The sequence below is a fragment of the Cornus florida genome, unplaced genomic scaffold, assembly GCF_030987335.1.
Source record: "Cornus florida cultivar Cherokee Brave unplaced genomic scaffold, ASM3098733v1 CherokeeBrave_3.0.0_Hap2_Chr01, whole genome shotgun sequence".
Classification (NCBI taxonomy): domain Eukaryota; kingdom Viridiplantae; phylum Streptophyta; class Magnoliopsida; order Cornales; family Cornaceae; genus Cornus; species Cornus florida.
The window spans coordinates 115,084,094-115,156,182 of NW_026775571.1; the positions used below are offsets into that span (position 1 = coordinate 115,084,094).

A 72,089-nucleotide genomic window follows, 5' to 3' on the forward strand; every position below is an offset into this window, starting at 1 on the left:
ACCCATAGTCCGAATGGGTGCAACCATTGTTGACCAATCAAAATTAAAAATCTGTTTGTGGTTTTTTAATTTGTAAAGGGTGCAACCCTTGGTTCAAAAATAAAACTGATTTATGGTTTAAATAAACCCAAACCATTTTAATTCTGATCCAGCCCAGCCCTTTAATTTCGTCCAATCCAGCAAGCAAACAATCCAACTCGGCGGCCATTAATTCAGCCTAGTAAACGGGCCCATTTTGATAAGTCCTGCAACAAAATAAAATTCAACCACACAGGCCCATCCCAACTTTGTGTAAAAAGTTAAACCCATTTCACAATCAAGCCCCGCCCCGCCCTAGCCCTGGCCGGGTCGGGTCGGGCGGGCGACGCGCACGTGTGTGGTAGTTGGTTCGGATCCAGGCTAGCCTAGGTCCTCCCCCTCTTAAAAACTTGGGTGCCCTTGGGCCCAAACCCAAATCCCATACTAGACATATATATACTCAAGGTTGCTTTGCTACTTTATTGATGTGGGACAAGCATTTCCCACTTTATTCACACCCATTTAGGCTTTATAAATCACTTACTTTGGAGCCAATTTCTCATTCATCTGGAAACGGATTTGAGAAAAATAAATATACCACGTTCATCTCCTCGCAGAGAGGAACGCGCTCGTCAATAGATTCGCAAAAAATTCTTAGCGGAATCTTTTAAAAATCCTTCCAAAGTTTACGTTCTCTAATGCCGTTTCCAACAATCCCCCACATGAATGAAAGTTTGCGCAGATTACAAAAGGAGAAGATACAAACACTATAAAGAGTACTATTGGAAAGTTACTGCATCGGGATAGGTAGCTTTTGGCCTTGAACCTTCCCTAGTGTATTACTATCAGATTTACTGGCTAACCAGTGAACATGATGTCTTGAACTGTTCAGCCGTTTATGTAAACCAAGACAATAGTAAACACACAGTTCCTTCCCGCACAGAGTCGGTTCTCATGGTTGTGTTCATATGGCCCTGAACAACGCCTGGTATTTCATGAAAGCTTTAGAAAACTTAGCCTTAGAAGTTTTCATAGAAGCGGCCCCACTTCAAACTCATATAGGTGACTTCTTATTAAGAGTATCCTACCATACCCCACTTGAATTTTCAAGGTATAAGAGTCATTAAAAGCATAGCATATCCTACTCATCGCTGTAGGTAACACTGTCTCATCATAGAAATGGGTAGAAGATTAAATCTTCCCAGTGCTTCTGGTGAGCCATTCAGAATTTCTGTTGTCCCTTTGAACCTAGATTTTGGGATCTCCAGTCAACTAGGTTAGGTTTCCATTAAGATGACTCGTTAGCTTTCGGCTTTAATCCCATTCCCCTCGATGAACTATACACTTGCTCTCTTGTCGAACCTTTTGTAAATGGATCCGCTAAATTATCTTTTGACCTGATATAATCTATTGAGATTATCCCACTTGAGAGCAATTGTCTAACGGTATTATGTCGTCGACGTATATGTCGAGACTTACCGTTGTACATATTACTTTGTGCCCTTCCAATTGCTGATTGACTATCACAATGTATACATATAGCGGGCACCGATTTAGGCCAATTTGGAATATCTTCTAAGAAATTACGAAGCCACTCAGCTTCTTCACCAGCTTTATCCAAAGCAATAAATTCAGATTCCATAGTGAATCTGGCAATACAAGTTTGTTTTGAAGATTTCCAAGATATGGCACCTCCTCCAATAGTAAAGACATAGCCACTTGTGGATTTAGAATCCCTTGTATCTGATATCCAATTAGCATCACTGTATCCTTCAAGTACTGCTGGATATCTAGAATAATGTAATCCATAACTTATAGTATATTTTAAATACCTTAGAACCCTGATTATTGCAGTCCAATGGTTCTTTCCTGGATTACTAGTATATCTACTCAATTTATTAACTGAGTATGCTATGTCTGGTCGTGTGCAATTCGTCAAATACATTAAGCTTCCTATAATGCGAGAGTACTCAAGTTGTGATATACTAGGACCAGTATTTTTCGATAAATGAAGATTTACATCAACAGGAGTCTTTACAAGACTACTATCCTCTTTATTAAACTTTTCTAATATTTTCTCAATATAGTGAGATTGAGATAATACTAGACCATCTGATGTTCTAAAAATCTTAATTCCTAGTATGACATCAGCTATGCCTAAATCTTTCATATCAAAATTTTTGGTCAACATCTTTTTAGTAGTTTTGATTATAACATCATTACTACCCATTATTAGCATATCATCCACATATAGGCACACAATGACATATCCATTTTGAGTGTTTTTCACATACACACATTTATCACACTCATTAATTTTAAAACCATTTGACAACATCACTTTGTCAAATTTTTCATGCCATTGTTTAGGTGCTTGTTTTAATCCATATAAGGATTTTACAAGTTTGCACACCTTCTTTTCTTTTCCTGGAACTATAAACCCTTCAGTTGTTCCATATAGATTTCCTCCTCTAATTCACCATTTAAGAAGGCAGTCTTAACATCCATTTGATGTATTTCTAAGTTTTGCAGTGCTGCAATAGCTAGTAACAATCTAATGGATGTTATTCTTGTGACTGGTGAATATGTATCAAAATAATCCAAGCCTTCTTTTTGCCTGTATCCCTTAGCAACAAGTCGGGCTTTATATTTTTTAATTGAACCATCAGGCTTTATCTTCCTCTTGAAAATCCACTTATACCCTAAAGGTTTATTACCAGGAGGAAGATCCACCAGCTCCCAAGTATGATTTTGCATGATGGATTCAATTTCACTATTTATGGCTTCTTTCCATAAATTAGCTTCAGGAGAAGACATAGCTTCCTTGTAGCTTTGTGGCTCATTCTCCAATATATATGTCAGAAAGTCAGGACCAAATAACTTAGACGTTCTAGCTCTTTTGCTACGTCTAGGTTCTTCCTCATTTTCATCATCTATAAACTCTTGGTCTATATTCTCTTGTATATTGCTATTAGCAGTATCATAATTTCTTTTAAGAGGATTTTTGCATGGAAATATATCCTCAAAGAAATAAGCATTCCTTGACTCAATAATTGTATTGACATGGATATCAGGAATGTCTGATTTATGCACAATAAAACGATATGCACTACTATTCTGTGCATAGCCTATGAAAATACCATCAAAGATTTTTGGTCCTATCTTAACTTTCTTAGGAGTAGGAACCGCAACCTTAGCTAAACACCCCCACACTTTTAAGAATTTATAGGAAGGTTTTTGACCTTTCCATAATTCATAAGGTGTCACATTTGATTTCTTTTGAGGTACCTTGTTGAGAACATAATTAGCAGAGAGCAATGCTTCCCCCCACAAATTCTGGGTTAAACCAGAACTTATCAACATAGCATTCATCATTTCTTTTAAGGTACGGTTTTTGCGTTCAGCAACACCGTTCTGTTGAGGTGAATAAGGAGCGGTAGTTTGGTGAATAATACCATGTTCTGAGCAAATGTCAGTGAATGGTACTTCGTATTCACCACCTCTATCACTTCTAAACATCTTTATCTTTTTTCCAAGTTGATTCTCAACCTCATTTTTGTAATGCTTAAACATTTCCAAGGTTTCATCTTTACTTCTTAACAAGTATACATAACAATATCTTGTGCAGTCATCAATAAAAGTAACGAAATACATTTTCCCACCTCTAGTTGGCACAGATTTAAAGTCACAGATATCACTGTGAATTAATGCTAGAGGTTCAGTACTTCGCTCTATGGAGTGAAATGAGGTTCTAGTCAATTTTGCTTCTACACATGTTTGGCATTTTTTATTTAAATCAATATTAAATTTAGGTATAGATTCCATGTTAATTAATCTACGAATAGTATCATAATTAACATGTCCTAACCTACCATGCCATACATCAGATGAGTCAATAATATAAGCAGAAGAAGCACTAGCTTTATTATTATCATTAATAGCTTTGGGTACAACAGTCATTATATTGAACTTAAATAGTCCATTACTTAGATACCCTTTGCCCACATACACCCCATTCTTAGTCAGCACAAACTTATCAGATACAAAGACCAGCTTGAACCCATTCTTACTTAGTAGTGACCCAAAGACCAAGTTCTTCCTGATGTCTGGTACATGCAGCACATTATTAAGAGTGAGCTCTTTCCCTGAGGTCATTAGTAGCTTGATCTTTCCTTGTCCTTCAACCTTTGCAGTAGAAGAATTTCCCATGTAGAGTTGTTCTTCATTATTTATAGTTTCATAGGTAGTGAACATCCTCTTTTCAGAGCAAACATGACGAGTAGCTCCTGTGTCCACCCACCATTCTCTGTTGTTGCTTACCAGGTTGATTTCAGAAACCACAGCTGAAAGATTTAACTCTGATACATCAGCTGTCAACTTATCTTCTTCAGCTATGTGCACCTCAGTGGTCTTCTTCTTGGGGTTATGATGTGTTTTTTGGCTACGACAATCTTTAGCTCGGTGTCCTAGCTTGCCGCATATGAAACACTTCCCAGTGAACTTCTTGTAGTTTCCTTGGCTAGGACCTTCTCCAGAGTGCTTCCTCTTCTAATTTTTCTGTCCAGCTTCCACTACATTTGCCTTTGACACCATTGAAGAAATTTCGGCTCTCTTTTCAGATGTACGGTTATCTTCTTTAATTCTCAGCCTGACAATTAAGTCTTCGAGCCCCATTTCCTTGCGCTTATGCTTCAAGTAATTTTTGAAATCTTTCCAAGTAGGTGGCAGCTTTTCAATGATTGAAGCTACTTGAAAGGATTCACTCAATGTCATCTTTTCAGCATGTATCTCATGTAGGATCAATTGGAGCTCCTGCACTTGGCTCACGACTGTCTTGGAGTCTATTATTTTGAAGTCCAGAAATCGTCCAACCACGAATTTCTTCAAGCCAGCATCCTCTATTTTATACTTTTTGTCTAACGACTCCCAAAGCTCTTTAGCGGTATTTATTGGACTGTACACATTATATAAGGTGTTGTCCAATCCATTGAGGATGTAGTTCTTGCATAGGAAGTCTCCATGCTTCCATGTATCAACAGCTCCAAGCTTGGTAATGTCTGTATCACCCTCATCTAACACTGGAGCAGTCTCAGTCAGATACTTGCTTAGATTCAGAGTTGTAAGGTAGAACATCATTTTCTGTTGCCACCTTTTAAACTCCGTCCCGTTGAATTTTTCGGGCTTCTCCCTATGACTGACGGGAACATTAGGCACGGTAATACTCGTACTTGCCATTTGTCTGTTATATATTGATATACAGACCACGACTCAAATTATAATAATTATAACAACAATAATAATTAAATAATTATTACTATAGTATAAAGTCTATCTTATCTGTCTTAAGATTGTGGATCTAAAGTGTATCATATACTATAGTATAATTTATTTAAATATTATTTGTAAATATAATATTTATTATAATAATCTATATATATTTATATAGTTTAATATCAAGAAAATAAAACTATAAAATAAAAGAACCTGTTAAAGTCGAGACTAGAATTTAATTCTATAGCCTTAAGACAGATACACCCCGCTACGGTGCTAACGGACTCTTCGGCGTCTATCTCCCAGGATACAACGACTTTTCTTCCTTTAATAGTAGCACTTCAAACCAATGGAATAGGCGAACCGGTTCGGTGTAGTACTCTCAGTTGAACTCAGACTCGGAGACCAGGATTGAACCCTAACTCGAAGACCAAGATTGAACCCAAACTTGGAAACCAAGGTTCGAACCCAATCCAAACCAGTTTAGGTTAAACCCAAACCAGTGGCTGAACCGAACAAAGATGAATCAGAAGAAGAGAAGAAGATTTCTGAATTGGTGTTGTTGAAATGAACCCAATGATGGGTATTTATAGGCTTGTTGGTGCCTATTCTGAATGGGTGCACCCATAGTCCGAATGGGTGCAACCATTGTTGACCAATCAAAATTAAAAATCTGTTGGTGGTTTTTTAATTTGTAAAGGGTGCAACCCTTGGTTCAAAAATAAAACTAATTTATGTCCAGCCCAGCCCTTTAATTTCGTCCAATCCAGCAAGCAAACAATCCAACTCGGCGACCATTAATTCAGCCCAACAGGCCCATTTTGATAAGTCCAGCAACAAAATAAAATTCAACCACACAGGCCCATCCTAACTTTGTGTAAAAAGTTAAACCCATTTCACAATCAAGCCCCGCCCCGCCCCGCCCTAGCCCGAACCGGGCGGGCGGCGCGCGCGTGTGGTAGTTGGTTCGGATCCAGGCTAGCCTAGGTCCTCCCCCTCTTAAAAACTTGGGTGCCCTTGACCGCAAACCCAAATCCCATACTAGACATATATATACTCAAGGTTGCTTTGTTACTTTTTCGATGTGGGACAAGCATTTCCCACTTTATTCACACCCATTTAGGCTTTATAAATCACTTACTTTGGAGCCAATTTCTCATTCACCCGGAAACGGATTTGAGAAAAATAAATATACCACGTTCATCTCCTCGCAGAGAGGAACGCGCTCGTCAATAGATTCGCAAAAAATTCTTAGCGGAATCTTTTAAAAATCCTTCCAAAGTTTGCGTTTTCTAATGCCGTTTCCAACAACAAATTCTGTTGGTTCATTGACTGATCCGTCAAGGAAGCCAACTAGATCTTCACCTTCAATTAAAGACCAAATCTGTGTCTTCCATAAAAGATAGTTTGTCATGGTTAACTTGATTGAAACATAGTTACCAATAGACAAACTTGAAATGGTTTGAGCCATTTTAACGGAGCTACTGATGGAAGGTAGAAGGAGCTACTGATAAGAGGTAACTAGAAAGTAGAAAGAGCTACTGATAAAGAATTGTGGAAGAAGAAAAATTGCAAGATCTGCTCTGATACCATATAGAAATTGATAAAATGTTAAAGCTCCTTTTCCACCATATAATATTACAAGACTTGTTCCAGATTTATACTTGGGTTTTACAACAAACAATATCTGAAGAATTTCTTCAGTTACAATATTTAAAATTCAAAAGCTAGCTGATATCTACATGGCTTGTATATATCTTCAGTTATCCACCCTTACCATCTTCAGAATCATTATCTCCTTTTGAGTCTTTATCTTCCAACAATATTCTGTTATTACTCCTATGGGAGCTAAATTAAGAAGGTCCTTTAGACCAAGCCATCTTTTGATTTAGCAACAATTTCACAATATATATATTTTCATTTGAGGCCCTATGGCTTGTGCATTTTTGCGACTTACGATATTGAAAATACTGGGATATTTGGCCAAGTCGGGGTTTGACTTTTTTTGCTTGGCGTGTATTGAAAATTCTCCTATATATCTTCTGACCCTTTTTTTTTTTTTTTTTCTCATATATATCTTCTGACTTTTAATTCACACGTACCGGTATATATACACGTCTATTCGAACTATTCATTTTCCATATCTGACTTTCTTTTCTTTCTTTCTTTTTTATTTTTTTTATTTCTTATAGGTAGATGAAGCCTTTCGATGCCAGGAAAATAGATAACCAAAAAAAGTTGTTGTATGGAAAGAAGGAGAAAACTTACATTTAAACTAATGTGATAACAGAATACTGTGCTAGCCGTTGCAATGGCTACTTGAACCTCTTCTAGGTTATTGGGCCCATGGAGTTGGGTCAAGATTAGTCACTTGCATCCCAACTTATTGGGTTTGAGGCTTTTGCTCATTTGAGCCTTGTTAACCCATTTTTTTTTTTTTTTTTTTTTTTTATATATATAGACCCTCTGGAATTATTACTTTATTTATACTCGTATTTGTTTAAATATCTGAAAAAAAAAAAAAAAAAAAAAAAAAAAAAAAAAAAAAAACCTTGGACATTTCCTTAGGAGCCACAAAATTTAAGAAAACATTTACAGCACCAAAGGTTGTATAGCTTAGTGGTATCTAAATAGAAAAAATTAGGATAAACAATTTAAGAAAACATTTACAGCACTAAGGGTTGTATAGCTTAGTGGTATCTTACCACTTTTCAAAACAGAAAGTGAAGGGTTCAAATACCCACAAGAGCAAAAGTAGGAATGAGTGTGTTTCTTGGCTTAAACCATAAAAAATAAAAATAAAAGGAACAGGAAAATAAAACATTTACAGCAGCAAGCAAGCAAGGATGAAGACAAAAAGCTAAAAAGGCTGGAGAAAGAATAATGAACACCTCACACTACTTGATGATCTCATAAGCTGACTGGACTTTTAATAAATAGATTTACATTATATATCTCCAATGGGCATATAGAAAATAAAATTCAATATTTTTCTGCTCTAATACTTTTTATTTCTGCTAGTACTTTTTATAAACTATTTCCAATATTTATTATTACTAGGAAAAGACACGTGCGTTACACATGATGAATATTTTGTAATTTATTAAATTTTTATATATATATATATATATATATATATTTTTTATTTATAATTTTCGTTGTATGATATTGTCAGATATTAAATGAATTCATATCAATAATGTTTAGAGAGTAATAATGGTCACCTCAAAAGAAACAAAATAAGGTTTTCCAATGATAGATGAATCATCCTAAGTATGATATATTAGAAAATCCGAAAGAGTACCAACAATGTTTAGATTGTGATAATTGTCTCCTCAAAAGAAAGTAAAATATATTTAAAAAATTCGAAAGGTACTTAAAAGGTACCATAAACTATTCGAAATTATAATTTTATGAATTCTTAAACTATAACTCTTTGAAAAAAAAAAAAAAGTATTCATAAATTATTTATTTACCAATCTTTATCTATTTTGTATATCTCATTTCTTGGTGAAATGAATCATTATCAAGTGTTAATTCTTTCATGCTACGTTTGGTGTGCAGGAATGGAATGGAATGCTCATTCCAACCATTCAGTTGTTTGGTGTGCAGGAATGGAATAGAACGACCATTCCAATGGAATGAAAATCTATTCCAGGGAATGAAAATCCATTCCATTAGTAAACCTATGGAATAGAAGTAAGATAAAATATTTTTGTAATATTCCTAATAAGCCCTTAATCACATTCCAATAAGGCAAAAATATTTCGCATTCACCAAAATCTTTCACATTCCATTTTTCATGTTTATCGGCTTCTTTATTAGACGTGGTAAAGGTCTTTCATCTTCCTTCTCTTCTGAATATATCTAGAGCTGCCATTGACAAAAAAGTTGCAGGACTTTCAACCAAATTACAAGTATTAATTTCTTTGTTTATTTATTTTTGATAAGTATGTATTAAATCTCTTTTGGTCCCTTAGTCAAGTTCATCGTTGGAGAACCTTACTTGATTATAATTTTATCAAAACTAGAATTTTCAAGAAATCTACAATAAAAAAAATTAAAAAAAAAAATTACACAAGTACTTGAAAATATTACCAGGTTTTTTTGTTGGGTTGATGATTTATTTATTTCCTTAACTTTATTTGAGTTGATCTTATGATACACGATTTTTTATATATTATTAAGATTGATATATATATTTTTTATTTTTTAGCCTTTACATCAATTTCTTAGATTAAATATTCAATCATGGTGAGTTGGTTTAGTTATAATTTTTTATTTTTCTTTCCTCCAATGAAAAGGTCATTTTTGAGAAAAGGCACTCCCTTCCAGATTTAATGATACTCAACCAAACAATAAAATAATAATAATTATTTCATTCCAAAACGACTCATCGTGTCACACCAAACACTAATATTCATTACATTCCATTCTCATTCTCATTCCACTCCATTCATGCACACCAAACGTAGCATCAGTTCTTTTAATTATAGTTTTATAGAAACATTTTTTATAAAAACTCTTTTTATATTAATTAATAAATATTTTTTTATATGTTGTGTCAGAATTTTATAGAAACTCATTTAATAATAATATAAGGTAATTTGAATTTTATTAGGCAATTTTTAAAGTTTTATATATATATATAATAGTATAGATTTTTTTTTAAATAAATAGATAAAATAGGTAATTTGAATTTTATTAGGTAATTTTTAGAGCATTATAGAAACTTTTATTTTTGTAAAAACTCATTTTATATTAATTAATAAATATTATTTTATATTTTGTGTTAGAATTTTATAGAAAATAAATTTATTAGGTAATTTGTAATTTGAATTTTATTAGGTAATTTGAAAATGGTGATTAATTTTAATAGGTAATTTTTAGAATTTTATAGAAACTCTTTTCATAAACTCTTTTTATATCAATTAATAAATATTTTATAGTTTTACAGAAACTCCTTTATAAAAAATATTTTTATATTAATTAATAATTTTTTTATCTTTTGTGTTAGAGTTTTATAGAAACTCTTTTAATAATAGTATTGATTTTTTACACTAATTAATAACTATTTTATAGTTTTATAGAAACTCTTTTTATAAAAACTATTTTTGTAATTTGTATTTTATTAGGTAATTTGTAATTTGAATTTTATTAGGTAATTTGAAAATGGTGATATTTTTTTATATTTTGTGTTAAAGTTTTAGAGAAACTCTTTTATGGTGATTGATTTTATTAGCTAATTTTTAGAGTTTTATAGAAAATCTTTTTATAAAAACTCTTTTTATATTAGTTAATAAATATTTTTAATAAATATTTTATAGTTTTATAGAAACTCTTTTTATTAAAACTATTTTTGTAATTGAAATTTTATTTGGTAATTTGTTTTTATATTTTGTGTTAGAGTTTTATAAAAATTCGATTTATTAGGCAATTTGAATTTTAATAGGTAATTTGAAAATACGCTTTTCATATTAATTAATAAATATTTTTTTATATTTTGTGTTAGAGTTTTATAGAAACTCTTTTAATAATAGTATAGATTTTTTTATACTAATTAATAAATATTTTATAGTTTTATAGAATTTCTTTATATAAAAACTATTTTTGTAATTTGAATTTTATTAGGTAATTTGTAATTTGAATTTTATTAGGTAATTTGAAAGTGATGATTGATTTTATTAGGTAATTTTTAGTGTTTTATTGAAACTCTTTTTATAAAAACTATTTTTATATTAATTAATAAATATTTTATAGTTTTATAGAAACTCTTTTGATAAAAACTATTTTTATAATTTGAATTTCATTAGGTAATTTGTAATTTGAATTTTATTAGGTAATTTGAAAGTGGTGATTGATTTCATTACGTAAATTTTAGAGTTTCATATAATTTTATATTAATTAATAAATATATATATATTTTTATATTTTGTGTTATAGTTTTAAAGAAACTCTTTTAATAATAATATAGATTTATCAGGTAGTTTGAAAGTGGTGATTTATTTTATTTGGTAATTTTTAAAGTTTTATAAAACTATTTTTAATTCAGAAATACCTCTTTTTATATAAACTATTTTTATATTAGTTAATAAATTTTGTAAAACTGTTTTTATAAAACTATTTTTATATTAATTAATTATTATTTTTTTATATATATATTTTATGTTACAGTTGTATAAAAACTCTTTTAATAATAGTATAGATTTATTAGGCAATTTGTAATTTGAATTTTATTAGGTAATTTAAAAGTGGTGATTTATTTTTTTTTAGGTAAATTTTAGAGTTTTATAAAAACTATTTTTATATTAATTCATAAATAACTCTTTTTATAAAAACTCTTTTTACATTAATTAATAAGAATTTTTTTATATTTTGTGTTACAGTTTTATATAAACTCTTTTAATAATAGTATGTATTAGGTAATTTGAAAGTGATGATTTATATTATTAGGTAATTTTGAAATTGGTGATTTATTTTATTAGGTGATTCTTTTTAGAAACAAATAGATAAATAGGTAATTCTTTTAATAACAATATAGATTTATTAGGTAATTTGTAATTCAAATTTTATTAGGTAATTTGAAATTGGTGATTTATTTTATTAGGTAGTTTTTTTTAGAAACAAATAGATAAATAGGTAATTTGAATTTTATTATGTAATTTGAAGTATATTATGTAATTTTTAGACTTTTATATCAATTAATAAATATTTTTTTATATTAATAAATAAATACTAAAATAGTGAAAAACTCTTGTTAGAGTTTTATAGAAACTCTTCTAATAATAATAATATAGATTTTTTATACTAATTAATAAATATTTAATAGGTTTATAGAAATTTTTTTTATTAAAATTATTTTTGTAATTTGAATTTTATTAGATAATTTAAAAGTGAAAAGACACGTGCAAGTAGATATTTTGTAGTGTAACAGTACTGCTAAGGAATGGTGTGAGTCTCTGAGTGATGTAAATTTTCCCTCTTTTATTTGCTTTTTTGCTATGCCCGTATTCCTTTCACTCAGATCACGAATCAAAAGGATTCTATAGCAACCGCGATTTTTTTTAAGAGACGTGTTATATATTTATATATATATATATATATTGTTAGTTATTTATATAAGGAGATAAAGCTATCATCTAATTTATTTTGAAATTTAAAAGAGTTTTAATTGAACTCAACCACTGGATATATATGTAAATGTCTAGAATTAGTTGTATTAAGTTTTTACCTACGTTGCTATCCCGAGGATTTTACGCGTTCGTTGTTGTGAAGCGAAGAAAAGTCAGGCAAGTTAATTCTTGCTTGTAACCCCTTTTATATATTTGTGCTAAGATCACTATTTATGATTTAATTATAGAATTCATGAATTTTGATTTGGTTAGAATGGTGGAGATTGCATATAGAAGCACTGAGTTAATCCGATATTATAGATTTGTATGATGCTATATTCTGTACTTCTCGATTATTCTTGTATAAGGATACTGTGGAGAATTACTAGTGATGTTTACAAGTCATTTTGGAATTTTGTCAATCTCCAATAAAATTAGCTTTAAGTTTATGACGCATCTTAAATTTGACATAGTTTATGCGTTATTATTCCTCTGTTATCTCATGATGGTTATCCTAGTGATAAGCTTGGGTAGATTGTTTTGATTTATTAATTGTATTTATATAATCATGATTTAGAGAGAGACTGATATTATTGCAGGGGGGTTGGGAATTATATATTAGTTAAATTGATTACATGTATTGGACTTTTGTGTGGCCTGTAGTAGAGCACTATAGTGCATATGTATTCATAGATGACACAGTACCTATATTTACGTAGATTAGGTTTCTAGTTTTGTTGTCATTAATATAAATTATTGTCAGAAGAATTTGTTTCATAACCTGTATAGTCAGTAGCAAAAGAGATATTGAACCAAGATGAGATTATTATTTTTAACCAATTATGGACTGGTTTATGGGTTATGGGACTATGTTCATAGCATATTTAACAGATGTTGTCTTAATGCAGTATAAGTCATTGTGTGGTTTGAAAAAGAGTAAATGCTTGGAGTTCTGTATTTTACAAAGAATGGAAATTGCTTTAGTTATCACACATGAATTGATAATGGTGATTAAAAGTATTAAATTATTAGAGTAATGAATAAGATGATGGTGGTGGTTGGCGGTAAATGGGTTTTGAGGTTTTGCATGTCATTAATACACTAGTACGAATGTTGGATTATTGATCGGGAGATAATTATTTAATAATCTGGTGTAAGAATTTATTTGGGAGAATTATGAACTCTTGATGTTGTGCATGTGTTGTACATAAATATTATGAAGAATTTAGAAATATATCTAATAGATGGTATTTTATTGCACACATATATGTGGATTAGTTGTTCAATTAGTTCAACTTGGCTGCTGGTAGCTTTGCGTCTTGGTATATATAATTCATGGTTATATAGGTGTCAATTAAGGATCCGTGGATTTCAGTAAAGAAATTGAACTAGTATTAGAAGTTAAGCCATGGTATAAATGATGGTGAGTGCAGTTAAAGTCAACTCAGATTGGCCGATAATGAGGGTGATTTTTAGAATGTAAGTTAGCAGGTTGCAAAATCTAAGACTACGAGTATGTTATGGAATGTTTTTAGTTATCAATTATTTAGGTAATTAATTAAGGTATTTGGTGTACTCGGGAAATTATGAGTTATGATTACTAAATGTTAAAGATATTTATCAAAGCAATGTTTTTGGTATTTAGATGAGGTATGTGAACTAGACGGAACAGTAGTTCGGGACTAACCTCTTAATGATTAGTCCAGATTATCGGATCAGTTAGGCATGGTCAGGGACCAACCTTATGCAAGTGCACTATTTTGTGTTATGGCCATGGGTCTAATGAGCCCTTATTGTGTGGACGTGATCAGGGATCATCTGGGTGAGTAGACGTACAACACAGCCACATGTGTGCAATTTGTAGTCAGGGACTATGCAATTCACATCATTTAATCTGAATGGAGCCGGGGGCTCATGTGAGGTAATGGCAATAGAATGCCAACCAGTTGAGGGGAGCCAGGGGCTTATGTAAGGTAAGTAGAATTTTAGTATTTTAAATTCTGGATGGGTTACAAGTTCACAGTTTGAGTAATGTTATAAAATGTCGATGATTTATAGATATTTCGTAGTCACTTATATATATATATATATATATATATATATATATATATATATATATATATATACGGATTATAAGTAAGGATTGACTTGCTGAACGATGATAGTGTTTAGCAATTTCTTGCTGAGCTTGTGAGCTCACCCCTTTATTACTTTCCGGTGCACATGGATTTAGCTTGCAAAGGAGGCTCAGTGGGAGAAGGAGATTTTCGAATTTCTACATTATGATTTTATTATTGTTTCTTAGTAAACACTTTGTAATAAAAATCACTTAGTTGGTGGAATTTTTAAATTAGTTGGGGATGTACCAGATTTCCTTTGGATTGATGGATTTTTTTAATAAAATGTTTTCTTATTGGTTTAATCATGAATTATGGTGAGTGTATGATGTGAGTCACGCAGCACATTTTAGTATTGGACAATGGTTCTTATGTTAGAATTTTTAGGGCGTGACAGATTCGGTTGCTTGGCACCCTTAATCTGGACATTCAACTTCATTATCTTATCTAGTCAATCTCTTTTTTTTTCCATGCATTGTGTGACACTGAAGAAAGGGCTTCCTCGCCCCATGAACGGAAGGTTCCAAAGAGGAATCTTGTCAGTGTTCAAGCATGTTCATCAAGCTCTTCGCGAAAACCATAGTTTGGAGATCAGATTGGCCCGAAAGAAGCATGAATTTGGGATCTTGAGAAATTATTGAAGAATGGAAAAACCACAAATTCCTAGCTAAAAAAGCTAGACCCAACTCCCACCGTGCCCTTTTTGATTACCAACTGAAATCTACACATATAGATTATCTACAAGCAAAATTCCACAAGACATGAGCTTGAACTCATGCATTGAGAGAAGAACGGAGAGGGATTATTTATGGGATTTAAGAAATCAAAACCTTCCAAATTCTCCTTCCATGTAGAGACCTGCCAAGTCTGAAGGTTGGTGAATCGCCCTGACAAGTGTTTTTGAACCCCACTCAACAACACATCTTAAAATTCAATAATACAAATCACAACCATACACAACTCAGGGTACAACTGAGTGGGACTGGTACTAACAAGAGAATTACATTTCTGAATCCCTCAAGACCCTCTAGATTTTTCGAGATTTATAGAATTTTCAATTTATATCTTCTTTCCCCCTTCTTCCATGCCTCTATTTATAGGCTTGATGATATGTGCCCTCTTGATTGAATTTCAAATAAAATAATGATTTTCTTTTATTAAAAAGTAATTTGTGTTAGAGTTTATAGAAACTCTTTAAATATATCTATGTCTAATGTGATAGAGTTTTATAGAAATTATTTTATTTACTTTAAATATATATTAATAATACTTGTATAATTAAATTTCCTTTTATTAAAAAAACTCACAATAAATAGATAAATATGTAATTTGTGTTAGAGTTATATAGAAACTCATTAAATATATCTTTGTCTAATGTGATAGAGTTTTATTGAAAAAAAAAATAGGTAATTTGTTTAAATATATCTTTGTCTAATGTGAATTTTAAGAGTTTTATATTAATTAATAAATATTTTTTTATATTAATAAATAAATACTGAAACACTAAAATATTTTGCACATTTAATAATAGTATAAATATATGTGAAAGTATTTACAGTATTGAGTTTGGGCCATTTTATCAAAGAGGCCCAACAAGCAAGTGCATAGAACATTAACAAAAGTTCAAGACCAAAGTTTTTCTTTTTTTGGGGTAAATAGTTAAAGCCCAAAGTATTGCAGGCAAATCCAGCCCGATAAAAGGCCCAACCGGCTTGTCTAATCAGGTAGCGGTTGTGTGGTTGATCTGTTACTTTGGACACTCCATACAAAATGTAAGATAAACGTGTGTAGCTAGCTAGCTACATCGTTGGATTGAGGGTTGTTTTGTGGGTCCAATATGTCATAATTGCATTGACAATGGGGACGACAGCTGACACCCTTTTTGTAAGTTGGCCTAACCCTCCGCGATGGAATTGATTTATTGATTCGAGCAGGGTTTAATCAGAGCATCTAAAAGTCCATACTCTCTCTAAATGATTATTTTCTGTATTTCATTTGAAATTTATGGAATGAAATAAATACTTTTACTGTATTTGAGGGTCAAATAAAATCTTATCAACGGATTGCTATTGAAAGCTTGTCAACAAGCCAATGCGAAAGCCACTCTTTAATTCCACGCAAAAGTATTTTTTCTAAATTATAATGATACTACTATTGTTTTGGCTAGTAGATTTGGTCTCTTTTTTCACACTTAAACTCTCTTTTATGTCTCCTTAAGTGCGTACATGTACTTTTTTGCATTTGTTTTTGAAAATTCATGTTTTTTTGCATTGATTTGACTCTATGGTTTTGGCTAGATTGGTCTCCTTTTTCACACTTGGATTTGCATTTTTTTTAAAAAAAAAAATTCATGTTTCACAAATGCCATAAGAGACAGAAAGGCAAAAAAATATTCCCCATATAGAGGGACAAAATATTATTAGTCAGCTCAAATATATAAAGGTCATAAAAATAATAAATTATTAGATGGTTCTAATTCATTTAATACGTGAAAAATAAATTAAATTCGAATACTTGTTGAGATTTTTTTGTTATAAATTAATACATTCTTGTGAGGTTATTTTCTCAATGAAAGAGTCTAAATTAAATTGGTACACCAACTATTTATGGACTTGGTTCATTTAATAATTTCTCCGTAAAGAGTTGTCCAAATAGAATTGTAGGTATATATATAAGTCATTTTCCGTAGAAAAGAGTAAAATGCTTTACTTAATCATGTATGTTAGCAAACACAAAATCAAAAATTAAAAATCATTTTTAAAAAAACAAAATCAGTCCTAAATTATTTAAAATAAATTATACTGACATTCATTCAAATTTGTTAAAATTATATAAACATATTTATGATATATAAGTGATATTTACATGAATTTCTCCGAAATAATTTTAAAAATTACACTAAACTCTCATTAAAAATGATATTCTACAACAATTACGCTTTCATTAATGGTCGGTATATCGGTCTGAAAGATGAAAAATGATAATGTCAAAAAAAGTTGAAATCTTATTACTAATCCCATTTTATGAGATATAGTTATTGAAGAAATATTATATCATATTAAGGCATATTAGTAATGTCACACCAACAAATAATTACCAACTAGAAAAGTCATTTAAATTTTTGAGGCAATAGTGAAGGCTTATGTAAATTTTTTGAGGCTGCACAATTCATGTGCTCACATTTACCTATATATATAAAAGAAGATGCGGCTAAAACTGTTTTTAAAACAAAAGATGGGTTTCTTCGTACGGATGCTTTTTAGGGTAATTTACACTGAATTTCTCTGTTGTTTCAAAAATAACACCCCCCTCCCCAACTAGCGTTCACTGTGACTATAATGTCTTAAATGACAATTATACCCATCCTACTTCACTGTTAATTACCATAATAACATATGAACAAAAATATCATTTCAAGTTTTCTAACAGGCAAAATTAGATTTTAAGTAAATTTTAAGCATGGCATTGTTTCGATGTAAAATATATTGTTTGGATTTTTTTTTCTTTTTCAGGTAATATATATATATATATATATATATATATATATATATATATATATTCGTTTTTGATAAAGGTTTAGGTCGAGATTAAAATCGAGTCCATTTAGTGGGCCATATAAAATAATTTGTTAAAATTGATGAGTAAGTTGTTTTTGTTAAATTTTATTATTTTTTGCTTCGTAAATATTTTATAACAAACAAACACCATAAAATAAAATAAAAATATTTTACGGAGCCTACATCAACAATATTGACGGATTTTGTGATAGAAGAGTCATTATCACTCAAACTAAAACTATATGAGAGGTCAGTATTATTTTTGAAATTAGAAGTGAGATCCCTGTTATTTAGGCATTCAATAGGGGAGGTCAGTTGGGCGTAAATATCAAATGGGATGGTTATGTAATAGTTCTTGGTCTAATCTCTAGGCCTGTATATTTATCTAGTTTCTATATATTAAATTTACATTTCAAAAAAAATAAAAAATAAAAATAAATAGGGGAGGTCAGTGCATATATTTTATTTATTCTTTTTTAGTGCATTTTTATGTATGATGAAGTTTACAAATTAAACTCCAATTTTTTTCTGTTCATTATGTATACAAATACAAACTCGGCAAGATGGCAAACTAAAAAATAAAATTGGACATTATTATAGAAGGATTAGGCAATATGCATATTATATATATATATACACACACACACACACAAATTCAAAATAAGAATTATTTGTCAGTATATGTCATTCTTAATTTGTTATGATATATAAAAATACAGAAACTATCTCTTGCACACTATTGAACAAGAAAGTTTCTTCATAATTATAGTATTTTTTTTTTTTTTTTTTTTTGTAACTATCTATTCATCACTATATTTGGTGTGGAGAAAATTTCTTGTTAATTAGTGTGTAGGAGATCATTTCTGGTCATTTCTATTATATACTTGTATAGTTGTGTGTGTGTATATATATATATATATATCAAACATTTCCTCTTTGATCTTCTTACTTTTTTTTTTTTTTTTTTTGGGTAATTAAGTATGTCTAACATTTTCTTATAATACATGGGGAAATTAAGACAAGTTGATGGTTATATTGCTTGGATACAAATTAGTTGGTGGTATATATTTATTATCATTATACTTCAATATTGTTTCTAAATTTATTTATTTATTTTTAACACGAAAGCAAATGTTCAAAGCTAGTTAGCCACACATGTTCGAGTATCCGAAACTAAGACACGTAAAAATATATATATATATATATATATATATATATATATATTTATATTTATGAGATAAGTGAGTTTAGAAGGTAGATAAATTCTTTTGTTCACCTTTAGAAAGTTGAATTGAATACTTTTTTGATTTTATATCATTATATCAACTATTTGTTCGAAAATCTTAAACTTTATTATTTAAATTTCTTAACACATTATCTCATGCGCAACCTTTTTTTCATTTCGCAACCTTCTTTTCATTCCACACTCAGTTTCTATTTTAACTATCTTGTTAGATTTCAACTATTAACAACTATCTACACTAAAAAGTTAGCATTAGGAAGCTCCGCTAAATCCATCCTTAATATTTAAAATAGCTGGTGATTAACATAGTATTAGCAAAATTCTGAATTGCAATCGCTTCTGTCGCTTAATAAATTAAAATTAAAATATGTATTGCTTGTTAGAGGGTGTAAATATTAATTTACATCCATTCTAACATCTTAAAGTTCTCAAATTGAAACATATGTTTACACCAATACAAACACGACATGTCGCACATATAAATACGACTAATGAATAGTATCTTGAATTTTTTTTATTCCCTTCAATTATTTGTTTTAACAAAGATGGCATGCTTCTTTAACTGTGGGGAATTTTTTTTTGATTGAAGACATTTGATGCTGTCGTCGGTGATATAACAATTCTTGCTGATCGTTGGAGGAACGTGGAATTTACTACACCCTATACTGAGTCAGGTATGTGGCTGATAGTTCCAGCGAAGCCCAATGCTCCAAATGCATGGATGTTTTTGACCCCTTTCAACCTGGAATTGTGGATGGTTACCGGGGCCATTTTCCTCTACACAATGTCAATAGTTTGGTTCTTGGAACATCGATCCAATCCAGAATTTCGTGGTCCATGGAATGATCAACTTGGCAATGTGCTTTGGTTCACCTTCTCTTCAATTTTCTTCGCCCATAGTAAGTATATAGCTTAGTATATATGCATGTTTTGACCCAAAACATTTTATTGGAGATATATAGTATCAACATTTTTGTTTTTAAACTAGAATCACATGTTCAAGCATGTGATTATTTGTAAATGGTTTTAAGCATATATAGTTTTTGGAGAACCAATTTTCTTCTCTTACCGCATTTATAGCTTAGGTTTCAGGCATATATATATAGCTTGTTTGTTGGAGTTGTGATTCGATTAGCCAAAATAAAAATCTGGTTAAATTTTGCAGGGGAAAAGATTAAACACAACTATACTCGAGTGGTGGTGGTGGTGTGGCTTTTTGTGGTGTTGGTGGTAACTCAGAGCTACACTGCCAATCTCTCTTCAATGCTTACTGTGTCACGACTTGATCCCAATGTGGACTCCCTAAAGAAAAGCAATGCCATAGTTGGGTGCTATGGCAATAAAGTTATAAGAGACTACTTGGTGAATGTGCTTGATTTCAAAAAGGAGAACATCAGGAAATTTCGCACCCAATTGGAGTATCTGAAAGCTTTTAAGAGTGGCATTATCTCAGCGGCATTTCTTGAAGCCCCTTATGCAAAAGCTATCCTCAAGCACTACTGCGATCAATTTACTGTCACAGGACCAACTTATGAATTCGGAGGACTTGGCTTTGTGAGTACTATAATAGTATAATGCATATATGGTGGATTGAACAACTCCTCCTAATTCCTTGAAACTTGAACTCTTCTATAGAAGGAACACCATCGATCTTCATCAATAAATCACATTAAACTAGTATATATACATGTTATCTAGCTACTATATATTAATATAAGCAAACTGAGTATTAAAAAATTCCTCCTGGTCATGTGCTCTTAATGCAGGTCTTCCAGAAAGGCTCTCCTATAGCTACTAATGTTTCTGAAGCCATTCTAAGACTATTGGAAGACGGCACTCTGAAAAGATTGGAAGATGAGTACTTTGCTCCCTCCTCCGATTGTTCAAACTTCCAGACTACCAAAAGCAACGGTAGCTTGAGCCTCCAGAACTTTTGGGGTCTATACGTCTTCTACGTTGCCACTTCCACCATTTGTTACTACTCTTCATCATGCATTCGCTGAAGAATGAGTGATGCCACCATGAACTTCAACAAGGCAACATCACGTAAACTTTAATTAATTCGTGTTAAGCATTAATCACAAATAAATATGAATTTCAAATCTTAGAACTTCATGATTTTCACATATCTATAATGCATAAATAAATAGTTACATATAAATACCTCGATCTGTAATTGTAAAACTCGTAGAGATCAAGGTAAATATTGAGATCCTTTCTGCGGAACGAACAACATGCTAAACTGCAATAGCCAAAACGTAGAAACCGATTTCTCTCTGTTGGCTTTTTGCACACATAAATATTATACGTGTGTTGTTTTCATTAGCATACATAATTGATGGGATATATGTATTTTTATAAAAGCAGAGAGAGGACCAGTTTTCCTTTTTAGTAACCTTAATTCCACTTTACATCAAAGTAAAGAATAAATAGGAAAACACTTCAATAATTATTTACCAAAAAGGTAATTTAATAAATTGACCAAATAATATAATATTAATCTGATATCTATTTACTTAATCAATAATTAATGAAATATATCCCATGTCCAAATCATGTGGGTCACACAATTAATAAATAATCTTACATTCTCCCACTTGGCTTATATGATAACTTCTGTAGTGGTTTAGTAAAATAGTCATTAATGTGCACCATAAATCAGATTGAGTCCTTAAGTTGGTCATCATAAATACCATGGTAAATAAATTACCAATTCGAGTCATGACAGATATATATCACTAAATGACACCGTCCCTTCCATGTACCACAACACTAGTAACCTATTCAAGAAATTTTTTTGGCTAAGATCAAGTGTAGTTCTTAATTTTTTGGAGTCGGCTTTTTGGCTAACCTTTCTTGATCTTTTGGCTGAGATCAGGTGTAGTAGTATTTTCTAGGCCTTTTAGATTTCAGTATTTATTTACTAATATAAAAAATAGTTTTTATAAATAAAAAATTACCTAAAAATTATTTAAAGAGTTTAATTCAAGTTACACATTACCTAATAAAATTCATTTTTCTTATCTCACATTGGTTTTAAGTAAAAATGATTACATAGAAGTCTCTTATAAAATTATAAACTTAAAGAAATAATAATTACACTTTTCTTGGCCTTTTGGCTAAGATCAAGTATAGTACTAAATTTTTTTGGGTTGGCCTTTTAACTAACATTTCTTGGTCTTATTTATTAATATAAAAAAAGAGTTTTTATAAACAAAAAATTACCTAATAATTATTTAAAGAGTTTAATTCAAATTACAAATTACCTAATAAAATTCATTTTTCTTGTCTCACATTGGTATTAAGTAAAAAGAATTACATGGAAGCCTCTTATAAAACTATAGACCTAAAGAAATAAAAATCACGCCTTTCTCTTTTTTTGCTAAGATCAATTGTAGTACTAAATTTTATACTGTCATCAATGCAACACAACAGACACAAAATACTTTTAAAAGTATTATTATGTCTTAAAATCTTATTATTGTATTTATTTCAATGGTTTAATAATATTACAAATACATAATTCCTTATCTTTACTCATGTGCAGATTCATGATGATACTTAAAGTGCGAAGTATGGAACATATTGGAACACTTGCAACCCTAACAGTGTTCAATGATTACAAAACATTAATAAATTGTTCACTAGATAAAAATATAAATAATTATATATATAAACAATAAACAAATAAAAAATATATAAAAATATAAATTATATAAGTTAGAAAGCATTCATCACATGCAGCGCACGTGCCTTTTACTAGTATATATATAAACGGTTGTCAAATGAAAGCAAACTTTAATCTCATTTTCAATCCCTTGCCAAGTTAGAAACTCAAGTTGGTTAACTAGCTCAAGCCTTTAAAAATAAAAAAATAAAAAATAAAAAACTAGTATAGCGATTTCTTTTGTATAATTGTATAAATGGTTCTTATTTCATTTATAAATGATCACTTTCTATAATTATTGCTGAAATTTAATCCATGGATCGAACTCTTGGTCTTATGTTATCTCCATTTAAATAATCTTGCGTGCATTAAATGTGCACCATCACCGCTACCTGAGCAGAGGCATGGTTTGCCTTGGCCACCTACTGCTACTAGTGTCCCATCTATCAGTAGGTTAAGTAAGAGGACCGTCAGTTAAGGGAGAAATCGGCTCTCACATAGTTGTCCAAATAAGGGATAGTATAAATAGGAGTAATAAATATTGGGATTTGGTGGCAATATCGTTCTTGATGTTTTCTTTTTGAAATGAAGTACTTTCACCAAGTAGTCTTTTATAATGCTATTGCCATAGCAGCCAACTACGGCATTGTCCTTAATGAATAAGTCGACATTTGGATCAAGTATTGAGATAGTAATGTAAGCATTGAAGAGAAATTGGCAGTGTAGCTTTGTGTTACCATCTACACCACAAAAAGCCATACCACCACCACCACTCGAGTATAGTTGTGTCGAATTCCTTCCCTTGCAAAATTTATTCATTTTAATCCCTATATCAAAATTTGTAACATATATGAAGACTATGAATACTATATCAAAACAATTTATAAATAATTAGATGGTTGAATACACTAATATATGTGTTCGGGTAGCCAAAAAAAGTTTACTGGTGTCTTATCAAAGTAGAAAGTGAAGGGTTTAAGTTTTCATATGAGTAAAAGTAGATACAGATATGTTTCTTGCCTTAAAAAATAATAAAATAAAATAAAATAAAATAAATTATTTACAGCAGCAAGCAAACAAGGATGAACAAAAGCTAACTTCCGAAAAAAAAAAAATAAAAAAATAAAAAAAAAAAAAATTAAAGAAAAGAAGAAGAAGAAGAAGCTAGAAAGGCTGGAAAAAGAGGAATGAACACCTCAGAGCATCTCTAATGCTAAAAGCTATTTTCAGCTGTCAAATATATGTTTTGACAGGTGCTACAGTGTCAAAATGTTACATTTTAGCAATTCTGCTCCAATGGTGCATTTCATGCAAAATGCTATTTTTTGACATAACCACTATTCTTTTTTAACCATTCCCACTATTCATATTTGTATCAGTAATATTAATATTAGGCACATTCCAAGTCAAGTTGTAGACATCATAAGCAAACTAAAATTAAATCTAATTAAAAAGAAACAAATATCTAAAATATCTGATCAAAAAAAGACCAATATATATATATATATATGTGTGTGTGTGTGTGTGTGTGTGTGTGTGTGTGGAAATTTATATATTTGATTATATTATTATATAAAAAAAAATTTATATAAATTTTTTTGTCTTTTTCAGAAATTCATATATATATATATATATATATATATATATATATATATATGTATATTATATATATTTGAGTAAATTATTATTAAAAATATATATTTTTTTTAGGGCAAATCATTTCAGCCTCCCCAATGGTCTCCATCTCTATTCTCGTTCTCAACTCTGAACTCCCCCTCTCTCTCTCTATCTCTCTCTCTCTCTCTCTCTCCAACTGCAAACTAGAAAATCTACAAGAATCAGAAGTTGAAAGCCTATATATTTCAGTTTATCTATCTGTCTGCAAGAATCAAAAGATTAAAACCCATATCGGCATATCATTTCAAATTGTTCAAAAACCCATATCTTTCAGTTTACATCGCCTGCTATTCCAGTTCGGGTTCTCCGTTCGCAAGCTTTAGTCGCTCTCTCAACTCTCAAGCTTGGCCTCTCTCTCTCTGCAACTGCTAAATTGTATGTATGGGTTTTGTTTTAATTTTTTTTCCTAAATTAACTAATCAAGGTCTATAATTCTTGTTTTGCAAAATATATATTATTTGGTGAAATTTTTTATGATCTTTTTAATATATATATATATATATATATATATATATATAGACAAATTTGGGTTGAAATTATATGTATGTGTGTGTATGTGTGTGTGGGTTGAAATTGTATGTGTGTGTGTGTGTGTGTGGGTTGAAATTGTATGTGTGTGTGTGTGTGTGTGTGTGTATGGGGTTGGTGTTAGAGAACTGCCAAAAAAAATTTTGCAGCTCTTATATTTGAGATAAATTTTTAGATTTTTAAATTTTAAGAGACCAAATGAAAGACCATTGGAGTATTTTTTTTTTATCCATCTCTCAAATTATGAGTATGAGAGCTCAAAATAAAAGAGAATTGGAGATGCTCTCATACTACCTGATAAGCTGACTGAACTTTTAATAAATAGATTTACATTAATTCTAAATGCCTTTAAACTCTACTTATATCTCCAATGGGCATGTAGAAAGAAAAAACAAGAAAAAAAAAAAAAAAAAAAAAAATGAATATTTTTCTGCTCTAATACTTCTATTTCTGTTACTACTTTTTATAAACTACTTCCAATATTTATTATATATGTAAAAGTATTTACGGTCTTGAGTTTGGGCCATTTTATCAAGGAGGCCCAACAAGCAAGTAGGGCATAGAAAATTAACAAAAGTTCAAGTCCAAAGTTTTTTTTTTTGGGTAAATAGTTGAAGCCCAAAGTATTGCAGGCAAATCCAACCTGATAAAAGGCCCAAGCGGCTTGTGTAATAAAGTAGCGGTTGTCTCTGTTAATTTGGACACTCCATACCAAATGTAAGATGAACGTGTGTGGCTACATGATTGGATTGAGGGTTGATTTTTTGGTGCAATATGTCATAATTGCATTGACAATGAGACGACAGCTGACACTGTGAAATTGATTTATTGATTGGAGCAGGGTTTAATCAGAGCATCAAAAAGTCCATACTCTCACTATTATTTCATTTGAAATTTATGGAATGAAATAAATACTTTATCAACGGATTGCCATTGAAAGCTTGTCAAGCCCGGGCTATCTTAATTTGACTCGTTTACAACCACTCATTTTAGTGTATTTTTTCTTTTCTTTCTGGTGGGGTATGGCCTAGATAGATTTTTTTTCTTTTAAGCCTTAGACTGTTCATTTGTATTTTTTTTCTGTCTTAGTTAAATAAAACACGTTCAGGAGGATTTTTTTTTTAATAAGGTGAAAAAGAGAGGGAGTGTTTAAAGGGTAATGCTATAGTTATTTTCTAGCTTGAGATATCTTAAAGTGGATTCTACTTTAATGCATTTAAAAATTGCAAGTAATTGGATTTAAGATCATTTCGACCTAATATTGACTTTAAAAATTATCTTTCAAAATAAAAAAGGGAAGACACTACTGTACATTAATCAGGTTATAATTAAACTTCTATGCTCCATAAGATTTTGGTCCCTTAATTGTTTGGCCATGCCAATGCGAAAGCAACTTGGAGGTGCCACTCTTTAACTCCACGCACAAGTATTTTTTATCAATGATAATGATTGGTTTTGGCTAGATTGGTCTCTTTTTTCACATTTGAACCCACTTTTAAGTCCCCTCAAGTGCGTGCATGTGCTTTTTTCTGCATTAGCCTTACAAAGTATTTATTTGATTCCATAAATTCCAAATGAAATAATCGCGAGGGTATGGACTTTTAGATGCTCTGATTAAACCCTGCTCCAATCAAAAAATCAATTCCACAGTGTCAACTGTCGTCCTCATTGTCAATGCAATTATGACATACTGCACCCAAAAATCAACCCTCAATCCAATCATGTAGCTACACACGTTCATCTTGCATTTGGTATGGAGTGTCCAAATCAACAGAGACAACCGCTACTTTATTACACAAGCCGCTTGGGCCTTTTATCGGGTTGGATTTGCCTGCAATACTTTGGGCTTCAACTATTATTAGGGCCAATTTGCACCAAAGCAAACATTTTTTTTTTTTTTTTTGGGGGGAGGGGGTGGTTTGTTCGCAGATCGTAATCGTGTTGCGGGTCGTAAGTTAACTTAAGAGTATTATATTAAATAATTCAATCCGAATACGACATGTTTAATAATCGTGTCAAGAACTCTTAACACTAACCCGACCTGTTTATTAAACAGGTTACACATGTAACCCGTTTAATGATATATTTATAAAAATAAATAAATTATATTATTTAAATTATTAATAATACTCAATAAAATACTAAATACTAAAAAAAAATATAAGTTTTAATTAACCAATTTACTAGATAGTTTCTAATTTTAAAAAGATTAAATTAAAAGACACAAGTTTATATAATAACTTTAGAACTTAAAAAGAAATTTATTTACGACATATATAGTTAAACTTGTATAAATGGGGCTATACGGGTTAAATCCCTCAACCTAAACATGACACGATTAGCTAAACGGATTAATCGTGTCGACCCGTTTATGACCCGAACCCGTTTAAGGCAAACCAATCCGTTTAACTCGTGTCTTGTTCGAATCGTGTTGGCGGGTCGTGTCAACTTTTGCCACCCCTATGTGCACCAAACAAAACAATTGGAGTTTTTTTGCACCATTTAATGTAACGACCCTAAATTGATATCATTTATAAATAAAATAAAAAAAATTCGACATGACATCTGCTAAACAGGAGCCTACAACAACCTGCTTAATTAAAAAAAAAAAATGCAATGACCTTTCTTGGCCTTTCAAGACATATCCAACCTATCTCAACACACTATACAAAAAATATATATACATATATATATATGATACATTCCCCAAAACCACAGCATCAACAACCTCCCCAAGTTAGCCCATAATCGTCATCCCATTCAACTTAAGCATTTATATAATCTCGTTTCCTTTCAAAATACCAACAAAAGTTATAATTTATAATACATGACATTGGCTTGCAAAAATGAATACACGACATTCTAGTTTTGAGACTATGCAAAAAAAAAAAAAAAAAAAAAAAAAAAAAAAAAAAAAAAAAAAAAAAGGGCTAAGATACAAAAGATAACGAAATACAACTCCTAATCTTCTTCAAGCTTACGGGAGATTGTCATCCGCCACTTCTTTTCCGAGCCCTGAAAATTGTTAAATAATAGGGTGAGCGTAAAGATCAATAGGTAGTGCCTAAGACGCACCTCTTATGACCACGTGAACCCAAATAATGAATAGGACAATAGGAAGAGGGGTCATGCTAAACCGGGGAAAATACAATTTAAATTTGCAAGTTCAAAACAAATGAATGTCGTGCCATGAATGCAATGTCATGCATGTTACTCCCAATTTTCAGAAAACTTCCATCACTTTACAAACTGTTAATATAACTCGCCTTTTGGTGACTCCGCAGCGACACGAGGGAAGGATTGGCTACTGTCCCTGACCTTTGCTACCTCCGCAGCGTTATTTGGGGCCCAGATAGCTCAACCATGTTAGGACAATCTCCCTAATTCTCTCTAGGCTATATTAACACACCGACCCTTTGCTGACTCCGCAGCGACCGGGTTTTCTTAAAACCGTTTCATCAAATTCTCCCCAAAAATTCCCTTTTTCATTCTTATCAAATCATTGTACCATTTTTCATGCCCATGCTATGAATGCATATCACATATCTTTTTAATATTATGGAAATTGAGTGAATTATTATCACACAATTAGCATACTTCCACATAAAATTTTCAATAAATTATTAAGCATCATAGGCATGGAAAAATTAACATATTAAGCATACTTTACAATAATTCTAAGAAAATTTCCATAAGCTTCCATGTATCATTTTTTTTTACCAATTTTGTTAACATAATAACATAAAGAAATTAATAATGAAGTATACTTTTTATACAAATCAACAATTACACATATAGTCGTGAACTTCACACCCACAAGAAAATGATTCTAAAGGTAATTAATTTCAATTAAGCATGTTGGTATCAAATAACAATAATTGACTCACAAATGAACAAGAAAATGCAAATTAGAGACCCCTACCTCTAAATGGATAAAAAGCCCCAATTTTCACCTCAAACCCTATGATTAAAGATCTCCCAAATGGTGGCCAAAATGAAAATTGGCTCCAATCAACTCGTAGATTTCGTCGTGGGCTTCAATTTGCTGCAAACGGCTTCCAAAAATATCAAGTGGTGAAGGAGAAATCTAGGATTGAAGTTTGATAGAAAAAAGAAAAAGAAAAATGGAGGCTAGCGAGAGAAAGAGAGCTACCAGTGGGATAAGAGAAAAAAATGAGAAATAGGGCTAAATGCCTCTTTGACCATTCTTAAGACATGATGTGGATCCCACCTTCTTTTTATTTTATTTTCCTTTATCTTTCCTTTTATTAATTTACACCATATACATCCATATATATACACAAATAATTACACACACACACACACACACACACACACACATATATATATATATATATATATATATATATATAAATAAATAAAACACAGACATTACATTTAAATCTAAGAGGGGTGTTTTTTGCACTTAGGCTTAAAATAAATAATATGAATTATTTGTAATTCTTTCATATAAAAATTTAGGGTAAAGTACATCAGCACCCCCTGAGGTTTAGCAAAAGGATACATAGGTAAAATTTACTTGTTTTTTGGACAAAGGCATCCCTTGAAGGTTAAAAAATGGACAAAGGCACCCCTGACATGAGAAATTAACCAAATTATCCTTTGACCGTTTATGAGACTTTTTTAACTTTACAATTTAATATGTTAGACCAATCTACCCTCATGAACAATTTATGCATTAAAAAAAAAAAAAAAAAAAAAAAAAAACAGTCTATTCTCTCTCAATACCTAATACCTTCTCTCTCTTAATGGACCAGATAGCAGCCACCGCCCTCTTCCTTTTTCTCTCTCTCTGTATAAGGCAACACCCCAGCGAGACCCATAAGCATCCGCGACAGTGACAGCGACAACGACAGCCACCGCTGCCGCCACCTATCTTCCCCTCCACCGTTCCACCGCCACCACACAAAGCCACACATATATATCTATATATATATACACATAAAAATACAGAGGGGTTCAAATTACACACATATACCCACAAATTTTTCTATAGCAAAACCCAATAACTCAAATTCCAAACAATATGAAATTGGGTCTTTAGATTAGGTGCTCAATTGGCCATCGCCTCTGCCGTCTGATTTGAGTCTTTAAATTGGGTCTTTTGATTAGGTCACCTGCAAGGCTGAAGTGGCCATCGCCTCTATCATCCAATTTGAGTCCGATTAGAGCCCTTTTCGTGCGCAAATGAGGATGGTGATGTGCGTAGTCGTCGTTGGAGGATGGAGTGGCACCACTCCAAGAAAGCGATATGGGTAGGTATGGTGGCGGCGGAGGAAGCTGAGGTATGGTGGCGGCGGAGGAAGCTGAGGTATGGTGGCCGCGCCGGCCGATGACCCCTGCACCTGCCCCGCCGGTGTTGGTGGTGGTGTTGTAATGTGTATTATATTTATATATATATATGCACATGTATATTTATATATATGTTAACAGTCTTAGCAGATAGAGAGAGGCATATGAATAAGGAAGAAGAGAAAAAATGAATTAAGGTTATTGCGTCATTTTGTAAGTTCTGATATTTTGTAATATATTTGAATTTAATGTTAAGGTGTAATTTTGTCTTTTCATATAATTTAAGGCCTTGATTGGATGGAAATTTTAGAAAGGGGGTGTCATTGTCCAAAAATGGGGTAAGTTTTACCTGGGTGTCCTTCCGACAAACCTCAAGGGGTGTTAGTATACTTTACCCTTTAACCTTTATACACTTACCCTCCACTTAAATTTTTGGGTTAATTATAATGACACCCCCTAAGGTTTACCCTATTGACAACCATATACAAGTTAGTCTACTTTTGAACAATGACACTCCCTCAGCTTTGATGCCTTGACAAAGACACCCATTAAGAGCCTGTCATGTGGTAAAATGCCCAAGTGCCTTTTAAGTTGTAAAATGACACTTTTGAATAGCGAAATTACCAAGTTACCCATTCTAATAAATTTGAAATGTCCAAAATAACCTCTCTCACATCTCTATATACAAATATTGTCAATATATACATAACCTCATATATATATATATATATATATATATATATATATATATATATATATATGTATATACATATGCGTTCCATAGATATAACGTATCAATAAGGTCGCCGGAGCCCTGGGTTGTGCACGTTCCATGGTTCTCTAACATACCAGTGGGGTGGTCACCGAAGCTCTACGCTAGAATTGATGAAGCCCTAGGTCTATTGGAGAAAGATGAAACAACAGTACGTGCTGGAAAATCACCCAAATCGTGCCAAGCTTTTTGTCAATAACATACCAAAACAAAATTTCTTTTATCAGTAATATGTATATGTGTATATACCTCGCTTTACGATCTGTGTCTCTGCCAGTATCAAATGTATATATATATATATATATATATATATATATATATATATATATTAACTTACATATACCGATTTGTGGCCAGAAGATATACCGATTTGTGGCCAAAAGACAGTGCCGTTCGAAACGACATCGTCGCCGGCTAACAATCCTCTGACTTCTTCGATCTTTTAGCTTCCTGGAGTAGATTCAAATGAGGTTTCAGATCACGCAAAAAAATCAAATCAATTTATGAATCCGATTCACTTTATTCAGGTGATGCCACCACCACCTCCGTCGCAATCTCCGACCATGGTCTGATGATGCAAATGGATCTAAATTGATCTGTTGGTTGCTCCTCTATTTGTTTTCTTCGAATTTGGGTCAGCGAAGGTTTCCCGGTGAGAATTATGGTGGTTTTACAAAAATAGGGTCCATGGTGATAGCAGGTGATGGGTGTAGGGTGGTGGTTATGTGGTGGAGGTTGTGGTGGTGAGTGGAGAGAGGGGGAAAGTAGGGGTAGACAGCGGTGAAAGTGGGTGGGTGGTGACGATTCAGGGCGATGGTAGGGGAGGTTGTCTCTTTTCTTATGGGGAAAGTTGTCTTGCTTGTGGGTGATAGAGAGGATGATGGTGGTGGCGATTGTGGGTGATAGTGGTGGTGATTGTGGGTGAGCCGAACTTGATGCAAAAGATAAAGAGAAATTAAACATTGAATGGATTAGGGGAGATTGGTAGAAGGACAAAAGTGTAATATTAAAATTCTGATGTTTTATAATTAAAATTAGTTAAATATTGATGGGCAATTTTGTCTTTTCAAACCTTTTAAGGCTCTGTTTGGATCAAACTTTTGTCAGGGAGTGTCATCGTCCAAAAAACGTCTAACTTGTATATAGGTGTCATTAGGCCAAACCTCAGGAGGGGTTGTTGTAATTAACCCTAAAATATACATCTAAATTGAGAAATGTAAAGTCAACTAAGAATTTGGATCAAATTTAAGTTGTATAATTAGATTTTGGGTTCAGAATGTCGGACTCACAAACGAATCGAAAGTCAACTCAAATAAAAAAACTGAATTGCAAATTTTGGATGGCATATATATTTATGCTAATTTTAAAGGATATTGTTCTAAATCTGATAAAAAAAGATCAAATTAGGAAAAGCAGTTGGGTTAGGTAGAACGCGGCTTGTGATATGCTAGTATAAAAATGTTGGCTTGAGACCAAAATGTAAGACAAGTTCCATCAAATGCTTGAACTAATGGAGTGTGTTAATTAATCTTTTTTCGGATGACTTTGACTGGACCTTACTCGTTTATAACGCTACTATTAATCTTTTACTATTATTTAGTTATTTATTAATTGTACCTTGCTACTATTCATTTCACCAACTACATTGTCGTTTGTGTTGAATGTAGATTAGGGGGGAAAAAAAGAGAGGAAATTACAGGTCTTGATTCTTTGTGCAATACAATTTAGAAACAATTATCATAGTTCTGGAAATAGATGTTAAAATTTATGGAGGTTGACTCAAATGTCTGTAAAATGTTAGGGTCTACCATGATGCAAAGATAAATAGTAGCAAGATTAGGGTTTTCATTTTTCTTATTTTAGTTCCAATTGGGATTAGTCAAATTTATCAAAATCTTGTTCCATGAGCATTGATGAGAGACAATGGTAGGCCAAATTGTAAAGAGAACTACATGAATTAATTTCTAACCCTAATCGAAAACTAAAATTGTGGCTGCCAGCCCTATAAGCAGACACAGTATTCGAGATATAGATCACAAAAAAAGGGTTCCTGATAGAATAGTACTTGTTGGATACACAAACAGATATAGTTAGAAATATTTTGAAATTTAAACATGTTATTTTTCTAGTTGGACAAGATTGAGATAAGGCATGGGCACAATAGGGAAACATTTTGGACATTTCGAGGATATAATGAGTGATTTTGTAATTGTTTTTTTATTTATAAAAAAATGGGAATCAATCTAATTTAAAATGCTCATCTGGGAATGAATCATGTAATGGAAGAGTGTTTTCTGGCCCAAGATATACATACTTCAAATGAGAGAGCAACGGATTTAGCTCTAGCTCTGGTGGAGAGTCCAAACATGACGTAGGAAGTTCACTTGACAATGGCGAGAGGGGCTTAACAGGGATGTTCCATAGTGGAATGTTGCACGATTGAATCTTTAACACCATTCAGCAAGCTTTTGTCTTCTTTACTCGAGAGCGTGTCATCTAATAAAATGTTAGGTCTTTATAAGTATGACACTTAACAGATGGGAATATGATCGGTTGTCAAATGAAAGCAAACTTTAATCTTTTTCTCTATCCCTTGTCAAGTTAAAAACTCAAGTTGGTCAAGTAGCTCAAGTCTTGAATAGAAGAGAGGATATATATTTTATACAAAATGATATTTTAGTATGTTGAAGATGCATTTATAATAATAATTCCTGAGATGAAAAGTATATATATATATATATACTTTTCATCTCAGGAATTATTTTTCTTTTGTTTTTTTTGTTTGTTGTTTCTCTTTCATTTGTTTTCTTCTGTGTCGAGAAATTGTAAGGTTGAGAGGAAATATCCTAGAAATTTATATATATTAAATTTCAAGAGTTGTGGGGTCCACATACATTAAATTTCTAAAATATTTTCCTCAATAGCGTGCGCGCGTGCACGCACACATAGTTCCTTACCACCACTGCTTGTCACCTTGTATTTTACTCCTTTCGTTTTATAAAAATTGTCATTTTTAAGAAATCATGACTCTCACAAATTGAACTGTCCCGATTTTCAAAATACTACATTTTTTTTTTTTTTGAGACGGAAGTAATAACATTTAGTAATCTACGATAATTTGCTACACACAGTACATTGCATTATATGCCTTTACTGTAGATGTCAGAAATTGTAACCCCACAACTTTTACAACAATAGCTTACTTGATTTTCTAATGAACAAATCATTTTCATCCTTGGCTTTCTAGAAGCAATCGGCTTTGACTTTTCTCTATAAACTCACGGAGCCATGTAAGGTTGAGAGGAAATATCCTAGAAATTTCTATATATTTACTATTGTTTAAGAGAAATGTCTCAGAAATTTCAAGCCAGAAAAATGGTGGAATTGTTTCAAATAATCTCATACAAGTCGTCACTCTCCGAGTCTCTGAAGATCGATGGTGGAACTGTTTCTAAATCAAAACATATATATGGCTTTGTGTTTCCAACGGAGAACAGCTTGGGTACCTGTTTCTTTATTATTCCAAGCTTCATTCATTCTCTCTCTCATTCTCTCCCGAACGTCCATACCAGAAGCTAAAAACATAGCAGCAACCGTGAGTGCTATCATAGATGTTAAAGCTGAAGGATGCGCAATACATACTGTTGAAAAACCAGTGATAATCGGAGTTCCACACAACACCTTTTCTGAGCAGTTTGTAAATATACACCGGTCCATCAAGAACCCTAATGAGAAGATATACGGTGGTTTTTGTATTGATGTATTTAAGGAGGCGATGAAGGATTCGACCACAAATTACTCGTTTGTGGAGGTCAATGGCACCAACGATGATTTAGTTAATAGTGTCGCTGACGGGGTAATACACCTATCACCGTCCTGTTTTTCAATTATTTCATTATAGTGTAATGATTTATTACCCCTATCACCGCCCTCATGTTTTTTAATTATTTCATTATAGTGTAATGATTATGATCAAATAACTTTTTTTCCATGAGTACAAACAGATGTGATCACTAGATTAGCCTACAATTCGACCATATAATTTTTCCTTCATTTATTATGCGGATCTAAATTGTTAATGGTTTTTTTTTTCATTTTTTTTTAAAAGAAAATTTTACATCTCTATATTTCTTAATTACTGAATTGAGACAGGTCTTTTTTTACTTTCATAAATCTTAAAATTATTCTCAAGGAGGGACTGACCTCATCATAATTATTTCCTTGATGATATGTCAAGCCACACATAATTATCCATGCTCAAAACTGATTTTCTTATAGTTATATGAGGCTTTATATATTTATATAATTCTTTTAAAAAAATTACTAACAAGTCTTATTTTTCTTCACCGACATAAATATTAAATAAGTCTTACTTTAGAAATTTCTATATAAATCATAAATAATCAATTTCTACTTATAAAACCAAAAAATTCAGTAAGATTTCGCAAATATAATTTATATTCAAAAACTTATATCCAATCCAAAATTTTTATCTAGCGAGCTATGAAAAAAAGTTGGTCCTCACTCACGAGGAGGCGATTATTGTTCTATGAGTTATGAATATTGTTTACTGTTTATTTTTCTTCATTCAATTGTTTATTTCTAACAAATACTGGCATGTTTATTACCTGTGGAAAAAAATGGATGGAAGACTTTGGATGGTGCCATTGGTGATATAATGGCATTTGCTTACCGTTCGAAGGACGTAAAATTTACTCAGCCATTTACTTCGTTAGGTATGACCATGGTGGTTCCAATGAATCTCCAAGCTCCCAATGGATTGATATTTTTGACCCCATTAACCAAGGAAGTGTGGTTAGCCAATTTGGTGATTTTGATGTACACCATGTTTATAGTTTGGGTCATGGAGCACCGCACCAATCCCCAATTTCCTAGGGATCAACTCGGCAATATTCTTTGGTTCACCTTTTGTTCGCTATTCTTTTCCCAAGGTACGTATTGCTTGGAGAAGTGCACAAAACAATTTATTGAAGATGTTATCACTATGTGTAAGTATGCGAATTTTTAAAATTACAGGGGAAAGGAGTAACCGCAACTATACTCGAGTGGTGGTGGTGGTGTGGTTTTGTGTGGTTTTCTTCATGGTACAAGGCTACGCTGCCGGTCTCTCTTCTATTCTCAGTGTGCCACCACTCCCCAATGTTGACTCACTCAAGGAGAGCAATGCCATAATTGGATGTTTTAGCAATGACATTATAAGGAAGTACTTGATGAATGTACTTCATTTCAAAAAAGAGAACATCAGGGACGACATTATTGCCACCCAATCTGCGTACGTGGACGCTCTCAAGAGTGGCAGAATCTCAGCGGCATTTCTTCAAGCCCCTTATGCAAAAGCTATTGTCCAACAATGCGGGGACCGACTTATGATCACAGGACCAACTTATGAATTAGTAGGATTTGGCTTTGTGAGTGGTGGATTGAACTAATTAACTTCAACGTTAATTTTGTGAAAGCTAGGTTAATAGTAAATAAACAAATGTGTTTGTTTACCATTCATTAAGCAAATTCAGTGACTATTATTAAATCTCCCTCATTTTTTAATTGCAGGTGTTCCAAAACGTTTCTCCCATAGCTGCCAATGTTTCTGTAGCCATTCTAAGACTATTGGAAGATGGCTTTATTAACAAACTCGAAGATAACTACTTCCGTACTTCTTTGGATTGTTCAGACTTCCAAACTACCAGAAACAACGGTAGCTTGAGCCTCCAGAAGTTTTGGGTGCTATACCTCTTCTACGCTGTCATATCCACCATTTGTTTACTACTATTCATCAAGAATGAAGTTCAAGAAGGCAACATCACACTCACTTGGGCAAGTGTTCGGAACAAGATACGTCGACTCAAGCACCTCTTGACCAATGCAGTTTCAAGGGCAAGGGCAAGTGTTTGGAACAAGATACTTGGACTCATCCATTTCTTGAAAAATGCAGTTTCAAGAGATACCGCGGCCAGGGCTCCAAGGTCAGATCACGTGCCAAATGATACTGAAATGGTTCAAACACTTGGTTATGTTGTTTAGCTACCTATATAAAAATAAGAACAACTGGTTAATTTTCTGTTCATAATATATGCATGCCAATACTTCAAAATCCCTCTAAACTATATTGTTGTCATCATTTTCTAGTATAAATAAATATGTGTACTCTAGATACAAAGTTTACCAATAGCCTACTTCATTTTTTGTACCCTGGCCTCCAGATTTCTATAATAATCATGAATAATTTGATTGATGAGTACTGTTAAAGGTATAAATATATCAAGTCTCATATGTAAAAAAATGATGCATGCATCCCCATCCAATGTGTCCTCCTTTTTCTTTTTCTTTTTTTTTTTTTTTTTCGGTTAGAGCACACAATGTGTCCTTTGATTATCAAATAAACTGCATTTTCCCTGTGTTTAGAATCACAGTACATTGTTTGTTCAAACAAAATACGAAGTAAATGCAAGTCAGGAGTGTTCATAGATAATTAATATTTCTCAAGTTCAATTGTATGTCCAGTGGTATATATTACATGATCATATTTTGTATATATAAGCTGTCAACATGCATTTATTGTGACTTCAAATAAATTATGGTTGATCCCACCTCGCATGAGCTAAATGAGAAAATAAATAGGATTACTAAAAGAGGTAATAAGAAGCATGAGCTTTGGTTTCTTCTTTACTAGCCAATTGAATATTGAATGAAGACCTTGGACCCCATAATTAGCTTATATATGCCAAGTTTATATCTGAGGGATCAAGAAAAATGGAATTAACTCTGCCATTTCCGAATTAAACTCTAAAAGCTCTATGTGGAGCCTTAATTTCACCCCATAAATGTGGGTAGTCTTGTCATTTGAATATTGATCCACTCAGTGGGCGGAGCCAAGATTCAATGTAAGGGGGGGCCGGAGTGTGCAACATTGTGGAACAAAGACATAGCTCGCATTTATCGAGTAAAAATGCCATATCCTCATTAACTTCACTAATCAAAACCAACAAGAACAACAAATTATTCCTAAAATTTTTTTGGAAGATTGTAAAAAAACATGGTATTTACACCATGTTGGTTTTTATTTAATAAATAATGACTTCAAAAGATTTTGAGTTTTATCTGTGTTTATAACTAATACTGGTATATGACATGGTGTAAGTATATAACTATATATTGCATCAGTTCTAACTTATGAGGGTTAAACATATGATATGCATAATTGATATATAAACAAAAACAGCCTGAAGCACTTTCCGAAAAAAAAAAAAAAAGCCTGAAGCAAGGCCTGAAACAGGGTAGCGTGCATTCATGAATAATGTAAACTTCAAGTCCTTTAACATAAAAAGCTCTTTCTAATTTGTGCATCAAAGACATGGAATGGAATCAAGATATATATATATATATATATATATATATATATATATATATATATTAAATAGTTCCAGGCAAGAATTTGTTGTTGACAAAAAGACCATACTTCTCTGTTCATATAAAAGAGATCATCATGTTTTTGATTTGTAGTTCAATTCCCCTCAAATGTATAACTCTCTCTCACTGGAAAACCACAGCAAAAAATAAAAATCAGACCAGACATAGCTCACATTTAAAGCTCAGATGTTGAATTTCAGAATAAAAATTGGAAAAGAATTCCATCAGAAGGAGAAATAAAGCAAAATTTCAAATAATCAACTTCATTCATCATGAAGAAATATAGCAACAATGGCAAATCGCAAGGCAAATAGCAAGAACAAAAAACAGAGAGAATGGCAAATCGCAAAAAAAAAAAAAAAAAAAAAAGGACCTTTTCGATAGTCTTCCAGAGTCCCAGACCATGTCCTAGATTGCAATTTGCATCCTCAGCAAAGTGGTGGTCCAACAGATTGTCAGTTTGTGTGAAGCCTGAAGGTGGAGGAGAATAGAGATTCGGGAGAAGGCGAAGAACAGAGGGTTAGGGCAAGAGGGAAGGGCGGAGGGAAATTTTGGTTGCGCGCTGTGCCCTAATTTGAGGGCTGATTCAGCTGAATGTTTTGGGGGGGTGGGGGGGGATAAAAAAAAATTTTTTTTTTTGGGGGGGGGGGGGGGGAGGCCCCTGCTGGCTCACCCCTCCCTCCGCCCCTGGATCCACTCAATTTCCACAGTATGGTTATTGGAGCTAGAATTATTTTATTTTTTTTGAAAAATGACAAAAAAAACTCCTTAACTAGTAACCCATTTGCAGTAAACTCATGGGAGTAATATATTATATTCGTTTCAATAAGTAACAAACTGTTTTTTGGGATAAAAATATCCCTTATCTCTGTATGGTTATGAGTAATCACCGAACTTGAAACTACAATCATAATAAGGACTATTTAATAATTTATTACATATATGTCATTCTTATAATAAATCATTCAAACATCTTCTCCAAGGGTCCAACCCTAGTTAATAGCCAATCTCAACACTTTACCTGTAGGTGGCAGGTAATGGTTTTGTATTCAATGCCATCATCATTCAAGCAATGCTGGCCAATTTTAAATCCTTCTTACTACTTCATAATAAGTAATTTAGAGAAAACCCTTCTTCATCAAACAACTTGAAGTAACAAAACATTCAGACGTCCCACATATCAATATACCAGAGCATCAATTCATAAGAAAAACAAGAAATTAACTCCAAGTATCACATGTAGGGGGGCAGTACATTGTCCGTCTTCTAAGGTTTGCGAGATAGAGGAAAAGTGCGAAAACATGAATGAGGGAGGTCACTTTTCCAAGTAAAAAATGATATTTTTTATTATTAGTTCACACCTTAGTGATATAGATTCTCACTAGTAACTAAATATTGTTCTTTTAAAATTTTCCTCCAAAAGTTACTTATTAGCATTTAACTATGAATCTTAACAATTCATAATTAAATATAAAAAAATTGAACGAGAAATCTATAAAATGATTGTTAAGTGTATTATTCTTGAATAATTAGGGAAATGAAAAATTGGAAATTGAACGCTTAGTTAATAAAAAAAGTCTTTATAATAATTCTTTTTTGGGCAAATTGTTCAAAAAAAAAAAAAAAAACCGACTTTCACCCATTAATAAATAACCCTTTTAATAAATTTTTTAACAAAAATAAAAAACACTTAACTATCACGAGGATTGAGGAGATATTTTAACTAACCTCCTATTGAGTTTTTTTCTGAGGCAAAATTTCAGACGAAATTACCTTAATGTTACACGCGCTCACTCATGTCGGATTCTGCTCATAGCCATAGCCTTTTCTGTTCACAAATCATGGTCGCCAAATGGGAACCACCAAGATCCAATCAATATGGATCAGCAAGCATCAGCTCCAGCCCAGATTTGGGCAGCACCATACCATCGGAAACTCCCTCACAGGTCACAATTTGGTCACTCACCGCCAATTGGTCACCACCACCATCAACGCGCTCTCACGCGCCTGGTCCGCGGAAACGACCCTCGCGACCACCAAAATGGTTATGACCACCATCATAAGCGGTACGGAAAACTCATAAAATGGGTCTCTTCTCTCTGTCCAGAGGACGCCGTCGGCACACTGGACAAAGACACGAGCAAATTCAGGTAGCTTAAGATCCAATTGTTGTGCTGGGTCGTCTTGCTAGAGTGCCGTTGGAGCTTGTTGTCGTCACCGGAACTGACGTACACCAGCGTAGAGCTCTCCGGATTTGTCACCGAACTCTGTCTTTGCTATTTTTATCGCTGCAATTAGCCTGTCTTTGTTGGGTTTGTGTGTGTGTGAAATTGACTGTAAAAAATTACTGTCCATACATATATATATTGTAAGCTCATTATTTAGTATTTTATGAATTTGAGTTTGGGGATCAGACCACTACTAGCAATTGCAATGTGATATTAATCCATTTGGTTTGCAGGACTGGGAGAGGGGTAAGCCTGAAATTTTTGGGTCCGCAGGAGTTTAAATTCTCTATTTTTCCCAGTTGGTAAACTGGAACAATCCTCTTGATCTAATGCAATGTGTTTTGAAAATGAGGCCTCTCATTGTAACAATGATGGGATTATACTATTTTAACTAAAAAAATGATGGGATTATACTAATTCACAATGTTTCAAGAAAAGTTGTAAGAATAACTACGTACAATTTGGTGGAGGCAGGTTTGTTCCAGTTGATGTTTTGAAAATGAGCCTTTTTGAGTTTGTTTCGCTAGATAGATGGAGATCGTAACTGGTCCGATCAGTTCTTGTTCGAAGGAACACTAGAAAATTTATCAAGAGTGGTTCAACATTCAAGTTCAGATTATGTTCGATTCAGTTTGCCGTGGTTGTCATTTTTCTCTGATGAAATATTATGTTCTGTAAATGGTTTTTTTATTTTATTTTAATGGAGGCTGGTTGTGGCAGCGAGTCTTTGAATGGCGATGATCGAGTTGCCGCCGGTGTTTAGTCGAAAAAATCAGGAATGGCGATTTGGGCAGAGTTGGGTCTGGTTGGCTTTGTTTAATTGTTTAAGGGGTATTTTCGTCTAATACATAACCCCCTAAACCGACTGCAGTTAAAATATTCCCTCACGATAGAGGGAAATTTTTTACTTAAAAAAAATCATAACTTTACTGTTTAATTTTAACTGATTGTTTATAACGCTACTGGCTAGTAATGATAGCTTTACTGTTTCTGGTGTAATGTTAATTATTTATTAATCGAGTAGTAAAGCTTGCTACTATATATATATATATATATATGTCTTAGTAGTTTTTATTTTTATTTTTATTTATTTATTTATTTATTTTTTTTATGATTTAAGAACTCTCCCACGCAAGTCCCTTGGAAACTCATCGTGGGCTACAAACCTGAAGGGTGAAGCCCTACCCAAAGACACCTCCAGATAAGTCCAAAAACATAAAGACTAGAGTTGAACCCGGCCTCGAATGTGGAAGCCCAAGCTCTAACCATCGCCCCGGCATATGGCTTGGTTGTTGTTGTTCGTTAATGAACAAATCATTTTCATCCTTGGCTTCTAGAAGCCATCCGCTTTGACTTTTCCCCTCTTGCTGCTTGAGGGGTTTTTGGCTCTTTTGTTTGTTCTGTTTGCTGCCTGAAGGTTGCGAGGAAATATCCGAGAAAATTCTATATATTTTATTAATTAATTATTTGTGATGTAGCCATTGACTTAGCCAAAAATATTACAGAAATTTCAATCCACTAGGCTGCACAAATCGCTCTCTCTCTCTCTCCGCCCTCAAGATTGTGAAATTGTTGCTAAAATTAATCGAAAGATGGGTTTGTGTTTCCCTCCTAAGACAGCTTGGGCACCTCTTTATTTCTTATTCCATGCTTTACTCATTCTCAGTACTATCGCCCCAGTTAACTCCAACACAGAAGCTGAAGCTAATTACATAAAGATGATATATTGGACTTCACCACCACCAATATTGAAAATTGGAATTCCAATCAGGACCTTTTCTGACCGGTTTGTGAGGATACAAACATCCATCAACAACCCAGATGAGAAGACATATGCTGGTTTTAGCATCGATTTGTTTGTGGAGGTGATGAAGACTTTGAGTTTTCATCTACCCTACCAGTTTGTTGAGTTCGATGGCACCTACGATGATTTACTTACTTGTGTCGCCAACCAGGTAATAAACCTCCTCTTTATCTATTGTGTCAACACAACATCCTCAACTCAGACCAAATCTTTTTTTACTTTCATATATACATCTTGAATTTTTTGTTTTTTTTTTTAATCATGAAATTCTTCTCAAACTAGTTTTACCAATTAAGAGTTCATTATTTTCTAATGAGGCTTAACTTTTTGTTGGCTTTGCTGTAAGGACAATGCTTAGTTACTCAACGTTGTGTGATTCAATAACAAAATAACATATCACCTTTAATAATAAAATAATTCACATTTTTTTTTTTTTTACTTTTTCGGATCAACTATTAAATAAACGTATATAATATTTTTAAGTGTAAATTATTTTATTATTAAATATGATATGTTATTTTATTATTGGATCACATAAGAGTGAATAGCTTCTTGCTCAATGAGTAGCTAAGCATTATCCTTACTGTAATATAACTTTGTTGAAATTAAGGGAACTAGTAACAATAGTTTTGGAAGAGAAACTTGTAACATTGTTTAGGGACACGGTTATACAGGCTTTAAGACCATATGTAAGTAACTAATTACATATATAAATGCGTAATTCCTCTCATTAACCCACTGGCATGAGTAATATCTGACTCTCGTTATTTTTTATTTTGCATAACTTTTACCATAGCACTAATTCCCATTTAAAACAAATAAGTACCAAATTCTTGAAAAGACTGAATACTAAAATCATTTTTATTTTGCCAACACTTTTTCCCTGATAAGTTATAAGAACACATTCTTTAATTATTCAATATTCCCTCATAAAAATTAATTATTAGCTAGTCATATTTTTCTTCGGCAATTACTTTTGAAAATTTCAGCAAAATTAATACAACGTCTATTCAAAAGTTGATATGCAATCCAAATTTTTTGTTTAGAAATTTCATTATGTTTAAAATTTTATAGTATAAATTAGGGCTGCAACTCGACAAGTTGGACAATATGATAGTACACCTTGAGCTCAATCCGACATATGAAATATTCAACCATAACTCAACTCTAACCCTAACAATTCAACCCAAGCCAAACTCAATTTTTTTTTTTTTCAACTTGAATTTGTAATTCGAGTAAAAAAGTCTGGTTAATTTGAGTAAAAAAGTCTGGTTACGGAGTAATTCGGATTATTCAAATGGCCAACCTTCATACTGAAAATATAATGTGATTTTAGATTATATTATTCTTAAACAAAAAAAATTGTGCAAACTCATTGTAAATTTTAATCAATTACAAGAAAAGTCTTAGAAAATTAAATTCTCCCAAGTGTTGACATATACCGTAATAAATTAAAATTTAAACAAAGAAAGTTGAAATGAAAAAAAAGTCATCATAATTTGAATATTATTGAAAAGTGTTGCATACTCACTCATTTATGCTCCTTTCATTTTTCATCCAGATCCGACATGGGACAGATAGCCCTCGTAACACCTACTATAAATTGGACTTTTTGTCATTTTATAAACTTTAGTTGCTACATAATTAATCTAATTTTCAAAATTACAGAAGTTATACTACTTGTAAAATTAATGATAAGATTTTAATTTATTGACTTTTCATAGAATTTGTAGCTTTTTTTTTTTTTTTTTGTTTGCAAGTTAAAGTCAATGTGAACTATACACCAGATATTTTAGTTGAGTTGAAATACATTTTATTTTGTTAATGATGGAAGACTTTTGATGCTGCGGTGGGTGATATAACGATAACAGCGGACCGTTCAAGGGTTGTGGATTTTACTTTACCATATACTGAGCAAGGTCGTCGTCTATTGCTGATGGTTTCAGTGAACCCCCAACCTCCCAACTTATGCTTGTTTTTGAAGCCATTCACCGTGCAATTGTGGTTTGCGGTCTGGAGCAGTTTGATATACACAATGTTCATAGTTTGGTTTTTTGAGCATCCCTCCAATCCTGAATTCCACGGTCGTTGGATCACCTTCTCTTCACTTTTCTTTGCTCACAGTTAAGTATCCTTCGCTCGCATTTTTGTTTTGAACCAAAGCATTTCATTCAACATATATTTGTATGTTTAAGCATGTGATTGTTTTGCACATAGGTTGTAGTAAGGAAAATCATAGTTTTCATGATACAAATCATAATATCTTTGTTTTTATCATACAAAATTGTTTTAGATTGTTTCGCATTTCAATTAAAATCTTAGATCACCAAAGGTTATAATGGATAAACCGAGTTTGTTACCGAACTCATTATGAATTGGGTACGTACCGTCGTACCCGTTGAACATCCAACCACTTTAATGACCCGCTTGATCATAAGCCCATGCTACTAGGCTCGGCCTAGTAATTCAATAATATAATAATTTAATACAGCTAAAGCGGATGGATTAGGCCTATTGAGTCCTTTAGGAATAAGCATGCCGGTATTTGTTAGCCACACAATTTTTTTTTTTTTCTTCCTAATGTTTGGTATTAAGCCTTCCATCCATTTTTTTTTTTTTTTTTTTTTTTTTTTTTGTTCTCCTCTATGTTTGGTCTTAAGCTTTGTGTTCTACTACTCCATTTTTGGAGTTGGGCTCACCAATCCTGTTTCCTCTTGGGACTCATGTAAATACCACTTCATATATAATAATTGTAACCTTCGGGAAAAATATATATATATATATATATATATAGAGAGAGAGAGAGAGAGAGAGAGAGAGTTATTGAAAGCACAATAAATGTTGTGATGACACTTGAGATGCTTTTGAAATTCACAAATTTGATTGGAAGTGTACTTAAAATTAAAGGTCCTGAAACTAATAACAAATTTCTAAAGATTAAGCAGAAGAAAAAGATGGGAGAATTTAAAAAAATAAATAAATAAAAGATAACTTTTGTTATTTTTATTGTACTAGTCAGGAGAGGTTATCTCCTTGCAGTGTTGGTTGAGATGAATTGAAATGAATCACACACAGTGGCCAAGTTTTTTTCTCATATATATAGACGATGAGTAAATTTTGCAGAGGGAAGGATTCAAAGCAACTATACTCGGGTGGTGGTGGTGGTGTGGCTTATTGTGGTGGTGATCTTAATACAAAGCTACGTTGCCAGCCTCACTTCAATGCTCACCGTCACAAGGCTTCACTCAGTACTGGAGAAGAATAGTAAAACAAAGTACTTGGACGGTGAATTTCATTTTAAGGAGTTGTACAACAGCAGGGAAGACATTGCCACCGAATCTCACTACGTCGACGCTTTCAAGAGTGGCAAAATCTCAGCCGCATTTCTCGAAGTCCCTTATGCAAAAGCTATTGACAGCCACTACTGCAATCAACTTGTGGTCACACAACCAATGCGTGAATTCGGAGGATTTGGCTTTGTGAGTGCTTGCTTCAACTCTCCTAATTCCTTGAAAATTGAAAGTCAATTTCTGTGGAAGTTAATTACCAGGCATATATATATATATATATATATATATATATATATATATGTATAGAGAGAGAGAAAAAGAATATAAGTTTTGATGAGTAGGAAAACTCACCAACCAATTAGTAAAATAAACAGTGTCTTTGAATCCTTTTAGTTTCTTGAACACCATCTTTCTTCATCACTAATCCATAAGCACTAGCTAACCACATACTTATTATTAACTCCACTTAAAATCATAAACAAACTGTGAATATTAGATTTTCGTCTTGCTCTAAGTGCAGGTATTCCAAAAAGGTTCTCCGATTGTTCACAATATCTCTACAGCCATTCTAAGCCTAATGCAGGACGGCACACTCAAAAAATTGGAAGATGAGTACTTCACTCCCTCCTCGGATTGTTCTAACTTCCAAACTGCCAAAAACAACAGTCGCCTGAGCCTCCAGCACTTCCGGGGTCTATTCATATTTTACCTAGCCATTTCCACCATTTGTATACTATTATTTGTAAAGCAACACCGCCGTGAAGTACTTCAAGAAGGCAACATCACGCCAACTCCGGTAAGTGCTTGGAAAAAATAACATTGCAGATTCAAGATATCCTGACAGGGCCCCAATCTCAGGTCATGCGCCAAATTATCTTGAAATGCATTAATTAAGCACAATACCTAGTTATGTTGTTTATCTAGATATAAAAATAAGAAGAATGCGACTAACTGTTTTTCTGTACATTAGCTAATATGTTTGTAAGCACAAATTTCCTGTCTGAATTCGATCCTTCGTATCCGGAAGAGGGATTTATAATTAAACACAACACCTAGTTATGTTGTTTATCTAGATATAGAAATAAGAAGAATGTGAAGAACACTCTGTTTTTTTCTGTACATTAGCTAATATGTTTGTAAGCACAAATTTCCTGTCTGAATTTAAGAACAATTATTCAATTTTATTATGAGATGTGGTGGAACCACATTCGTAGACTTCAGCTTGATAAAGAGATCTTAACAGTTTGATAGATCAAAGGGGGACTAAACCATCTCAAAACGTTAAGTGTCTACAATGTCATAATCCATTTATGAAATGTAATACTTATTGTTATTTTGTATCACAAATCAAAAAAAATGTGGACTAGAATAGAATGCAAGTATGATATACCTTCAAGTGCCCTATTAGGAAGGGTTTCACTGCTTCTTTCCAAGATAGATTGATTCTCTTATCTTCAATGAAAGAAAGTGATTTTGAATGCAATGGCTGCAATATTAAAAATTGTAGAAAAAATCAGTTTGAAAACACGGACATCTTCTAATAAGCCATGGGAGTTTCATTCCCTCACCTGTGTCATTGCCAAAATGTTATTGCAGGTTTGTAGTCCGGTAGTAGTATTCTGCTTTTGAGTTTTCTGCAGATTACATAGATTGCGAATCACATATATGCGACGAGAATTGGTTGGCAAGACACTATTCAAGATCTCCAGAGTGAACTCACAATGCTAGCCTTTGCTTCATCAAATGGTGGTCCTAGCTAGCTCTTCGACACTCCTTAACCTGTCTCAATGACATAGCACACTTAGGATGGAGAGATCAGTTCCAACCATATTCCATGTCAAACAATATAACACAGGCAGTCAATTTATCATCCCCACTTGTTGCTATTGCTATTTAAGTTGGTGAGAAAAATATGCATGATTTAGAAATAACAGAATAATGCTGAAAATATAATTTATTAGGATTACATGCAGTGACTGATTGTCGGACAGGTCAGGAAAGAGAACCCTATCAGATACTGACTGATTCTAGTAAACGAATCCAAACCCCATTACAAACCCTAGCAGGGGCAGGTAAGTCCATCACGTATAAAAGTGATAATAAATGTAAGAATTGATTCAATACTATCAAATACCTCACGACATGAAAAGAAAAAAAATATATAAAAAAAAATAAATAAATAAAATGATGATTTCCAACATGTTCATAGACGAGCCTTCAATCATACAGAGACAGGAATTCTGACAATTGATGATATCTCAATCTCGATCTTGGATATGAAATGGTAGATTGTAATATCTCCAGTGTCGTAGCTCTTCTTAATTTGAAAATGGCACTTCATCACAAATTAAAACCATTACAGATAATGAACTCTGGAACCTCCACTAAGAAAACTAGTGGTCGGAAAGTCAAAGAACAAGGCCCTCTGGCAGGGTTGCCTAGCAGCAAAGGACTGGAATTCAAACCACCTCAGATTTAGTCCTTCTTTTAACCATCAAAATTAAGTAGCCAAAAATTATATAAAGGGGGCAGGGTTCTCAATAATAGCTAGTACTGGGGCAGGTTTGCAGCTGGATGCCATGGAAAAGCACTAAACCAAAGCCCAAATCAGGTAACCTAATACTCGTCCAATTAATGGTCACCCAGAACTGTTTCGGCGGGGCATTTCAGGCCATAACACGGAACTAAAATGCCATCCCTAGGTCATCATTAAAACTGGTGTCACTAAAGCACTAGGGCTTTTGAGACTTCCCCAAGCAAAATCTCATTTTTTTCCCAATGCTAGCATAGGAGACCCTTGAGTTATTGTTGCCCTTTACAAGATTGATGCACATCCATGGTGAAACAACGTACTGTACTGTAAAAAATATACATCAGGGAAGGAAATAATAATAGAAATTTGTAGGTGATGGATGCATAGTGGGGCAAGGAGAATAAGGTAGACAAGAACCAACAATGGGATGATAAAAGAAGCGAAGCAATAATAAAGAAAATTGTAAATCTGAAAGTGGAATAGAGAAAAAGGTGATTGATTCAATTCAATGGGACCAAAAAAATCGAAGGCAGGCCATAAAAACACTTGTCATTACAGTGAGGAAACATGATAGCTTTGATTTCATAGAATGTAGTGACAAGATAGAGTTGAATGGCAAGATAGGATCTCTTCAACTGAGCACACTGCTATATTTGGAGAAGAAGTCTTTTCTAGGTTGAGTTGTACTACCAATCACCAGTCGCACAGTTTTGACATCAACAGAATGAAAGGGGCGATCTCGTGGTTCTTGGTCTGTGAAGATGCGTTGTTAGGTGCTCCATTTTATTTTCACATTGAGGCCAAACCTAAACCTGTGCTCAAGAGATTGATGTCCATACACTGATAAGGAATGTATGGATTCTCGAGAAGAGAGGAGCCCTGGTGGTCCCCCCCGGACATCTTCAAAACTGAAAGCTAATGCATATTGAGAGAACTGACAAAAAGCAGTAAATAAAGTGCAACCGGTACCATGCTGATGCAACCTTGTGTAATGACGGAGAAAACCATCCACCAATCAAACTATATGACTTCAAATTTTGGGTTCACACTCCAACCCTGAGGTTTATTTTCCTTTAGCAGAACTGTGCCTCTGGCACTGTCAACTCTCTCCTCCCAGACCATCATGGCTTTACCTTCTTCCCAAGAGAAATGGCAATTGCGCAGCTAACAGTCTGACATAGAAAACATACATAATGCTCCTATATCCTAATTCAATCCACCTTTAAGATGTGTCCAAGTTCCAAATAATCAATGAAATAAACAAATTATGAAAGTTAACTGAGTGGTGGTTTCAATCCCCTGTATCAACAAAATTGTCTGGACTAAAATCAGGAGCAGTTTCTAGAATTGCAGAGATAGAGAGACAAAAATAAATAAATAAATGAGCGTCAAAGAGACCACTTCTTTCCTCCCAGTTGTACTTGTACCTGAAATTCTGAAGATCTTCTACGTTGCCACTTCCACCATTTGTATACAACTATTCATCATTCACTCACTTGACAATCAGCAACAACGCAATGAAGTTCAAGAAGGCAACGTCACATCAACTTGGAACAAGATACTTCCACACTCACCCAATTTTTGAATAATGCAGATTCAAGAGATCATGGAAGGACTCCTCACTCAGGTCATGCGCCAAATTATATTGAAATGTGTTAATTAAACACCTAGTTGTGTGTGTGAATACTAACCTAATTGTGTGTGTGAATACTAACCTAGTTGTGTGTGTGAATACTTACCTAACACACACAAACAAGACACCCAGTTATGTTGTTTAACTAGATATAAAATAAAAAGAATGAAAAGCATGTACTGATTTTCTGTTATTTAGCCAATATCTTTGTAAACATCCAAGAATCTAAGAATAAAAATATGAAACAAATATTCAATTTTATTAGTTTCAGAAAGAAGTACAATTCTCTGTTGCATGATAAAGAATGTTCCTGAGATTAAATCTCCTTAATATTTTCGGGTGCAAGGGCTGCAAAGACCTTGATCATAAACTGGTTAGAATTGGCTTTCTTCAAATCTTCAAGATTGAATTCAGAAACTTTGATGGTTGGTAGAGTCAGAAGTTTTGGTAGAGCATCTCTCTGTGTGTCTTGAAAGTGTTAAGTGACCTAGTATTTATAGGCCAAATGGTGGACCCGCATTTGTAGACTTCGACTTGATCAAGAGAACTTGATTTTTTATCAAGTGGACAGTGATTAAACCATCTCAAAACTAGTGTATACAATGTCATAATCCATATAATATATATTACTTTATTTTGTGGACAAATGAAAAATGTGGCCTAGAATGTAAGTACAAGGTTCATGTAGGGCTATAATGCAAATTAACTGAAATGTTCATAAGCAGTTCAGGATCAGTTTAGGCTCGTTCATTAAGTTAATGAGTTGAGCTCGTGCACGATTTTTGAGCTCGTTTAATAAAAAGTTAATCCCAAACATTGTTAAGCTCAGTTCATGAACATCAAGGTCATGTATATTTGTATGTGTTCATGAAGATAGGCTCATAAACATAGGCATACATAGATTCATGAACGTATGCTACATGGACTTGTGTAGGCTCGTAAAAAATTCATGAATAGCTTAAACATAGCCCGAACACAAACTCTGAGCTCAACTTTACAAGCTTGCCACCATTCCAAGCTGAAACGAACCGAGCCCAAAGAAACTGAATGCAACATAAAAATTGTTCCTTCATTTAAGTGCATATAAGTCTCTACACATACAAGTGTTATCAAACATTCAAACCTCTCTCCCAGAGGCAATGTGGGACATCATATTAAATGTGCGTGTTGATTATGAACCGTAAACTGCATTTTCCTCTATTTATTACGAGTAAGGTTTAGTACATTGTTCACACAAAATACAAAGTAACTAAATGCAACATAAAACTGTTCCTAAAGAATAAATTCTAATGTTCTCATGTCCAGACTCCAATTGTGTTGAATGATCTATTTCGTATTGCTGTCCAGATTGTGACTCTTCAACTAATCATACATCCCAACTCGCAGAACTTAATAAGAAAATGAATAGGATTACTAAAAGAGTTACTTATGGAGTCTTTAATACTGCTGTAATTCTAGAGAAAGCAGTATTTGGATAAAGTGGGCTGCTCAATTCTATCTAATTAAAAATAGACACATATGGGACATCAAGAAACCTTAGCAAATTACATGGATATGGAGGAAGCTACTTCAATTGAGAAGAGTAACCAGGCCTATGCTGAAAAAATCAAAGTGGGTAATGGGGAGCATACCTTCTTCTTCTGGCTAGATCCATGGTGTCTGAGTCTCAAAGTAGTCCTCCGATTGATAGATTTCGTGATGCAAATCTCCACCTTCCCTTTATTTCCAAATATGTCAAGCTCTGTTTTTACATCCATTGACTGGGAGCTACCATGGCCCTTTCTCAGTCCTCCTGGTCGCCGGGGTGGTAAAATTGCTCCACCGTTGTCTCATCTGGTGGTCGGATTCCAAAAGAGGGGTTGCTTGTTCGTTTGGGTTGGGCCTAAAGTCCTTTCGAGACCATTGTGTCTCATTTTGTTCGCTTTTGTTGGGCTTTGCACATGGCCTATGGGCTTCCAAAGAAAACAAAAAATATTCTATTCGAGGGATCAAGACACAATGACCTTTGGTTCTTTGCTAGGTAGCATGATACGGACACGTTAGACTTTAAGAAAATAGGATACTGGTACACTTAGACATGATTATATAAATATAAATTTTTATTTATATACATATATTGGAGTAATAGTATTTTTAATTTTTATACTAAGAGTTGTAATAATTTTTTTATCATAAATATAATATTCCTGTAATGTTGTGATATATACGTATGTATATATAATTAATGTTAAAAGAAATAAGGCAAATGGGCCCCACCCATGTTATAAACACACAAAAGGCCATAAGGCCATTACACGAGTCCACCTTTCTCTCTCTCTCTTGCTGTAATCAGACTGCTCTCGGCAGTTTCTATTTTTTTTTTTCTTTTTGCAACTTCAAACCTTGATCTTGCTTTTTCCTTTGGGAATTTGGTAGAAAATTGTGAAGCAAAGTTGTTGAACTCTTCGAGGCCGTTAATTTGATAGGAGCCAATCATCATTTGGTGCACTCTAGGGAGTTCAAAATTCTAGGGTTATTGGGCTCAAATTGGGGGTTTTCATCAATTTGAGGTAGGGGTATTCTAATCTACAATTTCTTGGCCTTTGGTGAATTTTTCCCCTTAAATTTGATTCTAAGTATGCTAAATTTTAATTACTTAGCTTATTGTTGTTGTAGTTCTTTGTAATTACAATGATAATTGTGCTCCTTGTGTTATTTGAGTTCATATACATGTCTATTTTCATTACGGTAACTGAGCATGCTTAGTGTTTAATGTGTTGTATGTTCCACGATTATTTATTTATTTATTGTCTTGAAGAAAAATGGATGCTATGGTTATAAATAAATAAATAAATAAAGGAAATGAATGTTTAGAAATTTTCATTAAATTGTGATCCTGATGTAAATGGAAATGTATGAAAACATATAGTTAAATTAATGATTTGAAGCATGAAGCATTCATGCATCCATTGGGAAAGAGAAAGGGGGAAAAATAATTGTTAGAACAAATAAAATTATTTTGGGTAAAATATTTTCTAAAAGTGTTGCGAAAACCGGACGCCTAGGAGGCGCCTAGTGGTCCGTGATATTGGTGTAGTCTAGAAGGGAATGTAGTTGAGTTAACTAGGCCGGATGTGACGCCTTGGAGGTGCCTTGTGGTCGTGGATAGTTAACCAACCTTCCTTTCGTGACGCCATGGAGGTGCCTTGTGGTCGTGGATAGTTAACCAACCTTCCTTTCGTGACGCCATGGAGGTGCCTTGGGTCGGACTACACTAACGGTTTGGTTGTTGAAACGGAATTGTTTCGGAAATGGGGAGTGACATTTGCATAACATTGCACTTTATGACATCGTGGTAAATTTGTGATTGGTTGATATTTGTTATATACTTGTTATTGTGGTTGAGAATGTGCATATCCCGATAGCATGATCCCGTTCACTTTTTATTTATTCATTGCATGGATTCACGGGGACATAAGAAGTGTGTCTTAGACTGAGCTTGAGCTTACCCCCTTATTTTTAACATTTTTTCAGGATATGAAAAATAGGTGGCGAACGACGGTCCACCACAGGTTTAGATGAGCTTGAAGACCCATTCTATTTTGTTATCTTTTGTATTAGACTCTAGTATTTTGTAAATGTAATATTAACTACCTTATGACACTTTAGTTTAATTAGTATAATGTTGTAAGCTATGGACTTTTAATTCTAGCTACGTTTTATGGACTGTAATTTGATGTAACTTAAGTGGGTTCCATGTTTGGATAAGATGGAAGAACGGGACTTTTATATGTATGTAACCATTTTGGGAATGTAGTATAATATTTAAATTGTGCGTTGGGACATGATAAGTTAGATTTAAGGCCCAGTGAGGCCATTGCATTTATTTTTGTATTTTTACAGGTTGTTGAGGGACATTTTTTGCAGAAGTCATGCCGAAATTTTTATAGATTATTATTATTATTTTGGTATCTATTCGAGTCGTTACAAGTTTGGTATCAGAGCGATGGTTCGAATACCATTAGGATGACGGGTAGAGGCCTACCTAGGATTGCATGGGGAGTTGAGTTATTTGCTTACTTGTTTAATTGCTTATGTGATTGCATGCTTATATGTTTATGTGTTAAGGTGTTTAATTATTTGAAAGGCATGCTTAATTGTTTATATCATTACGTGTTAAGTGGTTAATGTTGTTGTATATTATTATGATTATGTTTATCCTTAGTTAGGTATTTTGGAAGTATGGAAGGTATTTATGTGTTTTCATTTTTGTCAAGTCATTCATGTGAGGACTCCGTTTTCGTGCGTATTTTAGTGTTATCGTAATTGATCCGTTTCCTTTTCTTATAGCTTCATGGCAACACGAAGGGATCCCGGGGAAAGTTGTAGCTCCAATCTCGTGGAAAGGGATCAGGAGCAAGTTGAGGAAGATATCTTATTGCGTGATTTGGTCCCACCAAGAGAGGGACAAGCGAGGGGGACCGTTGACCCACCTTTTCAAATAAATAGGGAGCAGTTGAGGTTAGCCGTTCAGGAGGCTCTTTTTAATACATATCGACCGACAGGTGCGTCATCGTTACAGTTTGTGCCACCACCGGCACCACCACCACCACCTCAAAAAAAAAAAAAATGAGTTAGATGATACTCTTTACCACATTGCAAAGTTTGTGAAATTGATGCCAACTTTGTTTGAGGGCGGTCCAGATCCGCTTGTTGCGGATAGTTTCATGGATAGGGTGGAAAAGCATATTAATGCCATGAATTTGGCAACGGACAAGTTGCAGATTACATTGGTTACTTACAATTTTGTGGGCGATGCTGAGATTTGGTGGAAGACCGTTTCTCACACCCATAATCTGGATACTATGACATATGCTACATTCAAGAAGTTGTATTATGAAAAGTACTTTCCGGCGCCTAAGCGGAGGGAACTAAAGAAGGAGTTTGATGCGTTTAAGCAAGGAAGCATAACAGTTACAGAGTATGAAAACAAGTTTACATCACTTTTGAGGTTTGCACCGGGAATTGCTAATGATGAAGAAGGAAATATAGAGAAATTTGTTGATGGCCTTGATCTTACCATTAGGCCAATTGTAGCTACTTTAGAACCGACAGAGTATGCAAAAGCAGTGCGAAAGGCTTTAGTGGTTGAGGCTGAGAGCAAGGACAACAAGGCTATCAGGGAGTCCTACAAGCACAACAGGGGTATGAGTACTTTCTCTGAAGGTCAATCAAGTAAGAAGCGGAAGCATGAGCAGTCAGGGTTCAGGGGACAGCAGCTAGTCAAATCTGCACCCACAGCTTCAGTGTCCATAGGGTCTTCTAAACCGAATGTTACTTGTTTTAGATGCGGGTAGTTGGGACATTACAAGTCCCAATGCACTCAGACACAGGTAGCTCAGATGATTTGTTTCAAGTGTGGGCAGCCAGGGCATCACAAGTCCCAGTGTACTCAGATTCAAGTGGCGTCTGGTGGATGTTTCGGGTGTGGCCAGCAGGGCCATAGGGTGAAAGATTGTCCACAGCGGGGCAGTGGTTTGGGCAGAGGTGGAGGTTCACAGCAGAGGCAGATGCAGTCTGCCACAGTTCAGTCAGGGTTTCGACCACCACCTTAACCGTCTCAGCCAGCTATGTCAACCCAGAGTTCTCGACCTGGTAGGGGAGCTTCTTCGAGTGCACCTACTCAGCAGTCTGGCTATTAGGCAGGCAGTTCTTAGGGGCAGAGGACCCAGGGTTGCGTGTTTGCACTCACTCTAGCCGAGTCACCATCCAGTCCTTTAGTTGTCAGGGGTATGTTTCTTGTGTCCCATTCTTGGGCTCGTGTATTGTTTGATTCAGGTGCTTCTTATTCATTCATTGCTTCATCATTTGCACGGGCATTGGGTTTGGAGGTTAGTCAGTTAGACAGATCGCTTTGTGTTGACACGCCTATCGGGGGTTCAGTTGCTCTTAGTAGAGTTTGTAGGAGTTGTTACATCACAATTACCGGACGTGTTCTTGAGTTCGATCTCATCCTTCTCGAGATGACGGGATTTGACGTCATTCTTGGGATGGACTGGTTATCATCCTTCAGAGCTGTCATTGATTGTTTCAGGGGCAGAGTTTCAGTGTGTACCTCGGATGGGGATTGTTTTTGTTTTGTGGGAGATCGGTGTGATCCTCTCACTCATTCATTTTATGGTGTTAGGGGTCGAGATCGGCAGACATTCTTCCTAGCTCGTCTTTTTGCCGATGATGACGTTGAGTTTTATGGGGTTGATTATCCAGTGGTTGTGCGTGATTTTCTGGATGTGTTTCCGGAGGACTTGACTGAGTTGCCTCCACACCGAGAGGTGGAATTTGCTATTGATTTGATGCCTGGTACCGCGCTAATCTCTATGGCACCGTATCGTATGGCACCGATTGAATTAGAAGAATTGAAAAAGCAACTTGATGATTTGAGGATGAAAGGCTTTATCCTACCGAGTGTGTCACTGTGGGGTGCACCGGTCTTGTTCGCTAAGAAAAAAGATGGTTCTTTGAGGTTGTGCATTGATTACCAAAAGTTGAATCATACCACCATCAAGAACAAGTATCCTTTACCAAGGATAGATGATTTATTTGATCAGTTGAGGGGAGCCAGTTGTTTTTCGAAGATTGACTTGAGGTTAGGCTATTATCAGTTACGGGTTAGAGAGGAGGATATTCCAAAGACCGCGTTTCGTACGCGGTATGGACATTATGAGTTTCTTGTTATGCCTTTTGGTTTAACCAATTCGCCGGCGGCATTCATGGATTTAATGAACCTTGTCTTCCACGATTACTTGGATCAGTTTGTGGTAGTTTTCCTGGATGATATTCTTGTGTATTCACGGACTCGGGAGGAGCACGAAGTTCATTTGGGTATAGTGTTGCAGATTCTACGGGAGCATCGTTTGTACGCCAAGTATGAAAAGTGTGAGTTTTGGCTACAAGAGGTGAAATTTTTGGGACATGTTGTCTCGGAAGGTGGGGTTTCAGTTGATCCTTCAAAAATAGAGGCAGTTTTGAGTTGGGAGCAACCCAAGAATGTCTTTGAGATCCGGAGTTTCCTTGGCCTAGCGGGTTATTATCGGAGATTTGTGAAGGATTTTTCTCGTTTGGCAGCTCCTATGACCAGATTGACCAGGAAAGGGATCAAGTTTGCATGGAATGAGGCCTGTGAGTCATCCTTTCAAGAGTTGAAAACAAGGTTGACTACGGCTCTGGTGTTGGTGATACTTGAGCGTGGCTTGGGTTATGTAATCTATTGTGACGCCTCACGTGATGGTTTGGGTTGTGTACTGATGCAAGATGATAGGGTAGTGGCTTATGGGTCTCGACAGTTGAAGACTCACGAGCTTAACTACCCTACTCATGACTTAGAGTTAGCGGCAGTTGTATTTGCTTTGAAGTGTTGGAGACTCTATTTGTATGGTGAGAGATTTGAGGTGTTCTCGGACCACAAGAGTCTCAAGTACCTTTTCTCCTAAAAGGACTTGAACAATAGACAGATGCGATGGTTGAATTCTTAGAAGACTATAACTTTGATTTGCAGTATCATCTTGGCAAGGCAAATGTGGTAGCTGATGCTTTAAGCCGAAAATCTCGTGGGACTTTGGCTAGTTTAGCCATTCGAAAATGGAAGATGCTGGAAGATTTGGCTGAAATAGGATTGTATTATTTTGATGATGATGATGATGGCAGTGAGTCAGCATTCTTGTTTAGTCTCGTGGCTCAACCCACTCTTGTTAGACGGGTGATTGAGTCACAGAGACAGGATTCAGATTTGGATGCCATTTACACTTTGATCTCTAGTGGCGAGACCGTGAAGGATTGGACCTTACATGCAGATGGAGGTCTACGGTTTAAGGGTTTGTTGGTTGTTCCTACAGTTTGTCGTGAGGACGTCTTACGGGAGTTTTATACTTCCCGCTTTGTAGTTCATCCAGGTGGTACCAAAATGTATCACAATCTGAGACGTCAGTATTGGTGGAATGGAATGAAGAAGGATGTTGCACAGTTTGTAGTTAAATGCCTTACCTGTCAGCAAGTGAAGGCCGAGCACCAGAGACCAGCTGGTTTATTGCAGCCATTGCCGGTAGCGCAGTGGAAATGGGAAGAGATTGCAATGAATTTTGTGACGGGCCTTCCTAGGTCACGGAGGGGAAATGAAGCTGTATGGGTCATTATCGATAGATTGACCAAGATGGCTCACTTCTTGCCTATTAAGGCAACAGATGACGCAGAGACACTCGGTGTACTTTATGTAAAAGAGATTGTGAGATTGCACGGAGTTCCAGTGGCTGTTGTGTCGGATAGGGATGCTAAGTTCACCTCGAAGTTCTGGGAAGGACTTCAAGCAGCGTTTGGCTCAGCGTTGCACCTTAGTACTGCATTTCATCCACAGACGGATGGCCAGTCTGAGCGTACCATCCAGATCTTGGAGGATATGCTTCGAGCCTGTGTACTTGACTTGGGTGGTAGTTGGGAGGATCACCTTCCACTTATTGAGTTTGCCTACAACAACAGTTATCAGGCGAGTATTCAGATGGCTCCATTTGAGGCGTTGTATAGTAGACCTTGTAGGTCTCCTGTCTGTTGGACCGAGGTGGGCGAGACAGCCACCTTAGGACCCGACATTGTACTCGAGACTATCGAGAAGATTAAGCTGATCAGACAGAGATTACTTATAGCTCAGAGCCGACAGAAGAGTTATGCAGATAGGCGGAGACGACCGCTATCCTTTGAGGTGGGAGACCATGCTTTTCTTCGGGTTTCTCCAAGGAAGGGGTTGATGAGGTTCGGGAATAGTGGCAAGTTGTCGCCACGATTTATTGGACCTTTTGAGATCTTGAACCGTGTAAGAGAGGTTGCCTACAGATTAGCATTGCCACCGCAGATGGACAGGGTCCACAATGTTTTCCATGTATCGATGCTACGGAAGTATGAGCCGGATCCGTCTCACATTTTGAGTTGGGTTGATCTGGACATTAGTGAAGATGTTTCCTACGAGGAGGGATCAGTTCAGATTCTTGACACACAACAGAAGGTGTTGAGGAAAAAGACGATATCGTTGGTAAAGGTTCTTTGAAAGCATCATAGAGTTGAGGAGGTTACTTGGGAGCTCGAACAGGAGATTCGCTCCAAGTATCCAGAGTTATTTTCTCCCTCAGGTATGGCCTGATTTCGGGGACGAAATCTTTTAAAGTTGGGGAGAATGTAATGTTGTGATATATATGTATATATATATATAATTAATGTTAAAAGAAATAAGGCAAGTGGGCCCCACCCATGTTATAAACACACAAAAGGCCATAAGGCCATTACACGAGTCCACCTTTCTCTCTCTCTCTTGCTGTAATCAGACTGCTCTCGGCAGTTTCCATTTTTTTTTTTTTTCTTTTTGCAACTTCAAACCTTGATCTTGCTTTTTCCTTTGGGAATTTGGTAGAACATTGTGAAGCAAAATTGTTGAGCTCTTCGAGGTTGATAGGAGCCAATCATCATTTGGTGCACTCTAGGGAGTTCAAAATTCTAGGGTTCTTGGGCTCAAATTGGGAGTTTTCATCAATTTGAGGTAGGGGTGTTCTAATCTACAATTTCTTGGCCTTTAGTGAATTTTTCCCCTTAAATTTGATTCTAAGCATGCTAAATTTTAATTACTTAGCTTGTTGTTGTTGTAGTTCTTTGTAATTACAATGATAATTGTGCTCCTTGTGTTATTTGAGTTCATATACATGTCTATTTTCATTACAATAACTGAGCATGCTTAGTGTTTGATGTGTTGTATGTTCCATGATTATTTATTTATTTATTGTCTTGAAGAAAAATGGATGCTATGGTTATAAATAAATAAATAAATAAAGGAAATGAATTTTTAGAAATTTTCGTTAAATTGTGATGATGATGTAAATGGAAATGTGTTAAAACATATAGTTAAATTAATAATTTGAAGCATGAAGCATTCATGCATCCATTGGGAAAGAGAAATGGGGAAAAATAATTGTTAGAACAAATAAAATTATTTTGGGGAAAATATTTTCTAAAAGTGTTGCGAAAACCGGACGCCTAAGAAGCGCCTAGTGGTCCGTGATGTTGGTGTAGTGTAGAAGGGAATGTAGTTGAGTTAACTAGGCCGGATGCGACGCCTTGGAGGTGCCTTGTGGTCGTGGATAGTTAATTAACCTTCTTTTCGTGACGCCATGGATGTGCCTTGGGTCGGACTATACTAACGGTTTGGTTATTGAAACGGAATTGTTTCGGAAATGGGGAGTGACATTTGCATAACATTGCACTTTATGACATCGTGGTAAATTTGTGATTGGTTGATATTTGTTATATACTTGTTATTGTTGTTGAGAATGTGCGTTTCCCGATAGCATGATCCCGTTCACTTTTTATCTATTAATTGCATGGATTCACGGAGACATAAGAAATGTGTCTTAGACACTTCCTACTGAGCTTGAGCTCACCCCCTTATTTTTAACATTTTTTCAGGATATGGAAAAGAGGTGGCGGACGACGGTCCACCACAAGTTTAGATGAGCTTGAAGACCCATTCTGTTTTGTTATCTTTTGTATTAGACTCTAGTATTTTGTAAATGTAATATTAACTACCTTATGACACTTTAGTTTAATTAGTATAATGTTGTAAGCTATGGACTTTTAATTCTAGTTACGTTTTATGGACTGTAATTTGATGTAACTTAAGTGGGTTCCATGTTTGGATAAGATGGAGGAACGGGACTTTTATATGTATGTAACCATTTTGGGAATGTAATATAATATTTGAATTGTGCGTTGGGACAGGATAAGTTAGATTTAAGGCCCAGTGAGGCCATTGCATTTATTTTTGTATTTTTACAGGTTGTTGAGGGACATTTTCTGCGGAAGTCATGCCGAAATTTTTATAGATTTTTATTATTATTTTGGTATCTATTCGAGTCGTTACAATTCCACTACTTTATTATAATATTGTTTTTATTTTGAATAACAAATATTATTTAATATTTCGCTTGTGATCATATATTTATAATGTCAATTTTTTTTAAAGAAAAAGTTGAACACTTAAGAATGTATTCATATTATTTTAATGATTACCGAATAGGCTTGTATTAGAAATGCTTTAAAGTGTTAATCTAAGTGTTCAAGAAGAGTCGGCGAAGGGTCCAAAAGTGTTGGGAAAGTGTCCAAAATAATAATAATTTATTTGATTTACGAATACGTATATAAAGTGTCAGATACATATTCGAGAAGTATTCGATGAGTGACGGTATTCGATACGGACATAATACGGGTACATCTCCTTCATAAAAGTATCCGTACTTCATAAGTTATTGAAGCTAGCATTGATCAAATCCAGAATGTGTGGAAGTATCAACTCGGCACCGTATCTTGGTTCAATTTTCTTTGCTTTTCTTTGCAATTCTCACGATCAAAGTACTATACTAATTGTATTATTCTGATTAATTTTTGGTTTTTGTTGTGCAAAGATCCAAGTGCTCAATTACAAGGGTTGGTGGCACAATGGTCGCAGCAAATCTAGAGTTAAATGGAATTTTTTTTTTTGGAAAAATTGGCTATTTCAATTGTCATGAAAATCTTTTTTGAAAGATAAAAACAAATGATTTAATCTATACCCTCCACTTTGCAGATAGAATAAACACAAATAGACAACAATTCTTAGTCACCTATGCACGGACCCATAATAGGACTGGGTCGATGTCCCCCATTAGATTTTTTTTTTTTTTTTTTTTTTTTTTTTTTTTTTTTTATCAAAATTTTGAAAATTTATAAAAATACTCCCAGTAAAATTACAATTCGCCCTCTCTCTGGAATTCTTTTTTTTATATTTTATACTTCAAATATTTGAAAATTTATGAAGATGCCGAAATAAAATTACAATTCGCCCCTACTAGGACTTTTTTTTTTTTTTTTGTTGGTATTTTATACTTCATTTTTTGAGAATTTATGAAAATAATCCCACTAAAATTACAAAAAATGAACTCACTATATAAATTTATCCACACAAATTAGAAGTCCGCCCCCCTTGCAAAATTTTTTGGATCTGTTACTGCACCTAGGTAATTAATTCCCCTCATTTACATTTTCCTAACCATCTCCCGTGACAAGTATTAAAAGGAAAAAATTACAAATAAATTTACTTTTCATTTTGTAGGACCATAAATGAAACCCTATTAATCAATCATTTTGTATTTATAGGTTTGTCCATTATACCACTTGATGGTCTTATAAAATAAAGAACTTGACTTTTTTGTAATTCTTTCATATAAAAATTTAAATGGAGTACAAGTATATAAAGGTTAAATGTGTCTATTTACACCCAACTTATCGATCTTTCTATTTTGGAACGTCCCAAAATACATGTTCAATTTCCTAAAATGGATGCACTAATTTTTATAATATTTCTAAACTACTCTTTTGACATTTAATTTACTCCGTATTAAACAAGTACACTAATTTTGAAATACTCTTTTGTCATTTTGTAAGGATAAAGTTGAAAATTCACTCTTATCAATATAATAAAAAAATATTAAAAAACAAGTTGGTTTACCCAGAACACTCAAGAATTTTGGGATGGGGAGTATATATATTTTTTTCGGTAAGTTATGGCATATGTATCTTTAGGAAAATGATTTTTGAAGCAACTGGTTGAGTAAATTGCTTGACTAATTGTTTTTAATTGGTCATTTATGTAACAAATAAGGAAATGAAATCATCCACTTATTTGTATCTAATATAAATAACCAATAAAAAAATCATTCAATAAAGTTATTCAATGCAAATTTTTGTTGTGAATATCACTATGATTTCTTTATCCTAATTGTAAAGGATATATTGTTCTAAATCTGAAAAAGAACAAATTAGGAAAAGCAGTTGGTTTAGCTCGCGATCTGCCAGAAAGGGGCTTGTGATCTTTTAGTATAAATGCTGGCTTGAGACCAAAATGCAAGACAAATGTGTCAAGTTCCATCAAGAGCTTGAACTAGTTAGGATCAATGGAGTGTGTTAATTTATATTTACGGATGACTTCGACTGGGCCTTACTTGTTTATAACGCTACTTGCAATCTTTTACTAGTATTGTCGTATGTGTTAAATGTAGATTGGGGAGAAAAAAAATGGTAAATTACGCTTACATTTCCTCTCATTAAGGTTTTTTTCACTTATCCTTACTATGTTTTAGATTATCATAGTTAGTTCTCTTCTAATTACATGTAAGTAACAAAAAAAAACTCTTATCGTTAATATATATATATTTTTAATTAACTGTACCTTGCTGATAATCAATTCCACCAATTATAATATGGTCATTTGTGTTGAATGTAAATTAGGGTGGAAAATGGTTAATTACACTTAGCTTTCTATTAGTTAGGTTCATCATACTTGCCTCTCCTAGTTACATGCAGGTAGCAAAATGACTCTTGTTGTCAATTTTACCAATTGTTTGCTTGAAATGGTCTACACTGTGATGGTCAATGTTGCCACACAAACAACACTTGCGTTCACTAACGGCCAGAGATCGTCAACATTCACATGCAAATTTATTTATTTATTTATTTATTTTTATTTTTTTACAAAATTATAATGATTCTTGTGCAAAAAAACAACTGCACCTCCAATTTGAATGACATATTTATGGTATGAAACTAAAAAACAATTGTTACCGTCCCAGATAGTGAGTGAAATTGATAACATAGAGTCCAAAATACAGGACTAATTAGGAAAGAGGTAAGTGTAATTTATCCAAAATATATATATATATATATATATATAGGGAAGTTTCTATGCATATAAATAAAGGAGCAGTGCTACTGACTAAGCATCTCGAAATTATTTCAAAACGTGCATTACGAAAAATAAAAAGGACATTGTTCTTTGAAGTTCGTTGTTTATATTTACCAATCTTTTTAAGCCCACTCCTTCACGGTTCTTTTCTTTTCATTTCTAACTTTTATCCAACCTCTCTTTCCTTGTTGGCCGCGTGTTTTTGGCTTTTTGCTCTATTGACTATCCGTCAAAGAGATCCTTAGATGCTGGGAATGGTAAAAATAGATGAATTTGAGCAATCAACTTTGTCTATATACCCGATATAATACAAAATTAGGAGAAAAAAACAAAGGAGAGATAGAGAGTAAGAACATTTAAGTTTTAGAATTGATTCAATTATATATATATATATAAATATTTGTCAGAATTCATCATTTCTTTTGACGTACTCCTACTAGAACAATTATTCTGACATTCCAAATCCAGTTACGGTCTCGATTAAGAAGATGAGAAACAAAACATCTTGATTCTTTGCGCAATACATTTTAGAAACAATTATCATAGCTCTAGATGTTAAAATTTATGGAGGTCGAATGTCCCTAAATTGTTTAGGGTTTTCTTTTTTCGGATCCAATTTCGATTAGACGAATTTATCAAAATATCGTTCCATGATCATTGATGAGAGAAAACAGGGAATCCAAACCGAAGAGAGAACTGCATGAAATTAAATTTTAACCCTAATAAGAAAACTAAAATTATGGTTGCCATATAAGCAGGCACATTATTCGTGATATGGATCACGAAAAAGAATTTCGTGCTTTATATCCTTTTCCTTAATAGAGTAGTAAGCTTGCTTATAATATATATAGCTTACATGTTGATTTTTAATGAACAAATCATTTTCATCCTTGGCTTTTCTCGAAGCAATCAGCTTTGATTTTTCCCCTCTTGCTGTTTCAGGATTTTTTTTTTCTTTTGTTTTTTCTGTTTGCTGTTTCTCTCTAGTCCGTTTTCTTCTTTGCCGAGGAATAAAAGAAAAAAAAAAAAAAAAAATTAAAAAAAGGAAATATTACCATATAAAATTATAAACTGACCCATGTAAGGTTGAGAGGAAATATCCTAGAAATTTCTATATATTTGTTAATTGAATAAGAGAAATGTCTCAGAATTTTCAATCAAGAAAAATGGTGGAATTGTTTCAAATAATCTCTTAAAATTTCTCACTCTCTGATCATCGATGGTGGAATTGTTGCTAAATCGAAAGATGGCTTCAGGTTTCCAACTTAGAACAGTTTGGGTACCTCTTTCTTTATTATTCAAAGCTTCATTCATTCTCATTCTCTTTCTCATTCTCCCCGTAACGTACATACCGGAAGCTAAAAACACAGCAACTACCATGAGTCCTATCATAGATGTTAAAGATGAAGGATGTGCAATACATACTGATACTGTTCAAAAACCAATGATAATCGGAGTTCCACACAAGACCTTTTCTGAGCAGTTTGTAAATGTACAGCAATCCATCAAGAACCCTAATAAGAAGATATACAGTGGTTTTTGTATCGATGTATTTAAGGAGGCGATGAAGACTTCGAGTACCACTTATTCGTTTGAGGAGTTCAATGGCACCAACGATGATTTAGTTAATAGTGTCGCTAATGGGGTAATACACTTATCACCGTCCTCTTATATATATAACGATAGCTAGGGTAATGATATATATATATAATGGTCAAATAACTTTTTTACATGACTAGAAGCAGATGTGATCAGTAGATTAGCCTAAACTTCGACTATATATCATTTTCCTTCATTTATATTATACAGACTTATATTGTTAATGAAAACATTTTTTTTTTTTCCAGAAAAATCTGCATCCCTATATTTATTAATTACTGAATTGAGACAAGGTCTTTTTTACTTTCATATATCTTGAAATTCTTCACAATCGAGAGACACCTTATCATAATGTCAAGCAACACATAATTATCGATGCTCAAAACTGATTTTCTTATATTCCGTTATATGAGTCTTTATATATTTATATAGTCTTTTGAAAAAAGTTACCAAGAAGTCATATTTTTCTTCACCAACATAAATAAGTCTTACTTTTAAAATTTCTATATAAATCATAAATACTCAATTTCTACTCATACCCATACCAAAAATTTCAGTAAGATTGCGCAAATATAATTTATATTAAAAAATTTATATGCAATTCAAATTTTTTATCTAGCGATTTAAATATGTTAAAAAATAATAATAATAATAATAATAAAATAAAATAAAATAAAAATTGAATGACAAATACTGGCAAGCTAGGAAAAAAAGTTCCTCCTCATTCCTGAGCCAATTAGCATTGTTGTCTGAATTATGAATATATATTCTTTTACAATTTCTTTTTCTCCATTCAATTGTTTATTTCTAACAATTATTGGCCTGTTTATTACCTGTGGAAAAAAAATGGATGGAAGACTTTGGATGGTGCCGTTGGTGATATAATGACATTTGCTTACCGTTTGAAGGGGGTAAAAATTAGTCAGCCATTTACTTCGTTAGGTATGTCCATGGTGGTTCTAAAGAATCTCCTAGCTCCCAATGGATTGATATTTTTGATGCCATTCACCAAGGAAGTGTGGTTAGTGACTCCGGTCATTTTGATGTCCACAATGTTTATAGTTTGGTTCATGGAGCACCGCACCCATCCTGAATTTCCTAGGGATCAACTCGGCAATATTCTTTGGTTCACCTTCTGTTCACTATTCTTTGTCCAAGGTACGTATCCCTCGATCGGCATTTATATTTTGACCCAAAGCATTTTACTGAAGTTATTTTCAACGCACGTATTTCCCAATTTCATACGCTCTATCTCGTGTAAACTCTAATTAATTTGTGTTAAATATTAATCACAAATAATTATAAATTCCTAAATTTTAGAACTTCAATTAATTTCACATCCTCATAACGCATAAATATATATAGTTAGATATACATACCTCGATTCATGATATCAAACCTTGTTGAGATTAGATCCAACGTCTAAATCCTTTAACCACGAACTAATCTGCAACTCTGATCAACAGCCAAAGGTGAAAACTGGTTTATCTCTATTGGCCTTTTGCACACATAAAACAATTACTTGTTGTATCAATAATCGTACATAATTGATGGAATATATACACTTTTATAAAGGTAGAGAGAGGACCAGTTTTCCTTTTAGTAATATAATTCTACTGTCCATCAAAGTAAGGAATTAGAAGGAAAACACTTCTCCAATAAGTAATTACCAAAAAAGTAATTATAAGTTGACCAAGAATAATTAATTGATATCTATTTACTTAGCCACCAAGTAATATGTCACATGTCCAAATTATGTGGGTCACAATTAAATAAATAATCTTACATTCTCCCATTTGACACATATGATAACTTCTGTAGTGGTTTAGTAAAATAGTCATTAGTGTGCACCATAAATCAAATTAAGATACTAATATGGTCATTATAAATACCATAGTAAACAAACTACCAATATGAGTCATGGCTGTTGTATGTCACTAAATGACACAGTCCCTTCCATGTACCACAACACTAGTAACCCATTTAACATAGTCTATAAGTGAGAAGAAATAATAAAGGTCTAGCAATAATGTCTTTTCTAAGACTATTCCTGTTTTCATTATTTAAAGTAATACATGCATGTTCATACATAAATTAACAGGAAATAACAGAAACACATTTTAATGAGCTCAAAATGTCAAATATATATAAGCATTTGTTAAGCTATCCATAACAAAAATAATAGTTAACTTTGATTACATTCAAGACCCATTCTTTCAACATGTTCTATAAATGTCTTGGACGGTAATCCTTTTGTTAATGGATCTGCAACCATAGGTTGTGTGCTTATATTTTCAAAAGACACTCGTTGTTTCTGAACTTCTTCTTTAACGGTAAGATATTTCAGCTCCATATGTTTAACACCATTGGAATACTTATCGTTTTTAGTAAAGAAGACAGCTGCGGTGTTATCACAATAAATTTTTAGCGGTCTGGAAATTGAATCCATAACACCAAATCTCGAAATAAAGTTCCGCAACTACAAACCATGATTTGTAGCCTCAAAGCATGCTACAAACTCAGCCTCCATAGTAGATGAAGTAATAATAGACTGTTTTGCGTTTTTCCATGATATTGCCCCTCCAGCTAAAAGGAACAAATAACCAAAAGTGGATCTTTTACTATCCACACATCCAGCAAAATCTGAGTCTGAGTAACCAATAACCTCTAAATCACCAGTCCTTCTAAATGTGAGCATATAATTCTTTATTCCTTATAAGTATCTCATGACTTTCTTTACAGTTTTCCAGTGATGCATTCCTGGATTGCTTTGGTATCTGCCTAGCATTCAAACTGCAAAACCAATATCTGGCCGAGTGCAAACTTGTGCATATATAGATGCATAAGGAATATTTTGCATTTCTTTATGTTCTAATTCATTCTTTGGGCATTCCATTAAACTAAATTTATCCCCTTTCTATATCGAAACAATACTAGCTGAACAATGTTCCATACCAAATCTCTCTAGAATTCTCTCAATATATGTTTTCTGAGACAATCCTAACAATCCACGTGACCTGTCACGGAATATTTCTATTTCTATCACGTAGGATGCCTCACCCATATCTTTCATTTCAAAATTCTTAGAGAGATAATTTTTAGTTTCATGCAATAAACCAAGATCACTACTAGCAAGTAAAATATCATCAATATATAGAATCAGAAATATAAACTTACTCCCACTAACCTTCTGGTATATATACCGATCAACAGTATTTTCATTAAAACCAAAAGAAGTAATAGTATCATTAAACTTAATATACCATTGTCGGGAAGCTTGTTTAAGTCCATATATTGACTTCTTAAGTTTTCAGACCATGCATTCTTTATCCACTAATTTGAAGCCTTCAGGTTGATCCATATAGACTTCTTCTTCTAAACTCCCATTTAGAAAAGCTGTTTTCACATCCATTTGATGCAACTCTAAATCATAATGAGCTACAAACGCTATGATAATTCTAAAGGAATTCTTCTTAGATACAGGAGAGAAGGTTTCTTTATAATCAATGTCTCCTATCTGAGTGAAGCCCTTGGCTATAAGTTTGGCTTTATATCGTTTAATATTGCCATTAGAGTTGCGTTTGATCCTAAAGACCCATTTACACCCGACTTGTTTAAATCCTTCAGGCAATTCAACGAGTTCCCAAACTTTATTTTGTTCCATTGACTTCAACTCCTCATTCATGGCATTAATCCAATTAGTAGAATTATTACTATTAATGACTTGTGAATATGTAACCGGATCCTTACATATCTCTATATCAAAATCAGATTCATGTAGATATACCACATAATCATCAGGAATAACAGGTCTCTTTTCTCTTTGAGGTCGTCTTAATGTTATTCTTTGTGGTTCTTCTATAACTTCATTGGTGATAGTTTCATTATGGAGTTGCTGATCATTTAATTGTTCTTCGTTGTTATGCAGTTCAACAACTAGGGAAACAATTATTTCTTTAAAAGTTGTGGGTAAAGGGATTGGTACCCTAACTTCTTGAATGATCACATTCTCATTTCTATCACTCCCACTGATTTCACCATCCTCAATGAATCTGGCATTACTGGTTTCAACAATTCTTGTATTATGTGTAGGACAGTAAAACCTATACCCTTTAGATTTTTCTGGGTAACCAATAAAGTACCCATTAACTGTTCTAAAATCCAATTTCTTTTCATGTGGATTATAAATCCTAACTTCCGTTGGGCAACCCCAAACATGCAGGTGCCTTAAACTAGGTTTCCTTCTTGTCCACAGTTCAAATGGAGTTTTTGGAACTGCCTTACTAGGAACCCTGTTTAATACATACATAGCAGTTCTAAGAGCATATCTCCACAATAATATGGGTAACGAGGAATTACTTAACATACTCCTAACCATTTCTATAAGAGTACAATTATGCCTTTCAGCTACACCATTCTGCTGTGGCATGCTTAGCATAGTGTATTGAGCACAAATGCCACGCTTTTCAAGGAGTTTAGCAAACGGTCCAGGGTATTGACCCGTTTCATCATACCTTCCATAATATTCACCACCTCTATCTGACCTTACTATTTTTACTTTTTTATCTAGTTGCCTTTCAACCTCATTTAAGTATACTTCAAGAGTATTCACTGCTTGAGATTTATCAGGTAACAAATAGATATATCCATAATGTGAAAAATCATCTATAAAGGTGATAAAATATTTTTCTCCACCAAAAGATGGAACATCAAAAGGTCCACAAATGTCTGTATGAATAATTTTAAGAAGCTCTATACTTCTTGTGGCTCCTTTCTTTGTGTGTTTGGTTTGTTTACCTTTAATACAATCCACACACACAATAAAATCAGTAAAATCTAGATTCCAAAGAATTTCATCTTTTACTAATCTTTTTAACCATTCACTGGATATATGACCCAATCTTTTATGCCATAAGAAAGATGAATTTTCATTAATTGAGTTACGTTTGGTTCCAACATTATGATGCAAGGTCAAAAGTGTTTCAGAAAATAAATCATCAAGTTTTATCTTGTACAAACCATTAACAAGAATACCAGAACCAACAAATTGGGATTTTTTGAACAAACTGAAACATCCATTACCAAATTTAAATGAAAAACCATCAACATCAAGTTTGGACAAAAAAAAAAATTAAATTACGGGAAGAGATACTGCAATAAAATAATCATAATAAGGTAAATGCTCATAACATTAATTCTTTGAGATAACAACACATATAAAAATAAATAAATACATTGTACAACTATGGTACCCCTTTAGGTAGTAACCACAAAATACAAAAAAATGATGCTTAGATGTATTTATTTATATATAGCTTCATTGGTGATGCACTAAGTAATTAAATAGACAAGTTACCCTTGAATATCCTATATCTACCCAATTAAAAATTACATACAAGCCCTTAATGTTTATTTAATCACTTGAAAATTAATTCCCTTTGAGGAATTATTTCTAATAATTGAATAAACTCAATATTCATGAATTTTACAAAAAATTATAAGCATCATTATTCATGAAATATTGCAATTATGTCTACCACTAAAATTAATATCCATTAATCATTATGGTTAGACCACTTTGGTAGCTACCAACTTTTCTATAATATAAATATTTAATTATTTAGTGATAAATTCAACATTAAATTACCCACCATATTATGCACACATATTTACAAAATCAATTAACTAAATTGCTGGTGAGTGCCCAAAAATATCATAAATATATGTACTGTAGGTGTATATCAATAAGCATATGTAATCATGTACAAAACAAAAGACATCATTACAATTTGGCACCTCGTTTTACGCAAAATCAAAAGTAAAAATAAAAAATAAAATTTCATTCTCTATACTACTAATAGGCATGCACGAAAAACACTTAGATTTGTCTCATTATGCTTATATATATATAAGTTATATATATATATAAATATATAACTATTAACCATTCTTTAGGTACCAAATCAGGGCACGCAATTTAATAAAAACAACAAATCTGATAATTGATATATTATATGTACTGAGAGATAGATTTCATGAAACCAAAATCTAACAAAACAGATTACATACAACATATATAGGTGTATCATAATGAGACAAAACTGATCATATCCAAACAGATCCATGATAGTAATACAAAAAACGCTAGTAGTGTACGAAATTGAAAAAGGTTTCATCAGATCTAGTAAATTAAAATTGTTTAATTGTTTAATTTTAATTTAAACTTAAACATATTATTTATGCAAATATAATGAAAAAATAATGAGTTTCAAAACTTGGACTCTGATACCACATGTAAACTCTAATTAATTTGTGTTAAACATTAATTACAAATAATCATAAATCCCTAGATATTAGAACTTCAATTAATTTCACATCCTCATAACGTATAAATATATATAGTTAGATATACATACTTCGATTCATGATGTCAAACCTTGTTGAGATTAAGTCAAACGCCTAGATCCTTTAACTACGAACTAATCTACAACTCTGATCAACAGCCAAAGGTGA

General features: G+C 33.5%; 4 protein-coding genes and 2 long non-coding RNA genes across 7 annotated transcripts; 4 read left to right on the top strand and 2 right to left on the bottom strand.

The window, feature by feature from the left end:
- The first annotated feature begins 16,375 nt into the window (after positions 1–16,375).
- On the top strand, positions 16,376–21,321 carry LOC132281316 (glutamate receptor 2.8-like). The gene is made up of 4 exons (XM_059783034.1): positions 16,376–16,402; positions 19,908–19,992; positions 20,484–20,872; positions 21,085–21,321. Exons 1-4 carry the CDS (start codon positions 16,376–16,378, stop codon positions 21,319–21,321), a joined length of 738 nt encoding a protein of 245 aa, XP_059639017.1.
- Positions 21,322–28,067: 6,746 nt separating this feature from the next.
- Positions 28,068–29,406, bottom strand: LOC132268267 (uncharacterized). The gene is made up of 2 exons (XR_009469272.1): positions 29,113–29,406; positions 28,068–28,205 (listed from the first exon to the last, which is right to left on the bottom strand). It is a non-coding gene; the product is annotated as an uncharacterized LOC132268267 (long non-coding RNA).
- Positions 29,407–34,563: 5,157 nt separating this feature from the next.
- LOC132315726 (glutamate receptor 2.8-like) lies at positions 34,564–37,483 on the top strand. The gene is made up of 4 exons (XM_059814093.1): positions 34,564–35,131; positions 35,927–36,227; positions 36,313–36,704; positions 36,847–37,483. Exons 1-4 carry the CDS (start codon positions 34,712–34,714, stop codon positions 37,315–37,317), a joined length of 1,584 nt encoding a protein of 527 aa, XP_059670076.1. The 5' UTR covers positions 34,564–34,711; the 3' UTR covers positions 37,318–37,483.
- A 5,040-nt stretch (positions 37,484–42,523) lies between these two features.
- LOC132315731 (glutamate receptor 2.8-like) lies at positions 42,524–47,144 on the top strand. The gene is made up of 4 exons (XM_059814107.1): positions 42,524–42,886; positions 44,570–44,858; positions 45,859–46,214; positions 46,546–47,144. Exons 1-4 carry the CDS (start codon positions 42,524–42,526, stop codon positions 46,840–46,842), a joined length of 1,305 nt encoding a protein of 434 aa, XP_059670090.1. The 3' UTR covers positions 46,843–47,144.
- LOC132315732 (uncharacterized) lies at positions 45,626–52,068 on the bottom strand. 2 transcript variants are annotated; one of them, XR_009483814.1, is made up of 5 exons: positions 51,823–52,068; positions 47,746–47,804; positions 47,594–47,659; positions 47,416–47,511; positions 45,626–46,243 (listed from the first exon to the last, which is right to left on the bottom strand). It is a non-coding gene; the product is annotated as an uncharacterized LOC132315732 (long non-coding RNA). The 2 variants fall into 2 exon arrangements; XR_009483810.1 differs by lacking the exon at positions 45,626–46,243 and having other exon boundaries at positions 47,057–47,511; positions 51,823–52,066.
- Positions 52,069–54,524: 2,456 nt separating this feature from the next.
- LOC132281322 (uncharacterized) lies at positions 54,525–55,785 on the top strand. The gene is made up of 3 exons (XM_059783041.1): positions 54,525–54,735; positions 54,875–55,503; positions 55,597–55,785. The coding sequence occupies exons 1-3, from the start codon at positions 54,525–54,527 to the stop codon at positions 55,783–55,785; spliced, it is 1,029 nt and encodes a 342-aa protein (XP_059639024.1).
- Positions 55,786–72,089: the final 16,304 nt, after the last annotated feature.

Coding starts and splice junctions, on each gene's coding strand:
- LOC132315726 (XM_059814093.1), top strand. CDS start 34,712: ATGGTGGAACTGTTTCTAAATCAAAACATATATATGGCTTTGTGTTTC. Junction 35,132..35,926: donor TTAATAGTGTCGCTGACGGG/GTAATACACCTA, acceptor AATGGATGGAAG/ACTTTGGATGGTGCCATTGG. Junction 36,228..36,312: donor TTCGCTATTCTTTTCCCAAG/GTACGTATTGCT, acceptor TTAAAATTACAG/GGGAAAGGAGTAACCGCAAC.
- LOC132281322 (XM_059783041.1), top strand. CDS start 54,525: ATGGCAACACGAAGGGATCCCGGGGAAAGTTGTAGCTCCAATCTCGTG. Junction 54,736..54,874: donor TAATACATATCGACCGACAG/GTGCGTCATCGT, acceptor AGGGCGGTCCAG/ATCCGCTTGTTGCGGATAGT. Junction 55,504..55,596: donor TAGGGTCTTCTAAACCGAAT/GTTACTTGTTTT, acceptor AAGTGTGGGCAG/CCAGGGCATCACAAGTCCCA.
- LOC132281316 (XM_059783034.1), top strand. CDS start 16,376: ATGGGGACGACAGCTGACACCCTTTTT. Junction 16,403..19,907: donor CGACAGCTGACACCCTTTTT/GTAAGTTGGCCT, acceptor TTTTGATTGAAG/ACATTTGATGCTGTCGTCGG. Junction 19,993..20,483: donor TACACCCTATACTGAGTCAG/GTATGTGGCTGA, acceptor TAAATTTTGCAG/GGGAAAAGATTAAACACAAC.
- LOC132315731 (XM_059814107.1), top strand. CDS start 42,524: ATGGGTTTGTGTTTCCCTCCTAAGACAGCTTGGGCACCTCTTTATTTC. Junction 42,887..44,569: donor TTACTTGTGTCGCCAACCAG/GTAATAAACCTC, acceptor TAATGATGGAAG/ACTTTTGATGCTGCGGTGGG. Junction 44,859..45,858: donor TTCACTTTTCTTTGCTCACA/GTTAAGTATCCT, acceptor TAAATTTTGCAG/AGGGAAGGATTCAAAGCAAC.